The 72,089-nt window shown below is 43.3% G+C and overlaps 2 pseudogenes; one reads left to right on the top strand and one right to left on the bottom strand.

Moving 5' to 3' along the window:
• Window positions 1-26,895: 26,895 nt before the first annotated feature.
• Window positions 26,896-27,013, top strand: LOC124803621 (annotated as a pseudogene).
• Window positions 27,014-34,597: 7,584 nt separating this feature from the next.
• Window positions 34,598-34,715, bottom strand: LOC124803928 (annotated as a pseudogene).
• Between the last annotated feature and the right edge of the window lie 37,374 nt (window positions 34,716-72,089).

The following is a 72,089-nucleotide window of genomic DNA, read 5'->3' as shown; positions in this document are numbered from 1 at the left end:
AGGAATGTGTGTTTTATCAGTGATAATTAAACGTCGGCTTGGCAATATTTAACCGTTTTCTGCTAATAGAGACAGTCTTGTGTTCCATAGCTAACGCCGGGAAAGAATTCAGTAAATATTTTAAAAAAGAAACCCACTGCATTTAGAAAATGTGTGCCAAGGCCGAATTATGTAAAGGATTTAATTCTCAACTAAATATTCTCAATCAGTTAATATGAGTTCACGTAATTTTAAATGTACTTAGTTCCGTGTAAATGAATTTTTTATTACCACACGTAAATGAGAGGTTCTACAACAAAGTTCGTTCGTACGTACAGAAAGAAAGAAAGGCAAATTAACTAAAAGCAAAAAATTTAAAAAAAGGTAACTGATTATTTACTTTTATTATTTAATGAAATTCCATTTAAATTGGCAAATTTCATTAAATTTGCGCCCAACGTGGGGCTCGAATATGCAGTGGCCACAAAATACCCATGAGATAACTAGGGAATTATTGTAGTCGAACTTTGTTGGAGACCAACCAATAATTTTTTTCATGTATTGTATGTATTGCCTAACCAATATTGTGTGGTAATACCTGTATATGATTTTTTGCATGAGAACACTATATACCCAGAGGCAAGCTGAAGAAGAGAGCTCATTATATCAAAAATTAATTACCTACCACAATACCAGGGGGCAGCTGCACCCAAGATAGATCACCAAAAGGTAAAGCTACAGTGTAGTTGTCCTGTGGGTAGTAAAGTAGCCTCAGTGCAGTGTTCTCGGATCATTAGTGGTGTGCTTGTTGTTAGTGCTTTGTTTTAAAATAACAGGACATTTAGGTAGTTAGTCATTGTAGTGTATAGTAAGTGTGTATTAGTTAATGTCCATTTCTTGTGTGATTATGTCAGTGAAACCTGAGTGTTAGGATATTTAGTTCAGATTTTGTTTCTTTTGTTGACTATGGTTAGATTGCGTAGTCAGAAAGATATCAACATGGATAATGAACAACAGTTAGCAAGTAGTGATACCGAGTTAGAAAGTGGGGCACAAAGTAATGTTAGTAGCGTAATTCAGGAAGTACCATGTGAGAATCTGGGGGCAGAAGGGCAAGAAATGTTGCCACTGCCAGCCAGTGATTCAGTTGATAGTAGAAATACTGTGCCACCCACAAGCACTAGACACGGACCAGAGAGTGGTGAGGTGTCAGAAGTGCAATCATTAAGAGTTATGTTCGAGCGCATGCTCAATTTCCAAGCTGAATTTGTACGTAAACAAGCAGAACGCGATAAAGAACGTGATGCTAAACAAGCAGAACGCGATAGAGAACTTGATGCTAAACAAGCAGAGCGTGATCAACGCTTGAATGAGAGAGACTTGCAGTTAATGCAATCTTTGGAAACTATGCAAAGTGAGATTGTTAGTTTGAGACAAAACTACGAAACCATACCCAAAGCGGTGCAGGAACTGAGCGACAGAGTAGATAATATCCAGGTGGTTAACGCCAGTATCGTGGGTGAAATTAGTGTACTTGCTAACAGGATGGAACAATTAGAAATTGACACAAGTCAAGTAATTGAGCACAAAATGTCCGAACAAGTGCACAAAATTGAAAACGAATTTATAAAAAAAAATAGATGAGAAGGTGCACGCCGCTATTGAAGCCAAAGACGTAGGCTCCAATGCGGAAGTGCAGGACCTAAAAAAGGCGGTACACACTGACATTCCGCTGTGTCAGCGGAATGTCAACCGTCGTCTAGCAGAGCTGGAAACCAGCTTGCTGCACGGCGACGCACAGGCGTGTGTCACGCCAGTCAGGTACAACAATGATAGGCATATAAATACAGCAGTAAAAAATTGCAACCAATGTTAGCGAAACAAATAAATGTCACTCCAAAATAGTGATTGAAGAAAGCCTGATTAGAAACCGACAGTTTCAGATCTTTACAACGGAGAAGAAATCTGTTCACCCTGTAGTATAAATCAAGGGATTTAGAAACATTTTGCCTAGCGTTTGGAGTCATACACAGAAAATACAGTTCGTTATGTCTTACATACAAGGAGATACTGCATTATGGGCAACCGAAGCAGCTGACAGTTGCGACACATATGAGCAATTTGAAAAGGCATTCTTGGCCAAATATTGGTCAACATGTATTCAGGAGAGATTACGGAAAGAGGTATATAATCCAGAGCCGTATTCTCCACGATTAGGCAATTTGCGAAAATATTTTGAGAAATATATTAATAAGACCCGTTACTGGGACGAGCAGATTTCATCCCGGGATTTGATCAGACTTTTGAAATCACACTTGCCGATACACGTAAAGGAAAAACTTATACACGTACCGGAGAACGACATAGAACATTTCTTGTCTGTTCTGGACTCAATTGACCTGATTCAGGAGGATGTTAAGGCAGCCTCTGAACAGGCTAGAAGTAACGGAAACGGTTACAGAAATGGTCGAAATAACACGCCTCCACCAAATAATGGAAACGGCGGAGGTAACAATAGGAGACAAGATTATGTACAAAACGGGAATAGAGGTAGAGACCGGAACGGCAATAGTCCGCCGGTGAATAATGACCGGAAAAGGAGGTCTGATGACCGATATGAAACAGGCCCACCAAGCAATAGTAGATGGAAAAATGCCAGGGGGCCGTGGAACAGTAATACCTATAACGATGCAAACCGAACTTGGCCACAGAACCAGAGGCCCAGTCCGGACCGGCAAAACAGTGAAAGATATGACAATAACCGACCGCCACCACAAAATGCGCCAATTGCGCAACCGTGGCGGCCGACGCAACACAACTTACACATAGTGGAGGTCAGTGACACAGAGCAGCCACACCCATCCACCAGCAATAATCCAACAAACTAGATTCAGCCGAGATACGCTCTCCATCGTCGGCTGAGGTTGGGAGTGAGAGCAGCCCGACACAGAACAAAACATCGGGAATCTGTATCCTTAGGTATAATGACGGGGTACAATTGGGACATGAATTAATAACTGAACCATCCACGTGCATAAAGGAGCACAAAGACAAAGTACAAGCGATAATAGAGATCAAAATTAACAATATTGATGTGCAAGCAATCGTAGATACAGGTGCTACTGTCAGTGTCATGAGTATGGACTTATTCAGAGTACTGGGGAAAGAAAAGCGTATGCTGACTTTTCCTGTGAACAATTGTAAAGCCTCTGGAGCCATCAGTGCACAGCGACAAATAATTAAACTCCAAGTGCGGGTAGAGATGTATATAGGGGGAGAAGCCATAGCGTGCTCATTCCTGGTAGTAAAGGGTTTAAAGGTAGCCTGCATTTTCGGGGTAGATTTTTTGAGAGAAAGGGACGCAATAATCGACCTTTCTCGGGGAAAATTAAGTTTGATGAACGCGGGTAGGAGGATGGAACTGTCCATGCTCAGATCTGAAGAGGTACCTGTGCCTAATTGTAATGCTATTAACATAAAATGTAGGAATCAGTGGATACTACATTTAGACAATCATTGTTTAGGACAAAATCTCTATTATGCAGACGTACAAAGTGATCAATTAAAAGCAAATGTGGACGCACTTGTGAACAAAGTATCACAGTCCGAAAATTTGAATTCAATGCAACAGCAGGATTTGGTACAGTTATTATCTAATTATGCAGATGTATTTTCAGAACGACCAGGAATTGTTAAGGGATATCAGTACAATATCGAGGTGAAGCCTCACAAAACCTACTGTCGAGCCTCATACTCCATTCCTTAGTCCAAGAAGGAAATAGTAGCTGTCTCTTAGGAGATCCCCATTCAGGGAGAGTACGGGGACTGTATCCGCGTAAGGATGTGAAAATATTCCTACAGTAAATGACTAATAGTCCTATGTGTTATGTGTAAAAAAGGTACACCATTATTTTGAAAAGGAATGAACATTAATGATATGTGATCTGTAGAGATAATGTACTAGTGTAGAAGTATTTAGTTATAAGAATATGATTGATTTTCTGTTTTATTTATGAATATTTGTGTTATGTCTTCTTTTAATTAGTGTTAGTTTAAACATGCTCTAAATGTCTGCACAGATAACCTGATTAGTGCAATTATTTATAGTGTTAAATTGTGACAGAGATCAGTCAGGAGGAACATTTTAGTAGTGATTAGTTTCTGTACTGCATAATATTCTATATGTGTGTCAAACTTGAAATATTTCTTGGTACAATCTTTTCTATTATATATGTATGTATGTGTAGCTGTCAGATTGACAGATTCGAACCCAGAATAATATCAATAATATGAGACCCTGAGAACTTTATTCTCAAACCAGTGTTATCAAAGAGAATAATGCACCCAGTAGTGACCCGAGGGTACCATGGGACGCAAACTTATTGCAAATTTAAGTAACGCAAAGTTACGCACAAAGAAGCTTCAATTGAAGCATGTGCAGATTCAATCAGTAAAAAAGAGCTAGCCTGATACAGTCCAACTCAATTTTAGCCTACAGAGACTACACTGTAGTTACGTAGGACCTTGCAAGTAAAGTGAGACATAATTTAAAAGTAGTTATTGAACAATATGCCTAAATCCGGCTGGAATGCACAAATAAAATCTACTCGAACATAAATATAGATGATTTTTGGGCAAACTAAAACGAAATTTTAATATTTGTTACCATGTACGCAAATATCACACACCTTGGTAAAGAGCGAACAAAGAAGTTACGAATATGCTGTTACAAAAATCGCACAACGGACATTGTAAATAAAAAAAAAAACTTAAACAAAAGTGCGGTATTGTGTGGCAGAGACAGACAGTGACTGTTAAACCTGCAGCAATACGTCACGAAGTTGTTTTGAACAAACAATAAGAAACTGTATCATCGCCGTGTGTGCAAGTGAACAAGGAACTAGCACGACACGAACAGTGAGCCGATAACGGACGGTGGACCAAGTTAGTGTCAAACTATAACTCTTTGTGTGTCAAGGGACGCTAGGAAAGCGCATTGACTACAGAGATACATTTTGTCCTAAGGTGAAAACTTGCGTGTGACTAATGACAAGCCATGACATGGTGAAAAAATATTGTGTGCCCATAAAACGGTTACTATGACAACGAAACATTGTGCAAACCAGACTAGTGAAGGCTTACTGAATAATAACTGCCAATAACTGTGTGCGTTTTTTTTCCCACAGCAGGAAAAATGCCCATAAGGATAGTACACTGTTTGTGAACTTGTTGCATGTTTGCTGGAGCACTACAAGAAGATGTCACACGGGCGAGCTGATATACAATGCGCATCCGGCTACTTCAGCCATGCAGCGGCCGCAGCGGCCCGTAGCAGACCAGACAGCCACACGCCTCTCCGCGCCGTAGCTGTCAACACCGGGGGCGGTGACCTACACGGAGCCAACGCGCCGCGCCGAGCGCCGCTCAACAATCACTCCGCACCGCTCACCAACCACAGCATTATTGACATATTCCAAAATATTTACACAAACTGCATAACATGTCAATGACTCCATTTTTGATAAACATTGAACATTTATTATGTATATCCGTAAACTGATAAGAGAAAATGAACACTAACAAGTGTAGGAGATGGATTTGTAACACGTAGGTAGTGGGAACATTATAAAAAGTGACGTTGTGCTAAGTGATTTCAAAAAACTAAGTGACCTTGCACTACATCGCAAAAATTGATAATAACGAGTTGTTAATCACACACAAAAACTTTCGTTGAACTGTATGTGACTGTGATATTATGTAACCATTGATGACAAACTGCTATATCAATTCAAAAGAATGACTGTTAAAGAGACAAGATTAATCATGAACCAACTGGGATGGCTGGGCTCCGGCACAGTTTTTCCCAGGTTTCCTGTCTGCCTTCGCCCAAATGGGGGAGCCATGAACATATATAACCCTGGGACTAATTAAAAGAGCCATTCCATAAAAAAATACAGAATTGTAAAGAACGTTACTGGCACCATTGTGTCAAAATATAGAAACTCTTTGCCAAATGCTGCCAGGGGGCAATGTAACGTTCCCTGGCAAACTCACACTATTAATAAACTAAAATTTATTTGTACCATATACGCCGCTATAACGCAATTTGTAAATACTGTAATTATTTAACAAAAAATATTATTGAATTTTGTGTAAAGGACATTCATTATTATTGTAATATTTTCTGTAGTAATATTCTTTCTGTATTTAGGATGGTAATATTTCTATATTCATAAGATAATTGCGAAATGTGTCAATATCTGCGATAACAAAAATGTAAAATTCAGCCACAGACGAAAATAATGTTATATGATTACAAAGAGATGTTAATAGTCAGCAGTAGTATAAAAGCACCACGTACTGAGTATTCTTTGGTCGTCTCCCTGTAGAGCTGAAAGCGAGAGCAAGCTGCGACGAAGCATTTTATGAATGGGTAGACGTCTTTTGTCTGTAGCTAGATTTAGCCGCCATTAGAGGAGAAATTACAAACTAATGTGAGTTGAATATTTGTTGTGGTTTAAATATATTATAATTTATCAAAAGTGTGTATTATTAATGTAAATTAGCTTGCCCATGTCATCTATATTATTTCTTTAAAGAATTTTCAGCATTTTTAGCGGTGTTGCTGGGCTGTGCCGCGACCGAACGATTTGCAGCGGCGGCACATTTAAAAAATTGTTCCGCTAAGAAAAATTAACCAAACCCGTAAATCGGGAACAGATAAAAATTAGCAGTGAATTAAGAAAATGTTCTTCTTTTACAGCGATCCTGAGACTTACGGATTTTAAATTAGTTCACATTTGTGCATTCATATGCGGATAGTTAATGTTGAAATTTAACAATTTTGGTTCTTTCAAATAACTTAAATGTATAGGAATGTGTGTTTTATCAGTGATAATTGAACGTCGGCTTGGCAATATTTAACCGTTTTCTGCTAATAGAGACAGTCTTGTGTTCCATAGCTAACGCCGGGAAAGAATTCAGTAAATATTTTAAAAAAGAAACCCACTGCATTTAGAAAATGTGTGCCAAGGCCAAATTATGTAAAGGATTTAATTCTCAACTAAATATTCTTAATCAGTTAATATGAGTTCACGTAATTTTAAATGTACTTAGTTCCGTTAAATGAATTTTTTATTACCACACGTAAATGAGAGGTTCTACAACAAAGTTCGTTCGTACGTACAGAAAGAAAGAAAGGCAAATTAACTAAAAGCAAAAAATTTAAAAAAGATAACTGATTATTTACTTTTATTATTTAATGAAATTCCATTTAAATTGGCAAATTTCATTAAACGAGAATGATTTCGAGGTTCGAAGCCACGGGTTGTTTAGACGATAGACCCCGTAGTGGTCGACCGAGCACAAGGCGTAATGCTGCTGAGACAGTTCAGGAAGAAATGGAGACTGTAGCGGGTTCGTCTATGCACCGGGAAGTCAGCGCTCGTGCAGTCGCACGTCGCACCGGCATTCCATACACTGGTTGGCACTGAGGCGTACCCTCCGATGCTATCCGTACAAAATCCATCGGCATCTCTTGCGCGCGTCGTTTGGTGATGATCGTGTGCTCAACCGTCTCTCTCGTCATGCTTGGAGTCCTAGGTCCCCAGACCTCAGTCCGTGCGATTATTCGCTTCAGGGTTACCTGAAGTCGCAAGTGTATCGTGATCGACCGACATCTCTAGGGATGCTGAAAGACAACATCTGACGCCAATGCCTCACCATAACTCTGGACATGCTTTACAGTGCTGTTCAAAACATTATTCCTCGACTACAGCTATTGTTGAGGAATGATGGTGGACATATTGAGCATTTCCTGTAAATAACATCATCTTTGCTTTGCTTTGTCTTACTTTGTTATGCTAATTATTGCTATTCTGCTCAGATGAAGAGCCATCTGTCGGACATTTTTTGAACTTTTGTATTTTTTTGGTTCTAATAAAGCCCCATGTCATTCCAAGCATGTGTGTCAATTTGTACCTCTCTATTTACATAATCCGTGATTTATTCAGTTTTCCAATTTATACTGACTTTTTGATCACCCAATATTAACTCCTGTCGCAACCGTCCTCGATGTCTTCTTGCCCATCCTTCCCTCAGTCAGAGTAGTGATATGGGATGAATGGCGATGTACATGGCTACTTAAAGGATGTTTCACTTTTTCTAAATCAGGATTATAAGGGTTGTAGAGGGGACTTAGTAGATAAAGTTTTTTTAAGGAACCTACGTCCGGAAATGTACCATTTGCATGAAAAATAAGTTTGAAGATCGGTTCACGTTCATATCTCCCGCTTGACGATTTCCTCGCTGCGGAAACAATGAGATGGAACTTGTGTGTCCTACAAGAGCTTCTCGTTCGTTTCACAAGGCGTACCTGCGACGCATGCTGTCATACAGACCCTGATATTTGGCGAATAATTTCGGCTGCCGCCAGTACTCGTCGAGAAAATCTTCTTCCGACTGTACGGAAGTCTCATACTGAAGTATCATCCAAAAGACGCTTCTCAGGTACATACATGAAAAACTCGACAGGAGCTAAAACTGACGGCCCTGATGGCCAAGGTCTTCGTCCATCTCGACCAAACCACCGCTCACCCTCTGTTTGGTTGACATGTCTCGGACGCCATGTGCAAAATTTACGGGTGCGCCATCATGCTGGAATCACATTTTCTGACGAAACGATAGTGGATTGTCTTGGAATAACTACGAGGATCATTCAGTAAGTAATGCCCCACATTTTTTTTTTGAAAAAAAAAGCTGTTAATATACATACACAAACGTCCTCATTGATAATTCACATTTGATGTTTGTTCTGTGCGCCGGTGAAGTTTCGAACCGTTCTGGCAGATGGCAGAGCCCCAGTACAGCGTCAAAATGGCATCTACATACGACTCACGTTACAAGCAGCGTTCTGTTATTCAATTCTTGTACGCAGAAAAAGAAACCATGGTGAACATCCATAAACGTTGGTGTGCAATGTACGGCGATGCTGCAGTTGATAGGGGTACAGTTCGGCGATGGGTAAAGAAAGTTACAGCCTCAGGAAATTAAGAAACAGAGCTCCATGATCAGTCACGCTCGGGACGTCCTGTCACAGCCACGGCTCCCGACCTGCTGAATCGCACGGATGCCGTTATTCGTGCCGACCGGCGCATCACAACTCGACGATTTGCTCTACAGTTGTCGGTCAGCATTGGGAGTGCGTCTGCAATGATCCAGACTTTCCGATATTCAAAGAGGTGTTCACGATGGTTTCCACGGGATTCAAAGAAAGGGTATTTCATTTGAATTGTTGGAACACACACTGAATAGGGGAACACACTTCGAAGATGACGTGGGTGTCAGCCAAGCAGTGAAAACATGGCTACGCCTACAGGACAAGAGCTTTCACCAGTAGAGAATACATGCTCTTCCACAACTTTCACGTATGGCCATAGAATGTGATGGCAACTATGTAGAAAAATAGGACATCGACAAGACATGTTTATATTTATTGTCACCAAATTCTGACTCTTAACAATAAATATGTTCTGAGAAAAAAAAAATGTGGGGCATTACTTATTGAACGACCATCGTACATCAGTATCGCTTGCTCTCTTCGCAGTTTTCGTGCCCCCTTGTCAAGTGGGAAATTTGAAAGTGATCTGACTTTCAAAGTTATTTTACACCCAAACACTATAGTTCCGAATATGGATTCCTTGTCAAAACTTTATCTATGAAGTACCCTACACAAATCCCAGTAGCCTACAATAGGAACTGTGAAACACCTAGTATGTTGTTCCTCCTAGCAGTGACTTTTGAGTAGACTCTCTGCCTCTCCTGCAGTTCTCAGCACTTCTTCTTGTGATACTGAATCAGTCCATTTTATCTTCAACCCTCTGCTCCTATACTACATCTCGATAGCTGGCAGTCGTTTATTTTTCACCTTCCTCAACGTCCAAGTTTTTATCCCCCTACAAACATAAAGTCCACATTCAACTCTTTAGGAACAGTTTCCTGGCACCCGATCAGACATTGTTTGAGATCAATATTGCTCTTTTGTGGATAAGTGCTTCTTTTGTCTGGACTATGCTAGCTTTAGTATCTGTTGCACTTCTATCACCGGCTGTGATACAGCTTCTAAGGTGCCTGGTTGTAGTCACTTGTGCCAGCTTTCCGCTTGCAAAATACTCAACAGCGGTCTGTTTTACATCTGTTCTCCACTTCATGATTTTTGTTTTGTTTCTGTTGATTTTTATCTTTCACACGTCTATGAACATTTGGTGCTGCAGAGATGGTACTGCTTACTTCTTAATTTTTTTATATTCGGTTAGTTTTCATCCATCACACATTGTAAGTAATGCTCCAAGTTCATTCAGTTCTTCACTTTCGCTGTCATTGGCACCACAGTAGAAAATCCAGTTCCGCACACTTTACTTGGCTGACGCGAAATCTGACATAAAAAGTAGTTCAACGCATGTAGCAGCAACCGTCTCATAGAGATATTAACTATGGCTAAAAAATGTTAATTTTAATTTGATTGAACGTTAATGGCAGAACATTCGTCTTTCGCCATTTCAAAAACTGGAGTGTTCAAAAACATTTTCGATTTTGTAACGCTTATTTCCGTGTTTACCTTTTTGGGACTATTGGCATGAGATCTCAGGGTCGGAAACCGCTGCTCATGTGTCGTTTTTAGCTTTTCCTTCATTGCTGACGTTGCAGCATGTTAAATGAAATGTTTAAGTCACTTTTTTTCAACCTCTACCATACTACCAATGGGTAAGTCGTGTATGAATTTATTTAATGCGAGTTTTATACTAAGAACTTCGCGCTTCCCAGACCCAAACAGCCGAATGGTAACATACAAAAACTTATAACTCTTTTTCTTGGAAGACATTGTCGAACGAAGCACTGGATAGAAAATCGGCAAGAGAATAGAATCAGATAGTGGAATCATGGGATGCAATGAAGCCTCATTTTTTCTCAGAAAATGTCCACACTGTCGAAATGTTGCGAAAAGTGTCATGCTATGGAACCCGAGACCGTGATTCATCTATACGCATATCGCTAGCAATGTTCAGGAGAACAAAATATAGCGACATCTGTGAGTGTCTGTTAGGCTTTATATCGTATTGACTAATGGAGAAACTGATTCACAAAGAAGTTTTGTGTATATAATTTATAAATACACTCTAAGACAGAATAAACAACGTACCACGAAGGAATTATCAGAATGGGAGGAAATCGGTAGAAGTGACGCAAATATACAGGTAAACATGACGCCCAGCTTAACCCACAGGAAAGGACAGGTAGCTTAAATTGTGGACAGTGGCCAAAATAAGGGGCTGTCAGTTACACTCGAACATCCAACTTTATTATTTGATCAAATATTACAAGAGCCAAAAAAAAATTTTTTTCAACGCACAGCTTTAATCTTTGGGACTTAATTAGCGGCTGAACGCAACTTTAATTTAAAAATCTTAAAACAGTTCTTTAGTTAGGCTGGAGGCCCAAAGAATCAGACACTTAAAGAGCAAACAAGTTAAATTCAAATCAGCTGAAGGCCTAACACTTAAAACTCCATAACACTAATTTTTTAAAATACCAAAGGCCTTACGTGAAACAGTTCTTTAATTTAGGCTGAAGGTCTTAAGAGCAAAGCAACTCAAACTCAAAATCGGCTGAAGGCCCAACACTTAAAATTCAATCACATTAAAACCTTTAAAATGCCAAAGGTCTTAAATTAGGCTGAAGGCCTAAAGAATCTTACGCCTTAACGGCAAAAGAACCTTAATTTTTAAAAAATCGGCTAGAAGCCATACAAGTACAAACAACAAAAACAAAAAATAAAGGGCAGTACACCCAAGGGCGCTCAGATGTTCGAGGGTCGGCCTGGAATTCAAACACTAACGCTCGCTTAGGTGAGACGGGCAGTCATGCCAATGTTTCACTATTCAACGACAGCCCAAACGACCGACAGTCAAAATGGTTCAAATGGCTCTGAGCACTATGGGACTTAACATCTGATGTCATCAGTCCCCTAGAGCTTAGAACTACTTAATCATAACTAATATTAGGACATCACACACATCCATGCCAGAGGCAGGATTCGAACCTGCGACCGTAGCTGTGGCGCGGTTCCAGACTGAAGCGCCTCGAACCGCTCGGCTACAACGGCCGACCACCGACAGTCAACGGACCCACCGACAGGATAACTTCTACCTCACCCGACCAGGGCACAACGGCGAGTTCAACGGAACAACGTAGAAGATATTGGCGCCCACAACCAATCATACATGGAGCTGTCAAACAACACACCGTGCTGGACAGCAACAACACGATGAGGAAACTACACTGCCTGAATTCACATCAACTGCCAGGATTGGTAACTGGAAGGTTAACGGCCACAAGGCATAAGATTCCGCCGGTGCACTTCAATTCAAATAACCAAATACAGTGAAACTCCGCTTGAGGGTGGCTACAATTTTCCAACTTGAAAACCACGGTGTTGCTCGAGGGTATATCCCAACAGCCGACAACGAACTACAAACGACACAATGTGAACAGTCTTGGCTTCCTGATAGATTAAATCAAAACTCAACTTCCGTGTCCAGGGTCGGTGAGCCACGGACCTCGTATCAATGGGAACAGCACCACAGACTCCGACATGCATAGAGACCGCCAGCGGCCCCAGCCAAACTGCGTCCCGCGGAGAATTCCTCGCTGCTCCACGCCAACCGACCGACTGGTCGCACACCGCCCAGCCGGAAGCTATAAGCGCCAGGTCAAAGACAGTCCAAGGTGTGAATATTGATACACACCGCTGCTGCCACGGGCGGAGGGAGAGGATAACAGCATAATCGCGATAACTGCGGGAGACTAAACACAGAATAGCAAACAAGGATTAATCCAGCGCAGAGCATGAGCCAGCCACGGCTCAAAACAGATTATTTATTCAAGAGAAAGAAATTTACAAATTGACCAAGTCAGTAACGCGCTGATCCACCTCTGGCCCTTTAGAAAGCAGTTATTCGTGATGGAATAGATTGAAAGAGTTGTTGGATGACCTGCTGAAGGGTATTGTGCCGAATTCTATCCAATCGTAAAAATCCCTTTATAGTTGGAGGGTCCCACACATAATGCTCCAAAAGTCCTCAATTCGGGAAAGATTCCGAGGCCTTGCTGTCCAAGGTAGGGTTTGGTAATCACGAAAACAAGCAGTAGAAAATATCGCCATGTGCAGGCGAACACTAGCTTAGTGAAATATAAGCCCAGGATGGTTTGCTATGAAGAGCAACAAAACAGGATGTAGAATATTATCGACGTGCCGCTGTGCTGTAGGTGTACCGCAGATGGCAAACAAGAGAGGTCTTGTTATGTTATGTTATGTTAACCGGGGACCTAGAAACGACGGAGAGGCTCCGTCTCCACCACAGCCACAGTAGTCCGCAACCCCACGACGACTACCGCAGTCCACTTCACCCCTCTGCCATCGCACACCGAACCCACGGTTATTGTGCGGTTCGGCCCCCGATGGACCCCCCCAGGGAACGTCTCACATCAGATGAGTGTAATCCCTATGTTTGCATGGTAGAGTAATGGTGGTGTACGCGTACGTGGAGAACTTGTTTGCGCAGCAATCGCCGACATAGTGTAGCTGAGGCGGAACAAGGGGAACCAGCCCGCATTCGCCGAGGCAGATGGAAAACCGCCTAAAAACCATCCACAGACTGGAAAGCTCACCGGACCTCGACACAAATCCGCCGGGCGGATTCGTGCCGGGGACCAGTCGCTCCTTCCCGCACGGAAAGCCGTGCGTTAGACCGCATGGCCAACCGGGCAGGCAAGAGATGTAATGCTATGAAATGAGGAGTCAGGTTGGTATCCCACCGCTGTCTGGAGCGTCTCCAGATTCTTCTTCACTGATCATCAGGGCTCAGTTCAAAGCGGGATTCATCACTGAAAACAGTTCTAGTGCAGTCAGCAGGATTCCGAGATGAATGAATTTATGTCCTGAGTAGTGAACCAAATCGGGTCGGTGGGTGAAGCCAAAATCGTATGCCAGAAGCAACAACAACGAAAAGCAGAACCAAACTAAAGCAGTAAATAATATGCTCGGTGAAAGGGTGATTCACTGGCACAATATGAAGAGACCTCTGCAGTGAGTCATGCCAGAGACACACCGGTGTTTCTTTGGCTCAATAACGCCTCTGCCTTGATGACTGAGTCGTCATGAACACCACAATACAGCTTCCGATTGGTCCTTCCCACGAGGAATTTAAAATCGCATCGTTTCTGCCGTAACACAATTGCAGCATTAACATACTAGTATTAGCATACTATTTATTTAGTTTCCTATCACAGATGCATTCATATTCCTTAACGGTGGCTAGTTTCGAACTATTACCTCCATTTTCGAACGATTTTCTGCGTTTGCATAGCAAAATAATGCCAGAGTAATAACAGTTCTGTGCCGTTCTTACAGTATATATTCGATCTGTCTTACTCTGGCAAAGAGGAATTATTTTACAATGACATGATAAAACGCATGCAACGGTTCGAAAATGAACGGGCCCATTAGAAATTAGTCACAATTAAGGAATATGTACGCAACTGTTACAGAAAACTGAATGAATAACAAAATACAGTTGATGATCCTTTATGCCAGTGCAACGTAAAGATTGCAGAAATATTAGTTTCTTTGAAGGAAATTTCGAGAATTTCTCTTTGTAACAGTTGCTGGTTGGACAACCGACTTTTTCTGGGGTTTTTCCGCCAAGGTCACCTGTCACTATTTCCCCCCCCCCCCCCCCCCCCCGCCTCTCGCTCTCCCCCTTACCCCCTTACCACATTAAGTTCACCAGGGAATTCCCATTTGCCTGGAAACAAACTTAGTATTCTATGTGAATGCATGGCGTCTGTTTATTTGGACATGTCCGAAAGAACAGACACTATGCAGAAGCTGCAGCTGTGATACATATTATGGAAATATTATGAAAAGAGAATGGGCTCCTGATATCAGCTGCATCAGAACATTGCGCGACATCAGCAGTGACAAGTGAAAATGAATGTCAGACCGGCATTCGAACACTGGATCTCCTACGTATTTTTTTCGTTTGTTTATATTTTATTTTTTTTCGCTACCTTTTTTTCCTGGACAGAGATCGAACCCGGGATCTCCTGCTTACTTTTTTTTTAATGACAAAGCAAAAATCTCCGGTGCTGTAAAATAAGTGACGGTGTTCTAAAATAAGTGACGATCTTCTTCATAAAATAAAAATAATATTTCTTGGAAACTTAAAAAAGGAAACTTTTTCAACACCAGTTTTTTTCTGATCATGTATCATACCAATTTATTTTTATTTTTATTTTTTGTTTATGTTTTATATGCTTTTGAAATCACATAAGACGCCCTCCAGGCGAAAAATATTGATGTGTAATTACGATCAGTAACAAACACAACACAAAGGGAACTAAAGAAATTAAAGAAAACACCGTCCTGGGAGAACAAACAAAATGGCATCCGCGTCACTCCTACTTGTGGGTAGACGCACTCTGAATCCCAAGGCAGTCAGGCATGTTCCAGGCACGTCTCCACGAAGAATATTGCATTTTTCCTGTACACTGAACCGAGTTCTGGTATTATACAATCACACTGAAATCACCTCATACCTAGGACACCCCAGCTGCAGGGGGAATCGAAGAAGGCTCTGCCCAAAAAGTAGGCATAGTACTGACGGTATCGCGGATGGTGCACGAGAAAAGTAAAGCGATCTTGCAGAAACGTCCAAAAATCAAGAACACTTTTATAACGTTCATGGAACAAGTAACAGATCGAGATGCCTTTTATGCAGATCACAGCGTTGGTCTTCGTACGCGGGAAATATGTCTCACCTGGGAACAGAAGTGATTTCGGCATGGGGAGCCGTACGTAGAAGACAGGCAAGGATCTTCTGAATCAGCTGCCACACCTCTCCAGAAGATCCACACATCAGTCGATGTTCGTCCGTATCAAGCGTGTGAGAAATGGGACACAGCGGTGAATCTGTTATTTTTATTGCATGTAGAAGAAGTTCCGTTAACGACCAGATACCAGGTCGCACGAGGGTTCATGTCGAGGAGGACGTGGTGCACAGAACGCCAAACCACGGGCCATGCGATCGCAGAATGTCGGCTTTCCACAACATTCCAAGTATGATTTCTCATCATTAGGCGGTAAACATCACAACCCGTAACGTTCTTGGTACTAGGTAAGTCAACATGGACATAACTGTATTCGATGAAAAAGGTCCTGACATGACAGAGAAAGGAAGAAATTTGGGCTACTGCAACGAGGGCCACTCGAGAGGGAAGGGCCAGTAAGTTAATCAGTCCTCCAGATAATCCGTTTCGGCTGCGGGTCCACGATTTAACCATCGTACTTAGATAAGGGGCAGCTGCTCTCGCTTGGACGTTGACAAGGCCGGACTTTGAAGATAAGACCGACGCTTACAAAGTAGCCGAACGCGTCTGTGTGCCATTGCCTTTGGCATCGGTAAAATCTGTGCTAAATGGGGTAGTACCGAGACTAAATGAGTTTTAACAAAATCCACCCGTTGTAACACGTCCAATACCCTAAGAAGGTTGCCACAATTGTTCGTGCGGATAGCTTGAAGCAGGCTTTTACAGTTAAATGAGATCGTGCGCTATATATCACGCGTGAAGGTGATCCCCAAACACTTGAGCTTGTCCACTGATAGCACTCAAGCCACACTCTCTGCTGGAAGACCTCTAGAGTGAGAGCTAGATTTCGTCAGGTTCACACAGCTGCCCGCAGAAGTCCGGTACAGGTTGATCCATGCCAGTGCCTCTTGCACTTCATCCTCCGATAGAACCAAGAAAACCACGTCATCTGCATAGGCGCGGCAGATGAAAGTATGCCCCCTCATTGTTATCTCTGTCAGCCGGCTCCTCAAACCGTGTAACAGTGGCTCAAGGACGGTGGCGAATAGGAGCATCGACAGCGGACATCCTTGACGGACCGGCCGGATGACATTAAGAGGGCCCGCCGCACGGCCATTGACCAGCACTCGCGACGTGACACCTCGGAGGAGCCGCAAGACGATGTGTATAAACCTGTGGGGGAAGGCCATCCGTCGGAGTACTTTTTATAGAAAGTCATGACTCACTCTATCAAAGCCGTGGTCGAAGTCCACTGTCACTAAGGCGCCTCGACTTCGACAGGTCGTGGCCAGGGCTATGACGTCACGGTAATCGCTGAGTGCCGTCTGAATGTTACTGTCACCATCAAAGCACGTTTGGTACAGAGAAATGACTTGAGGGATGACGCTCCGAAGGCGAGCGGCAAGAATCCGGATAAAAATCTTGAAGTCACAATTTAACATAGTCAACGGCCGATAATGTCCAACTCCGCGACCTCCCGATGGCTTGGTGACCTGGATAAGCAAGCCTTCTACGAATTCGGGTCGCAGCGGAAGGTCAGGGATCATCAGTTCTTCATACATCACAGTCCAGCGTGAGCTCATGATGTGAAATGTACGGTAAGACTCGAGCGGAAACTCGTCGGGTAGGTGGCCAAGCGGTTCTAGGCGCTTCAGTCCGGAACCGCGCGACTGCTACGGTCGCAGGTTCAAATCCTGCCTCGGACGTGGATGTGTGTGAGGTCCTTAGGTTAGTTAGGTTTAAGTTGTTCTAGAGGATTGATGACCTCAAATGTAAAGTCCCATAGTGCTCAGAGTCATTTGAACCAAACTTTTCGGGACCTGGAGCTTTGTTCGCCGCACCCTTACAAAGAGCATCAGCGGCGCAATCAGCCGTAATTGTCGCTGTGAGAATCTCCGCAGCAGCCCCGTCAAGGTTACCTGTCAAGGAACGGAGGACATCAGTCGTTACCGCCAAGTTCTGGTCCTCTGCTGCGTAGAACTGTTTGTAGTGATCCACAAAGGCGTTTACTAAGTCATTCTGGGACATTAATCGACGACCATTTGGCATGTCGAGGGCGTTGACCAGCTTTCTCCGACACCGCTGCTTCTCTCGGATAATATGATGCAAGGACGGGGGTTCTCCTAGCACACAATCATGACATCTTGCACTTACTATTGTGCCTTCAAGGCAAGGATATTATCATCGCCTTAGTCCTTTGAATTTCAACCTGTTGTCGAACGGAGGGGGCATGGTTCGATAGTTCCCGGAGAATTGTGAAATAGTATTCCACGGTATGTCGTTGCCACAGCATTTTGTCGCGACCGTAATTCATCATCGAACGACGTAAAGCAGATTTGGTGCAGTCGAGCCTCCACCTGAGTGTTGAAGGATACGCTGGAAGGCGTCTCACACAGTTCTTCCACGTCGTCTTTGCGACCTGCCTTCATTCCGGATCCTTGAGATGGGCGACATTCAGCTTCCGCAGGCCTCGACCGCGCCATACCTTCTGCCTCTAGAGCGAAACAGTGCAAATGTAGGCGATATGGTCGGAGAAGGCGGTAGGCCATAACTCAGCGTCAAGCGTGGCAGTTAACGATTCCTTGGGAAACGTAGACACGGTCAAGACGACTTTCTGAATGGCTGGTGACGTACGTATATCCAGGTCGATCACTATGCACGTGGTCCCAAGTATCGATGAGGTTCAGTTCATGCACGAGCAGCTTGAGTTCCTGTCACGTGGTGAAATGAGGATGTTGGTCCTTCTTGGATAACACACAACTGAAGTCACCGCCAAGAATACGAGGGGTGTTTTTCAAGTAAGTACCGTTTTGAAATTAAAAAAAGACGTGCTAAGATATCTCAATAATTTTATTTTTACATGAAAGCCTGTACCTTAATCTACTTTTCTACATAATTTTTGTCAATATTGAGGCACTTGTCATAACGTTGTACCAGTTTTTGAATACCCTCCTCATAGAAATCTGCCGCCTGACTTGTTAACCACTGCATCACCACTGTTTTCACTTCGTCATCGTCTTGAAGACGCTGACCGCCAAGGTGTTTCTTCAAGTGCAGGAACAGATGGTAGTCACTGGGCGCAAGATCGGGGCTGTACGGAGGATGATTTCGAGTTTCCCATCGAAAAGATGCGATGAGATCTTTGGTCTGATTCGCCATATGAGAACGGACATTGTCCTGCAGCTAAACGATGCCCTTGCTCAACTTCCATGGACTGTTGCTTTGATTCTGGTGTGACGTAGGCCGCCCATGTTTCATCGCTCGTAACAATTTGGCTTAAGAAATCATCACCGTCGTTGTGGTACCGCTCAAGGAAAGTCAATGCAGTGTCTAAACGTTTGGTTTTGTGCACATCCGTCAACATTTTCAGTACCCAACGTGCGCACAATTTTCGGTAATTCAAGTGCTCAGTCAAAAAAATGGTTCAAATGGCTCTGAGCACTATGGGACTCAACTGCTGAGGTCATTAGTCCCCTAGAACTTAGAACTAGTTAAACCTAACTAACCTAAGGACATCACAAACATCCATGCCCGAGGCAGGATTCGAACCTGCGACCGTAACGGTCTCGCGGTTCCAGACTGCAGCGCCTTTAACCGCACGGCCACTTCGGCCGGCAAGTGCTCAGTCACAATGCCATACAAAACACTACGAGAAACATTAGGAAAGTCATCCCGCAAGGAGGAAATCGTAAAGCGTCTACTTGCTCTCACCTTATTGTCCACTTTCTGCACCAAACTTTCATTAGCAACCGAAGGACGCCCACACCGTTGTTCATCATGTTCATTTGTGCGGCCATCTTTAAATGCTCTCACCCACTTTCTTACCATTCCATCACTCAGAATGTTTTCCCCGTAAACTGCACAGATCTCACGATGAATATCGATCGCCTTTAGGCCTTTAGCACTAAGAAATCTTATAACAGCCCGTACTTCTCAGTCGGCGGGACTCACCATTATCGGAGGCATCTTAAACACTCAGTACACAACGTAAACAAGGAAGAATGAGACTGTAGTGGTGTCAGTGCGTAGATTAAGGTACAGGCTTTCATTTAAAAATAAAATTATTGAGAAATCTTAGCACGTCTCTTTTTTATTTCAAAACGGTACTTACTTAAAAAGAACACGCCTCGTAATATGGTCGTAGCGGCCTACAAACAAAGGAGCGACCTGTTCTGAATAGAACTGCGACCGTTCCCTTCTCTTGGCAGTGCCCGAGCGAGCGTAAACATTGATGATTCGGACACCGCGGAAAGTCACAGCAAGACCCCTAGCCGACAGTCGGTAAATCAGGTCGTCTACCTCAATGCCTTCCTTTAAAAGAATAGCAGTCCCACTGCCACCGTCAGCACACGGCGTGAGGTAGGAAACATAGCCATATATATTAGGAAACGTCGCTAGGCGAAGTTCCTGCAGAAGGGCAACATCAAGGTCGGACACCCTCAACATTTCACGGAGCAGAGGTAGTTTGACAGGGGTGCAAATGGTGTTGACACTGATGGAGCCAATCCTGTAAGGTTCTCGCGGAATTGGGACTACTGGGACGCTCATGTAGGCACACAGAGCAGCAGCGAATAGGAACGTTGTCCCAGCAGGCTGCACATCCCCATCCAGGAACCCTTCCGATTAGCAGCCGTGGGTTGGAGCAGTAGCATTCGCTGCTGTCACAACGGCAGGTGTCTACATCGTCAGACCACGCAAAGGTGCGTGGATGGTGTGCGTCCAGCGGAGTACCTTTGGAGTCCGAAGGCGGTGTCACGTCGGCGGCGGAAGAATGGTGCTGGCTCAGCTGCTGTTCAACGTCCATAGTTACAGCTCCTGGTGCATGCGAAATGGTTGTACCTCCGATGGGGGCAGTTTGGTGCTTCCACCACGGAATCGTCCATCGGGGAAACTTCTTGCAGGTGTCAACAGGGCGATCCGCCGTTTCCGGCGTCTCTTTGGCGACCTTTGCTTGGGCACGTGATCTTCAGCGTCCGAAGACGCCTAGGGATCCGTATGGTCAGGCACAAAAGCATCGGTAGGCACAACTATGGAGTCAATGGCCATCCCCTGCACTAGAGATTGCTCACCACTGCACAGGACGGGAGGAGGAGGCAAGGGCGTCGGTCCGTCCCAACAGCCTGAAGCATTACCGGAGACGACGATGCGTTAGTAGTGGGAGCCACTGGTGATCGCGGTCGGGGCTCGTTATGGAGAACTTCGACAAACGTCAGCGGTAGCGTCGTCGGAGCGGTCGTGGCCTTCAGGTCCCCAGGCAGTAACTGTGTAATTCTGCGTTGCAGACATCTGGAACGGAGGTGTCCTTCTTTGTCGTATCCCGAGCATGTCTTCGGCTGGCCACCATAAATTATAATTGCACGGCAGCCACTAGTATATAAGTAGGACGGCACATGTTTGGTTACCTCTATGCGGATCTTTCGTTCTCCATTGAGAACCGGATATGTAGTGAACTGAACCCACTTTCCAGCTGTATGACTAATCACCTTCCCATATTGGCGGAATGCCGATACCACTACTTCTGAAGGCACCTCAAAAGGGAGTTAAATACACGGACCATTCGCAGTCCAAGTCACGCATGTTACAAAGTTACGTCACCGATGTGTCCATCAGAGTGACAGAACTTAAGACCACTTCGAGTTGCACTTAAAATTTTGTCACATATGTCTTCGTTAACCGATTTCACGTATACCACATTGCTCGCTATAGACAGTTGGATGCCAACGAGATCATTGCAATCAATCTTGACTTCATCTCTGATAAACTGTTCGATTTCAAGTGCTTTTGGTTGGGTATATTCAGGTGAAAAGCTGATCTTTAGCGTCGATTTTCTGTGGGCATAATCCATTCTCTTTCCAAGGAATTATGGGGGGCCAAGATGGCAGAGTCATGTAAACAACTCCGCGAGCGAGCTGCGTGGCGAGGACGTAAACAAGACGTCCGTGCCTCTCGCGTGCCGAAAGGTGACTGCCAGACGACGACCCGGAAATAAAAGCGGTCGCTCCAGAGATAGTACGACAGTGCACTTATCGATAAGCGCTGCTGCTGCCACTCTCGGGCAAGCAAACCAGCAGTAAATCGAATTAAAAGAAAAATGAGGCGCCAGAACCACAAAAACAAGATGACGTGACCGTGAGCCGCGCACAGCTCACCGATACAAAGGTCCATTCTCTTTCCTTTCTTCGCCCTCGTCTGGCAGTTAACATAAGCTTAGAGCTCTCTCAAAGAGAAAAGTTGAAAAAACCCAAATGCTACTTTGGTTCATAGTCGGGACGAGGAAACGTTCCATTACAAATGCCGACGGAAAATATTGGTAATACGGCAGTAAAGAAGTGATGTCGCATGGGACTGTTGGCTATGTGATACTAAGGGACACATTAGTAATATAAACACGTATGATTCTTAGCTACACATATATTAGAACCTTTTATTTTCGAACAGCGAATATTGATTCTAAACGGCAGCTGTGTAGTGTAGGTGAATGCAACTATGTTGCTAGATTCCCATTAGTTTACGTAATAATGGTGTTACTTACAAATTACATAAAAGTTGCCATTGTTAATACTACAAGTACTCTCGCCATTATTACTACATCTCCCTACGTTCACCTCCATCTTTATTATTGTTGCTATTGTTATGACTGATAATCATAAGAAAACTTACCAATCTAAAAAGATCAGTAGTCCACTTAAAAACAGTTTGTGCGTCTTAGATTTTTCAAAGTCAGTGGTATTCCAGTCACAAGCGCACACTGTCCGCTTTGTGGCCTCTACAGAGGACGATGTGATAGTCTGCCTCTGACGTAGATTTCTTTGTGGACGGCAGTCTTTGCCTGGGCATCCGTGTCTCCCTGCCCTCTCGGATTCCTTGGGCGTGGAGGCTTGTACTACAACTGCTCTGCAGTTCCTGTAGTACCAGAGGCAGCAGACACATTCACATGATGTGCTTCCAAGCTTATTTCTACCCACCTCAGCAGTGCAGTCTAGGATCTGCCAGGCTAACTAGTACAGAACCTTCTTACTTTCTGGTATTCAGTGTTGATTCAGTTATCATTAACCATTACTAGTCCGCAGGAGGGGGCCAGACAGTGTGTCCTGGCGTGCCTTCTTTTTCCCTAGTCACATTCTTTTGTTTCTGTTCTTCGTATTAGGTGAAAGTACGTAGCCTATGGTCAGTGATTCGTTCGAAGGTGGGTCAGTCATCTTTGGGGGTTAGGTATCACAAAACAAGCCTTCGCTGACCGCTATGCAGTCGACCAGTGGGCTGTTCAATAAAGCTGCACATCTTCGCTCCATGTAAGAATAAAACGTAGTAGTTTGCACGGAAGCATAAAAGCGCCTCTTCTACTTATCCATTTCAATCAACTAACCTATAGTTATCCGTTTTCATACACTTATTTCCGTAAGTATTGTTTCATTTGTTTAACTACGTAACAGTTGAGCAAATGGCAAAACAAGTAGTTTCTATCAAAAACAATTTGTGTTTATGATCCAGAAACCAAGCCACAATCGAACTAGTCGAGAACCGTTTCGTCATCAACACTGAAGAAAACAAAAAAAAAGCACTCCGTCTTCAGGCCACGAAGGGCCTAGCGGGACCATCCGACCGCCGTGTCATCCTCAGTGGAGGATGCGGATAGGAGAGGCGTGGGGTCAGCACACCGCTCTCCCGGTCGTTATGATGGTATTCTTGACCGAAGCCGCTACTGTTCGGTCGAGTAGCTCCTCAGTTGGCATCACGAGGCTGAGTGCACCCCGAAAAATGGCAACAGCGCGTGGCGGCCTGGATGGTCACCCATCCAAGTGCCGACCACGCCCGACAGCGCTTAACTTCGGTGATGTCACGGGAACCCGTGTATCCACTGCGGCAAGGCCGTGAAGAAAACAAAACAGATTCAAAATAACGTGAGAGAAATAATGATTTGTTGCCTCGACGTTAGGAAAATAGTCCACCACGAATATGTCCCTGTGTATCTCGCATTAAAAATATTATGCCCCGTAGTGTAGAAAGAAATAGAAACAATTTGCAATGTGGTGATCATCCATCGCGATAACGCCCCCAGTCAAACAGAGTTGAGGGTCGGGCAGTATTTGACAAAAAACAAACGACAATAATTTCACACGCACCCTACACACTGAATGTGCCTACATTGTGATATTCCCTAGAATTAATACGCTGAAATGCTTGTTATTTTCTCTCTTTCCCCTTCCAGAACAAATTATGGTAATGAGGTAATTTCCGCTTTCAAGATTTGAACCTGGAAGCTACTTATCGACAGCAACAGTGCTGGAATGCACTGGAGAACCCGGTTGCAGACGTTAATTACGAGGTAGAGATTTGCCAATACTGTTGTTATTCTTTGAATCGCTTTAGGCATTCTATCGTTGCGTTCATTCTTTCCCGAACGTTGCATCGTAATGTGGTAAGGTTTGCTACCAGCACTACACAGATTATCTTAGACCTTTAGAATAAATTTTATATGGATTGTGGTGGATTCTAATCTCAGTGATTTGATATTAGGAGTCAATGGTCGGAAATAAGTGTACTTTTTTTAACTACATAGACAACCTGTATATTATACCAGCAACTTAATCACACAGCAGTAGTTGAAAGTGACGACTGCCAGCTTCATAGCTTCCACTGACAGAGCTGAACTATGAGTTCAATATCATTTGGTACCAAGGCATGTACTCCGTCTATAAAGTAGGCGTGTAACTATTGTGCCTCTAGTATTCTCCACACTGTGTTATTGTAAATGTGCATCTTATTGATGAATCTGACCAAACTCTGCCGAACACCGTCTCCTCAACTTACACCTTGCAAAAATTGCCTATCAAGAGCTTTATACCGGCATCTGTGGCGTGAACTTCAAATTTCAAAACAAAATATCTGAGGTAGCTCTAAAAAACATAGAATTCCATAAGTCATCACAGCAATTTTAAACGCTTGATACTCAACCTTCGGCTGCAGTCATGAACTGTAACCAGTGGCAATATCGGCTGCAAACTAATTACGAACGATTTTGTGCTGTTTCTGAAGATGACGCCACCGACGTCGATGTGGTAATTTCTTATTTCTAATTAAATGTAAGTAGCATAGGAACAGTATGTAATGCAAAGAAATGACAACATTTTGCAAGGAAAGTGCAATCTCGGGCTGTTGGTTGAACGACAGACAAGGCCGGCCTGGCGCCTGCCGCGGAGAGGTCACACAGCAGGCACATCCCAGCAATGACACGGTGTTTTCTTTCTTCGAAAGAGCCGTTGCAGAAGGGGCGTCAACCCCCCCCCCCCCCCAAATCTGTGTGACGAGGCTCATCACATTTTTAAGAAACGGAGGAACTGTGACAAGCCACTATGGCGTGAAACAGCTATCCTGATCTACAAATTATTTGCATAACGAGTAATCTGAAGTAACAAGAAATTTCAAAAATAAAAGGAGTGTTATTAAAAGGAAACGCGTATTTTATGAATGTTACACAATAAATCAGTATTTGCAGCACGGAGAAGTAGCTTGACTTTCGGTGGAGAAGCTGGTGATTGCCGATTGCTCAGTTCAAAGTCGTGCAATTAAGTTGCAAAACCCCAAGTGTGTGTATGTGAATTTAATCATCAATCAGGCACACTCCAGACTCAGTGGTGAATTTTATGTGTGCAACAGATCTACTAAAGCTAAAATTTATTTAGGCCCAGGCAGTGAAAAGGAATGTGGGAAGCTGACGCAATCTTTATCACTGAAAAGTCTGAATCTGATAATAAACACTAGATTTAAGTGCTCTCTGTGGTTCATTACAAATGACATTTGGAAAACTGGAGCATCAAAATTATTATGCGCATATTAATGTTAGCGTGATCTACTTTCCGATGAGAATTGCAAATATGTAACTGTGAATTGACAAAGCTACTCAGTGATATGGAGACGCTTAATAGTCTCTTATCAGGCTGAGTGAAATGTATTTTAACCTGACTGTAAGACGATCACAGTGACTGTTTGTCTGCAACAAGAACATCAGAATCCCATAGATCTGAGGATGAACTGATGAGTATGAGTCAGCCAATTTGAACTACCAACTCTGGCATGTCTTAGTATGCCAGATCTGTAAACGACACTTACCACAATCTTCAACCTAATACGTGCAGATTGCAGACGCTGCACTTGTCTGCTAAGGAGAGCAGCACTATGATCGTTCAGTGGAGGACTCGAACACTGGACCCAAGACGATTCTGCCAGTTGAGAGCACACCCGGCAGGGCACAAATCCGTTCACCTCTAAGCTCCACGACTTTTACAATCCGACTTTCACTCACTGTCCGCCACGACTAATATTTTCAGGTCTCCAAAAACCAGCTTGATCCTTTCTTCCCATGAACAAAATGTGTCCACCAATCCTCCCACAAGCTACTACAGCACATCAAAAAAAGATGAAACCTCAATAAGGCAGTTGTATGAATTTTCTCCCCTGTTCTCTAAAAAACTTGTATTAATTGTTACATCCTCCTGATGCCACTTCTATCACACCAATCAGCGCTCATTCAGCCATCAGCTAGCGTCGCATTATAGGTCCTGTGAAATGTTAAGAAAACTGTCCACGAGGCTAGCTGCCAACTTTGCTGCAACTTCTTTCTGAACCTTAAGTAGGTGAGAGCTGTTTTGTCAAATTGTTAGGGAAGTCATGAGATGTTTATCTGCTCAAATATTTCTTTTCGCATGCTTGTAGCACCTACCATCCACTGGCTTCTGTCCTCTGGAACGAAAGCCCTCTGGAGACCATGCTATAAACTACTCAATAACTACTCCGTCTGCTTTCATCGTCGACACATTGAGGCAGCTGTACCTGGTTCTCGCCTCATCATAGTTTTGCGAAAGCTGGTGGGTTCATGTCTCCCTGTGACTCGTTCCGCTGGGTCTCACAGCAAGTCGCCTGTCACAGCACATCTCACTTCCACAGCTCACTCATAGAGCAAACTGAAATACCTGGTACCATGTTACATTATAAGGCAACGGCCTTGCCGCAGTGGATGCACCGGTTCCCGTCAGATCACCGAAGTTAAGCGCTATCGGGCGTGGCCAGCACTTGGATGGGTGAACATCCGGGCTGCCGTGCGCTGTTGCCATTTTTCGGGGTGAACTTAGCCTCGTGATGCCAATTGAGGGGCTACTCGACTGAATAGTAGCAGCTCCTGTCAAAGAAAACCATCTTAACACCGGGAGAGCGGTGTGCTGACCACACGTCCCCCCCCCCTAACCGCATCCTCAGCTGAGGATGACACGGCGGTCGGATGGTCCGGATGGGCAACTTGTGCCCTTAAGATGGGGTGCGAAGTGCATGTTAGATTATAGGAGGTTCAAACAAGGAAATCAAATCAGCCCATACAATTACTCTGATCTCATGACTCCAGTTAAACTAAATCAACTCGCCTCCAATTGCATTATTAAAGGTGTAAAAATGCAGAGCGACGAGCCTTTCAGGCTATGATGCTGATGCGAGCCCACTAAAGCTGCTGGGTAGGACACAGCTCCTGCCTGCCCTAGGAACACCCAGGTTCAGTTCGAGGAAATTTTTCCATGTAAGCGACTTATCATTTGGTGCCTTCCCCCTCCATCACTTTTCCTTACCTGATATAGTTTCACCTGTGTTTCCATTACTAATTGTGTTATGCACTTGAGCACCCCTCTCATTATGGGGCACCAAGCGGCCAGTACTAATTGCAATACATCCTGTTTAGGATGGCACCCTCTCAGCTTGGTGCCCCTGAGAGGTGGCACACCACTCTCTCACTTTAGCAACATTGTCAGTTGGATTAAGATTCATATTTTAGGTCGTGATCTTGGTGTTCCCCAATGCTACATTTGCTATGTGTGGTTTATGACATTTCTAACATGGGGAAATTGTGGGCAGAATGGTACCATAACTGCATGTGTAACCTGTAGAGAACTTGTACCTGAGGGACTGTAATGGAGGCGATAGATAACAGGGAGAGAGATGAATTGACGGCGATAAATGCTAAGTTATTCTGGGAAGCAGCGCTCAGTGGATCATAGATGAAGAGGGACTTTTGACTGAAGCGTTCTCCTCCTTCTGCATAGAGCAGACAGAAGGGCACTGGTTCACAAAACATTTTACCTCATGGCAGAAAGTGGTTGGAGGAAATCACTTAAGAGAGATTGCTGTAAACTGAACTTTTGTGCACATGTTTGGAAGATCATAAATCTATGTGCAGTCTCACGTTAGAAGCTGGGACGATACGGACAGAGCAGCTGGTGTACGTGTTCATTGGACGCAAGACTGTAAACTCCCTGATGCCCGGAAGTCGCAAGGTTCTTTTAGTGAGTGGCAAGAAACGTATATCTTACAGGCATAACGATCTGCGAGGATTAACAGCCTTCTTTCAGAAATTGGAAATGGTCGGTTCGGAAACATTAGATATTTCCACAAATGAGGGACTGTGGTCCTTTCTAGGTAGATGTTTTTTGCCAAAACATGATGAGAATGATGTCTTCTTGGTCAAACATCTTCTTTTCTCAGACAAGAGAGATCTTGAGTTGATGACTGGCTCCTCTCAGGATATGCAAAGTGGAGGATTTCTACCCCAGCGTGCGAACACCAGTGCAGTGTCTGGATTGGCTGCCAGGCCAACAGGACAGTCAAGAGGGGAGATTCAATGAGTAGAGCATAGTTCGGTGGTTTGTGCAACGTGGGGGCAGTTTCGTTTTTGCTAATTAGGTTCCTGCACCGAGGCTTGGTGGAAACTGGTTGTGATTCTTTGTCGTCTTCATATTCAGGTCCTTCCCTCGCGGAGACTCATTGGCTGTATCTTGTGGTGGACTAAGGTTCAAAAAATGGTTCAAACGGCTCTGAGCACTATGGCACTTAACGAGTGAGGTCATCAGTCCCCTAGAACTTAGAACTACTTAAACCTAACTAACCTAAGGACATCACACACATCCATGTCCGAGGCAGGATTCGAACCTGCGACCGTAGAAGCCTCGCAATTCCGGACTGCAGCGCCTAGAACCGCACGGCCACCGCGGCCGGCTTTTCAGGTGAACTACAGTTTGTGGTATACTTAGTCGTATCATCACAGAGGCATAATTTACAATATTCTTATCACTATATACTAAAAAAGAAAACAATGTAATTCTACACTATATTAGATATGTTTTTGAGCCACTCTATGGCTGAGTCACTATTTATGTCCATGCGTTCACCACCATAGCCATACACTTTGCACACGAGTAGATGGTCCATTGTCTGTATTTCACCGCACTGACACACAGCGCTGTCTGCCAGGCCCCACTTGTTCATCAGGTGTTTACATCTCCCAACACTCGTTCTGACCCGGTTTAGAGCTGTCCACACTCTTCTTGGTATGGTGAAGCCATCAATCTTCTTGTTCGGATCGTGTACTAAGTTTTTGTTCTTAAATTCACTTGCCGACCATACTTCGTTCCAGGCCGTTCTCGGCTCAAAGGCTTGTAGTTCTTCACCGATTTTCCAAAAAGGTGATCTGGATTTAAGCCTGTTTGTCGGTGTCAGGTCTTGGTGGATAGGGAGGTCCGGGTTGTCTATAATTTTCCTGTAGGTTTTTAGGGCTAGCTGTGATCGCCTGATTTCTGGAGGCTCTATGTTCGCTAGTACAGGAAGCCAAACACAGGGCGTGGCCCTGAGTGTTCCCGAGATTATTCGCATTATCTCCCTCAGCTGGACATCCACTTTAGATACGTGTGCACTTCTCCTCCAGACTGGTGAACAGTATTCAGCTACACTGTAGACAAGGGCTAGTGCTGAAGTTCTCAAAGTGCTCGCTCCACATCTCCATGTTGTTCCAGCCAGTTTCGAAAGGATAGCACTGCGGGATTTTAGTTTTTGCTTTGTGTCTTCGAGGTGTGAGCTGTACGTTAGGGTCCGGTCTAGTTTCACTCCCAAATATTTAGGCTTATCCTCATGTCTTATGCTTTGGCCATTCGAAGAGATCTGTAATTTTCTGTGTGTCTCTCTGTTGTTGAGGTGCATTATGGTGTTGGTTGTTTTGTTGGGGTTGGGAAGTAGGTGCCACTTGGAGTAGTAGGTGTTCAGGACTTCAAGGTCTGCATCCAGTATTTCGTCGAGATCGTTGTAGTTTTTACTCTGATATGCGATGGCCAGGTCATCTGCATATGCAAATTTGCGTGATTTAGTTTCTGGCAAGTCAGCTATATATAGATTGAAGAGAGCGGGTGCTAGTGCCGAACCCTGTAGCAGACCATTATTCAGAACCATGCTCTTACTGTTCGTACCATGGAGTGAGACCTTGATTTTCCTGTTCGTTAGTATGTTCTTGAGTAGTTTGTAAGTCTGCTTGCAATTTATGATTCTAGTTAGCTTAAGCAGTAACCCTTCAATCCATACTGTGTCGTAAGCTGATGTGAGGTCTATGAGGACCAGGCCAGTTTTCATCTCGTTCTGGAAGCCTTTCTCAGTATAGGTTGTGAGGGACAGCACTTGATCGCAGCAGTTTCTATCTGCTCGGAAACCCGCTTGGTATGTTGGGAGGTTGGCTTCGATGTATGGAGTTAATCTAGTCAGCAATATTCTCTCGAATAATTTATAGGAGGTACATAGCAGGGATATTGGTCTGTAATTCCTAGGATTATCTCCAGTCTTTCCGGGTTTCAGCACTGCGATGACTTTTGCTTCTTTCCATTCCTTAGGCACAACCCCCGTGCTTACGCATTCCGTACAAAGTTTGGCCAGCCACCTTCTTCCTAAAGTTCCCAATTCCTTTAAGAATTCTGGTAGGATGTAGTCAGGTCCGGCTGCTTTTCCTGTCTTCATTAGCTTCAAGGCCTGGGATATCTCTTCTGTCTCCACTTCTTTTACAATGCCCATGTTGGTTGGGTTATTAAGCAATAAACTGCTTAGCTCTTGGAAAATTTCTCTCTTTTCGGCTGTTTTAGCTGGATTTTGGAGGTCTGTTTCAGGACAGCTGCAATCTCAGATGCGCTGGTTCCAAGAGTCGGCCTGTTAGGCGCTGTGGGACCGCCTAATTTCCTCAGCAGGCCCCAGCTCTTCCTGCTGGAGTGGGTAAAATCTAGATTTTCCATCGCCTCCTTCCACCTACTCCTACGTTCCCCATTCATGGCGTTGATCAGTTGGTCTGCAGTCTCCTCGTCCCCAGTCTTCTCATATTCCTCCAGTAGTGTTTCACACTCTTTCGTCCAGCAGGGGGTGTATTCCTTTCTCGATCCTCGTGGAATTGCATTTAGGGCCGCTTTTTGTACTAAGTTTACGAATCTTTTGTAGTTCTCAGGTTTTGGTAGTATCCGATTTATCATTTTCTCAACATAGGATCGATATTTATTCCAGTCAGCTTTCCTCAGGTTCCACCGGGGGATTGGGGGGCTTTTTATGATTGGGATTGATAGTCCGATCTCCACTATTACTGGATTGTGCTGGCTCCGGGGGAACGCCTCGAGGACCCTTCTTATGGCTCGCACGGGTATACCTGTTGCTCCACGTGTGACGAAGGTCAGGTGAGGTGTTGACGTTGTGCCCCACGCCTTTGATTTGAAGGTCGCTGTGTCCTTGGGGTCGAAAAGGAGGTGTAGGTCCCGGTTGTCTGCCCAGTCACTTAGTCCAGTCCCTTCAGCTGTGGATCTCGGGTATCCCCACCTGGTGTGCTGAGAGTTAAAATCGCCAGCGTTAACTGCTGGGTGGTTAGCCTCGGGTAGGATACCTGTGGGCCATTTCTGTGACGGAGGTTTGTAGACACAGTGTCATCTCTCCCAGTTTTATGCCTATCGTATGCTCTGCTGGTATCACTTTGGTGTCCAAATTCCTTAGGAGTTCGTTCTTCACTAGGGTGGCTATGCCATGTTTGTTGTGTCCAGTGTAGCTCACAGCTGTAAATCCTGGTATTCTGAGTCGATTGATGGTTTCATCTGTGAGGTGGGTCTCTTGTAGGAGTACGACACTTACTCGTTCTCTCGTTAAGATCTTTTCGAGAATTTCTCCCCTGGTCCTCGTGTAGCCTTCTATGTTGAACTGGCATACGTTCAGCTTCTTCATGCTAAGACTCTGCTCTATTTGCCTCTGTGTGGGCCGAGAGGCGTTGTCGCGTCCGGCCGCCGTGGATGTGTAGACTTCTCACCGCTGTGCCATGTTACAGCGTTGCCTGGGGTACACCATCTAGGAGGTTGTCTGCACTTCGTACCCCTTAGTCGTAGCTGATTCCATTTCGATAGTGTTTGGCTCCACAGTGGATTCATGTAAACAAAGTCAGATTGCAATGTAAAAGGGATTAATTCAGGGAAGAATTTGTATAGCTTCGACCTCAATATATGCTTTGCCAATCAAACACCATTTCTTTTCTGATTTGTGTTTGACATTTTTGTGTAAGATTTGTCAGCTAGTTGTAGTTACAAAAGGTTTAATGAAACATGTAATTATTTTGTAAACTTAAATACGCCACTCTTCTCGTCCACACTCCCTCGCTATTAACTGTTTTTATTTTACTGTGGTGGTACGTGGGCACACTAACAATCTTACGAAATTAGTTAATTTGATCATTAATTTAAGGGCGGCCGATGTGGCCGAGCGGTTCTAGGCGCTTCAGTCCGGAATAGTACTGCTTCTACGGTCGCAGGTTCTAATCCTGCCTTGGGCATGGATGTGTGTGCTGTCCTTAGGTTAGTTAGGTTTAACTAGTTCTAAGTCTAGGGGACTGATGACCTCATATGTTAAGTCCCATAATGCTTAGAGCCATTTGAACCATTTATTAATTTATGTTCTGAAAGTGCCCACGGGCAAAGGCAACGAAAGTGGCATGAATGAATTCACTAATTCATACATAAAAATTAAGGGTGTAGCTCACGATTTGAAGGTTACTGAGAAGATAATACTTTCCTTTATGTAAAATTAATAAAATTTACCATCACTCAGACATATATTTATGATTAAAGCAAGCGACGGCTTGCAGCTGGGATCCCTTGGCCAGAATTTCGATTCAATCTATTCAAGGCACTTTTGTGAGTTAGTTAGTTAGTGGGTAATGTTGCGGAACAGGCACTTTTTTTTTAAGTGAGATTATGATGCACTCAAAACATTTACACTCGGATTTGGTATTATGCCTTGTATCTCAGCAGTTTTAAGTATTCTGTATTTACGTTATTTCAGTGCATGTATTGTTTATGTATTGATTTTTTTTTCTTTTTTTTTTCTCTTTGTGTCTTGTCAGTGACTTCTGCATCACTTCTTTTCTGATGCTGCGTCGTTACTAACAGCGATGTGCAAACTTTTGTGAAATAAATTTGATTATGGGTTTGTGTACGGCATTTTAGAGTAGGCTTTGTTTCGTGGGATTAGGCATAAATGTATACGGTGTTTAAAAGATCAGAATAGAGTTGTGGAGGGTGATGCATTAGAGTAGGACGCCCGCGGAAGTAGCAGTCGATTTGAATGCTTACGAGAGACAAAGCAAGTGTGTGTAGTGAGACAGGCTGTGCACTAATGTCGTCCCAAATGGAACACGAATCAGCCATTGATGCAGAACGGCGGAAGAAGTTCATTTAAATCAGTCTGAAAACAAGACGCAAATGTCAAATGCAGAGTAGTCCGATGACGAGGGTTCAGTTCACTGAGGAAATGAAGGATGCCGAGATGGCAGGTCACGTAGGCTCTGTAAATACGGAAAGAGGTAGAGTCAGGGAAAGTAACAGTCCGATTTCGCGTCATAGAGCATTTGAATTGTGTCCGTCTAGTCCTGGCTACTTTAGTGTAAATGCGAAATTAGAATCCATCATTCGGTTTATACAAGAGACAGAAGAGAGACGGCAGGAAAGGGAATAAAAGAAGGATGAAGACCAAATGCAGGAGGTACTCATTAATAAAATTAGGGAAATTGCGAAGCGGCAGGACAAGGAGGGAAAGAGACAGGACTAAGTCAAGAAAGAAATTAAGGAAATTCAAAGGAGGGCTGATAAATGTGTCGAAAACGCATATCAGATCAGGAATGAAGTTATGAGTGTGAAGGCAAAGCTTGAAGACATAAAGAAAACACCGGACGAGACGCGAGACGTAGCGGTAGCATCCAAAAGTGAGGCTAGGACAACCAGGTTAGTGGCACGAGATGCACGAAAAAAATTCCCAAATTGAGCGAGATCTGACAGTGTTGGGAAAGGTCGAAGTGAGCGCAACCAAGAAGGCTATTTCTGCTCTTAAAAAACAGGAAGAGAGAGTACAGAGAGTAGTTGAGTTGACACAGGAAGAAACGTTGGACATCAAAGACGAGCAAACACCTCTCACTGCCCAGCAGAATAAGCTAGTGGATGAGATGGGACAAATGTGCGAACGCGTCTCTCGTGTAGATTCAGCCAGAAGCAACAGCAAAACATTGCTACATGACTCTGATTAACGAGAAAACAACAGCGTACAGGGATCGGTCATCCATGGAATCTCTGGGATACATGTACCAGAATTTCGAGAAAGTCCAAACACAAAAACCAAACCAAACTCCTCCCGAATAGGCCATGAAGGCCCAAAGCTACTGACCGGCCGCCGTGTCATCCTCAGCCCACAGGCGTCACTGGATGCGGGTAGGGTGGGACATATGGTCAGCACACCGCTCTCCCGGCCGTATGTCAGTTTCCGAGACCGGAGCCGCTACTTCTCAGTCAAGTAGCTCCTCAGTTTGCCTCAGAAGGGCTGAGTGCACCCCGCTTGCCAACAGCGCTCGGCAGACCGGATGGACACCCATCCAAGTGCTAGCCCAGCTCGACAGCGCTTAACTTCGGTGATCTGACGGGAACTGGTGTTACCACTGCGGCAAGGCCGTTGACAGAGAAAGTCCAGAGGTGCGAAATTACGAATATTTTTAATTAAAACATTTTCTCTCAATTCAAAATTTTTATATTTACAATGAGAACCACAGTTCATCACACCCCCAGCCATGGATTGCTCAGCATGATAGGGTACTACCCGACTCATGGCCACTAGTATACCAACTAGAATTTGTCTGTGGATGCCTGGAAGGTTCAGTAACAGAGCACATGCTTAGTGTTGCAGCAAACTGCCACAGTTACGGCGAATACAGCGAGGCTTTCCTAAATACCTACTGGTCGAAGGACACCCAAGAAAGGATTAAACAGGAGATAATGTTAAGAAAGGATTAGGAAACATCGGGGTGGCGCAATTTATCGAGACTCTCGTCAACAAGAATCGTTGTCTGGCCCAACCATATAGTGATAAGGGGACAATGCGACACTGGGATATGAAACTGTCATTTAAGTACCAGGAACTGCTCTCTGGCATATGTAACGACACAACAGAGTCATTCATGAGCGCTCTGCGAGAGTCAGGCTTTGTCAAGGAAGCCCAAACGCGAGGGACCGGAACTCGTAAGGTGCTTTGGTGGAATTAATGACGGGGAGGATAGAAATAGGAACAGGACAACAGAAAACCAATATCAAGGCGAAGGACTTAATAATGAACCCCAGTGGAATGTAGCCGGTCTGGAACTCAGGGCAAACGAGGAATAATGGAGGGATTGGCAGGCGAAGTCCACAACATGATCACCAGAATGACGTAATGGAAATCAGACCACCTAACCCCTCAAACAGAAACCGCAGCAGAAGTCTGCGCAGGAATTGGCATTCGGCCGTTGCGGCCTCGTTGTATCATTAAGTTAGTATTAAGAATGATTTGTTTCAATTCATTTATGTAATCACTTGGTATATTGTTCTTTATTTGTTTGCACTTACACTTTTTGGATGATTTATTATTATAATTAGAGAATGAGATCTTCTCCTCTGACATCTGATCCATGAGTTGGAGTTGGCGTTAGTAGTTTTTTGTCCACCATTTCTACTTTCATAATTTACCGCAAATTCGGGCCGCAGTGGTATACTCTAATGTTTCACAGAGAGGAACTAAATTTCGTGGATAGAAACGTGCCGAGTTCTCGACGGAAACTTATTGGTTTTATGATAAAACTGGTTGGTTTAACACTTGAGCATTTATCACGCAACAGCAAAGGTATGTGTAGGAACAATGTGACAATTACATTTATGGTTCAGCCACAATTCTTCTTGGAACGTGGTAATGGTTCGGTTTGTGCAGCTAATACCGAGCGCATTGCATGTGGGGTCTCTTCCACCATTATGGGCGAGGTGGTGGATCTTGGAGTAATCTGGATCATGCCACCAATATCGATAGTGGTTTCTTGCGAATTGTACTCCAGAGACGTGCTGACGTTCAAGCACGGTTTTTTCTCGCTGTGGTTGAATTATATTTTTCGCCAGTGGAGCGATGTGTTATCGTTGGTGGTTTTCGAGTGCGATTACACGTATGGATAAACTCCTATGTTGCGATATTTTTCGCTGGTAGTATTTCCTCGTCTGTGGTTGTCGCTTATGGATTATCGCCAGTAGTGCAATGATATTTGCCTGGTGATATTTCGATTTTGCAAACCATGTGGCGGTTTGTGCCATTTGGGCCTTCATCTGGCCGTGGATGCGCCATGAGACTGGTTGAATACAGCCGAGGCTGTGTAAAAATGCCACTTAACTGGAGTAGCATACATTTTAGATAACCTGTAGATATTTATTTCCCTTTTTTATTATTTCCAAGAATGTTTTATAGTGTTGTGTACATAGTTCCGCGTAGTCAGCGCGTACACAACTTTCCCACTAGAGCGCGCCCCACTAAGCACAACAGCGCAGGCGCAGCGCTCGTCCGTCTCAGGACTACGAGATGGCGCTGCCATAGAGACGGACCAAATTCTGCTTCCGCCGATCCCCGTATTAATATGTAACGCAGCCATTGAGATTGCTGCTAACGTAGAACCTTTTCTCCTCACGGATCACACTCGCGCAGTGACACATGAACGCGCGAGGTATTATAACGAGTGTACAGACCACTGATTAGTCAATCTGCATTTGTCTGCAACAGTCTGTACGAGTTCTACATTTGGCTGTACCAGTCTATAGTCAAGTTTCAGTCTGCACCCAATAAGATTGCCATATTCCTGTACATAGCCATGAAGATAAATGTGTAGACACTTTTGTCAAGTATCAGAGATATATGGGAGAATAAGATTAACATACCAGTACCAAAGGAACTTCAGATTGTCAATTGTAAATAGCATCCAGAACCAAGTTACGTAATTTTTATGCTTGTTATTATTTTAATAAATGTGTGTGAAAATTAATCAAGTTCTGTTTAAAGTTAGTAACCGTCAATCTGCTACTCTAAGCGTGCAAGTGCCGTTTCTATCGTCTGACTAACGGCAGAAGGTAAACACGCCACGATAAGACCACGAGACATATTGCTGACACTCGCCTACTTCGTTAGAGCGGCAAGTCAAATAATCTGATGGTGTGTGTACTGAAGGTCTTACAGTATGCACACCACATATAGGTACGTGGCAATAAATTTATTTAAATTAAATGCCGAGGAATGTTTATCATGCCTGATGGTGCGAAAGTGTTATCGTAACTTGTGAGTAAGTTCTGCTAGTTTACATCACACTAATGTGAAAAACTTAAAACAAAAGCTACTTAGCATGATGAGTCACTGCAAAATAAAACGGTTCATTGAAACTTGGACCGTATACAGAAGGAATAGTATAGCACGAAAGGTAACAGAAAGAACTGTCCCGTGAGATGAACAAACATGACGCTCTTGTTTCAAAGGCAATAATTATATTGAAGTCACCACAGTTTGTGATGGAGCACTGGACATTACGAAAAGTGGGACATGGTTCTTAGTAGGGGGAGAGATCGCCACGCATATTAACGCATGCTCTGAAACCTGCTCCCATGTTGACCACGAGGGTGGCAAGCAGGTCTTGTTGTAGGACGTTCCATTCCTCCAACAACGCAGTGACAAATGCTATACGGTCATTGGTGCTTATGGATGTGGTGACATCCATCTCCCCAATGTATCTCAAGCATGGTCAGTGGGATTTAAGAGAAGGGAACGGGCAGGACAGTTCACTTGCCGAATATCCTCTAGTTCCAAGAGCTCCTTCATCTGCGTTGTTCAATGCAGCTGCTCACTCTTATGCAGAAATACACTCCTGGAAATGGAAAAAAGAACACATTGACACCGGTGTGTCAGACCCACCATACTTGCTCCGGACACTGCGAGAGGGCTGTACAAGCAATGATCACACGCACCGCACAGCGGACACACGAGGAACCGCGGTGTTGGCCGTCGAATGGCGCTAGCTGCGCAGCATTTGTGCACCCCCGCCGTCAGTGTCAGCCAGTTTGCCGTGGCATACGGAGCTCCATCGCAGTCTTTAACACTGGTAGCATGCCGCGACAGCGTGGACGTGAACCGTATGTGCAGTTGACGGACTTTGAGCGAGGGCGTATAGTGGGCATGCGGGAGGCCGGGTGGACGTACCGCCGAATTGCTCAACACGTGGGGCGTGAGGTCTCCACAGTACATCGATGTTGTCGCCAGTGGTCGGCGGAAGGTGCACGTGCCCGTCGACCTGGGACCGGACCGCAGCGACGCACGGATGCACGCCAAGACCGTAGGATCCTACGCAGTGCCGTAGGGGACCGCACCGCCACTTCCCAGCAAATTAGGGACACTGTTGCTCCTGGGGTATCGGCGAGGACCATTCGCAACCGTCTCCATGAAGCTGGGCTACGGTCCCGCACACCGTTAGGCCGTCTTCCGCTCACGCCCCAACATCGTGCAGCCCGCCTCCAGTGGTGTCGCGACAGGCGTGAATGGAGGGACGAATGGAGACGTGTCGTCTTCAGTGATGAGAGTCGCTTCTGCCTTGGTGCCAATGATGGTCGTATGCGTGTTTGGCGCCGTGCAGGTGAGCACCACAATCAGGACTGCATATGACCGAGGCACACAGGGCCAACACCCGGCATCGTGGTGTGGGGAGCGATCTCCTACACTGGCCGTACACCACTGGTGATCGTCGAGGGGACACTGAATAGTGCACGGTACATCCAAACCGTCATCGAACCCATCGTTCTACCATTCCTAGACCGGCAAGGGAACTTGCTGTTCCAACAGGACAATGCACGTCCGCATGTATCCCGTGCCACCCAACGTGCTCTAGAAGGTGTAAGTCAACTACCCTGGCCAGCAAGATCTCCGGATCTGTCCCCCATTGAGCATGTTTGGGACTGGATGAAGCGTCGTCTCACGCGGTCTGCACGTCCAGCACGAACGCTGGTCCAACTGAGGCGCCAGGTGGAAATGGCATGGCAAGCCGTTCCACAGGACTACATCCAGCATCTCTACGATCGTCTCCATGGGAGAATAGCAGCCTGCATTGCTGCGAAAGGTGGATATACACTGTACTAGTGCCGACATTGTGCATGCTCTGTTGCCTGTGTCTATGTGCCTGTGGTTCTGTCAGTGTGATCATGTGATGTATCTGACCCCAGGAATGTGTCAATAAAGTTTCCCCTTCCTGGGACAATGAATTCACGGTGTTCTTATTTCAATTTCCAGGAGTGTATAAAATCTCTGTTGAATGCATCCCTGAACAGACACACATAGGGAAGGAGTACAGTGTCACAGTAATGTTAAGCGTTGAGTTTGCCGTATTAAAAGATCTGGAGGTCAGTACGTCCATGCAATATTATGCCTCGCCTCCAAACACTGGGCGCATTACGTGTTCCCACCTCTCGCCAAATGAGGCTCTGTCCAGCATTGGTTCTGTGCTATACTGTATCAGTTCTTTCGCTGTATGGTCCAAGTTTCAACGAGATATTTTGCTTAGCATGACACATCAGGCGAAAGTTATTTTCATCCTTAAGTTTTGCACACCGGGGTATATGATTAGGAAAATTGATTCACTGCCTCATGTAGGCTTGAATAGCAGCAGAACTTTCTTTCTCAGGTATTAAAGCCAAGTTTTGTGCCTGTTATAGAATATTTAATTTATTTTAGCCGTATTCCAGAGTTACCAGTTGATCTGCAACAGGGCCTTTGTTAAATTGTAATGTAACATTCTGTGGGACTCTGTGGAAATGAAACAGAGGAGCTAAGTCAAACTTCACGTGACCCCATAATATGCAGAATACTTATTGCTCACTCAGGAGCTCTAGCCGATTGAAATATTCATTTCCAGCCATTGGTCTCTTTAACGTTTCTACCGTCTGAATAATTTTGACTCATTGGGACCTCACGTATCGTGTTACGTATAGTGAACTACGAACGAGTGTGACGGAGTAGTGCAGCACAGTGTGCAACGGTTTTTCGCGTTCTCGTCAATACGGTAGCAGAACGTTTAAGTTCTACCACTGTAAAGACGGAAGATCCGCGATTCGGAATGTCAGAATTGTGTAGTAAGTAGCGGCAGGAACATCACCACAAAATCACGCAGCACTAACACTCCAAACCATCGACTCTCGGTGAGAGATTTTAACCGTGGTCAACCTAATGGTAAAGTATCGAACTATTTTTCTCCGAATCATACAGTTTGTGAGAAAAGCAGTGAGAATAATTACTTTTGGAAACCTTTCATCAGACAAAGCCTGTTATAACAATAAACCGTTTCGCTTAATAAAACGGCCGCCAGCCCAAATCGAGCACAGTGTCTACACAAAAAGATGAAGTCAATTTTCGACACTGAATAAATAACTACGTTCACTTACTACGTAATTTAAACACAACCACTTAATTTCCATTTACTACGGTCACTTGGCAGTAAGTACCATTAATTCCACTTTCGGTTACTTGTGGAATTTATCACTTTACTTCAGTAATTATTTAAAGAAGGCAAACATATGTTTCAACAAGGATACAAAAAAATATTAAACTTATAGCTATCATTCATATGACCAAAACTATTTTTTAACACGACTAAATTTCATTTCTTTAGGACTGTTATTTGTTAATGTTTTACTAACACCAATATCTGTCTGGCTTTCTTTGACATGGAGAAGCAACACGAACCATTACTGTTAAGATCGTTGCAGCTAAACAATTATGTTACTTTACTTTCAGAAATGCTATTGAAAACTTATCCTCGTCGTCACGCAAAGCGGTGGCCCTTGAACTGATACGTGCAAACTTTAGTATTTAATAATGATTTTCAGAATTTACTACCAAAACAGTACTATTGCCAGTAATTTACTATTATTCAAGTTTCAATAAGCATCAGGATACTCAGAATAAAGTCGTTTAGGTAAGGACCCTACTGAGGTAAATGAAATAGAAAAATTACGGTTAAACACAAAGGTACATTTAACACTTATATTCCACCGATTGAAGATGGATGGTTCATACTGTGATACAATTCTAAATAAAGCACTTTGCCTGTTACTGATGTCGAAGGTGGCGTGAGGCGGTGCTGCGTAGTAACATTGCGCAGGTACGGCTCTTGATGTACATAGCTCTGTCTTCCTCTTGGTGGCGACGATAAAATTGCAAATTTCTGAGCTATTAATTTATTGCCGTACAGCGCCAATCATGTAGAACACGTCCGAGGCCAAAACCCAGTCTTGCAGGTAAATTCGGGGCCTCTACTACTTGACCAACATAATGCGTGTCCACCACTTGCAGGGCAGCTACCGACTGTGTGAGCCACTTGCGCGCCAATTCTCACTCGCGCGCCCCTACCACCTTTTCCATTCCACCACAGAACGGAGTTCCGTTCTACCTATGATCCCTACACCTTTTCAATTTACACTTCTGCCTACAAAAACCCTAAGTATGAACCATCTACAATTGCATGACAGCATATACATACAAAATTGACATAATTAATTACAGTTGTACTTGAAATATTACATAATTATTTACAAAATATGTTTTAATACATTTATTCCACCTACGTCAAAGAGGTTATTTTAATCAGCAAACTACAGTTAACAAAAGCCTACTCTCGTTATACAGGGTCTTACAAAAAGGTACGGCCAAACTCTCAGGAAACATTCCTCACACACAAAGAAAGAAAATATGTTATGTGGATATGTGCCGGAAACGCTTACTTTCCGTGTTAGAGCTCATTTTATTACTTCTCTTCAAGTCACATTAATCATGGAATGGAAACACACAGCAACAGAACGTACCAGCGTGACTTCAAACACTTTGTTACAGGAAATGTTCAAAATGTCCTCCGTTTGCGAGGATACATGCATCCACCCTCCGTCGCATGGAATCCCTGATGCGCTGATGCAGCCCTGGAGAATGGCGTATTGTATCACAGCAGTCCACAATACGAGCACGAATAGTCTCTACATTTGGTACCGGAGTTGCGTAGACAAGAGCTTTCAAATGCCCCCATAAATGAAAGTCAAGAGGGTTTGAGGTCAGGAGAGCGCGGAGGCCATGGAATTGGTCCGCCTCTACCAATCGATCTGTCACCGAATCTGTTGTTGAGAAGCGTACGAACACTTCGACTGAAATGTGCAGGAGCTCCATCGTGCATGAACCACATGTTGTGTCGTACTTGTAAAGGCACATGTTCTAGCAGCACAGGTAGAGTATCCCGAATGAAATCATGATAACGTGCTTCACTGAGTGTAGGTGGAAGAACATGGAGCCCAATCAAGACATCACCAACAATGCCTGCCCAAACGTTCACAGAAATCTGTGTTGATGACGTGATTGCACAATTGCGTGCGGATTCTCGTCAGCCCACACATGTTGATTGTGAAAATTTACAATTTGATCACGTTGGAATTAAGCCTCATCCGTAAAGAGAACATTTGTACTGAAATGAGGATTGACACACTGTTGGATGAACCATTCGCAGAAGTGTACACGTGGAGGCCAATCAGCTACTGATACTGCCTGCACACGCTGTACATGGTACGGAAACAACTGGTTCTCCCGTAGCACTCTCCATACAGTGACGTGGTCAACGTTATCTCGTACAGCAGCAACCGACATTAGGGTTATCGTCATCTGCATGAAGAATTGCCTCGTCAATTGCAGGTGTCCTCGTCGTTCTAGGTCTACCCCAGTCGCGAGTCATAGGCTGGAATGTTCCGTGCTCCCTAAGAAGCCGATCAATTGCTTCGAACGTCTTCCTATCGGGACCCCTTCGTTCTGGAAATCTGTCTCGATACAAACGTATCGCGCCACGGCTATTGCCCCGTGCTAATCCATACATCAAATGGGCATCTGCCAACTCCGCATTTGTAAACATTGCACTGACTGCAAAACCACGTTCGTGATGAACACTAACCTGTTGATGCTACGTACTAATGTGCTTGATGCTAGCACTGTAGAGCAATGAGTCGCATGTCAATACAAGCAACCGAAGTCAACATTACCTTCCTTCAATTGGGCCAACTGGCGGTGAATCGAGGAAGTACAGTACATACTGACGAAACTAAAATGAGCTCTAACATGGAAATTAAGCGTTTCCGGACACATGTCCACATAACATTTTTTCTTTATTTGTGTGTGAGGAATGTTTCCTGAAAGTTTGGCCGTACCTTTTTGTAACACCCTGTAGTATTTGCTTACTTTTTCAAAATTATTACGGAGCAAAAAATTTTAAACTATACAGATTAATGGCAGTATTATATTTACAACAGCATTACAAGTGGTTAGCATACTGGACACGCATTCCGGACTTGGACGTTTCAGACACTAGTCTCGCCATCAGACTTGACTTTTCCACGGTTTCTCAGGGTTTAAAGCAAATTCCGTAGCGGTTCTTTCGCGAAGAGCACGTCCGGATCCTCTAGTAATATTCCCCCAATTCCGCCCCTCACCTCACGGTCGATGGGAAGTTAAGTATAATCTTCCTTCTTTCGGTCACGAACGCAAGCCTTTGTGAGGCATGTACAACTGGGTACAGTACGTAACGTTACGGGATGCTCGGTTTTGGGCCCTGCGTGAAAGCCGCGGCTTGGCAGCTAGTGGAGTGGTGTGGCCGGCGGCCGCTGGGGGCGCGCGGTGCCCGCTGTGGAGCAGAGCGGAGCGTACCGCGGCCTGCGGACAATTAGTCGGCGTTATTAGGGGCAGGTGATGGCGGGCCAAAGCCCCGGCGATGCCGTTTTCAGAGGATCCGCCGCATCGGACGCGTTACGGCAGCTGCCAATAACGCCGGCGGCCTTAATTGAGGTATTTCTGCTAAATGTCGGGGCTTAGCGCGCGCGTTTGACGGCCCGCTGCTGCCGCCATCAGCGGCCGGCCGACACTTTAACGCCGCGCCGGAATTATTGAAATATTTCCCACAGTGATGCGTCTGCTATTGAAACGCGAGTCCGCGCAAAAAGACGCACCAAATTGTTTGCGTGTGGCGCTCTCTCTCTCTCTCTCTCTCTCTCTCTCTCTCTGTAGGCCGGCCCGCTGGACACGGCCGACGCGGCAGGTGTTACTCGGCGAGAGCCCAAATATTGACGAGACCAATCGTTCGGCTCGCAGCAGGGAGGGAGGAGGGCGCAGCGGTGGTGGTGCGGTGGGTGTGGGTGGCAGGAGGGGGGTGGGGGGGGAGCGCATTTTGTGGCCGAAATGCGGCGGCAGCAGCGAAAAGCTTCGTAAAACACCGGCTCATTGACGGCCTGTCGTGACACGGCGGTGCGGAAGGAGACCTTTGGTGGCATCATGCGCGGTTTGCCGCGTTTTTGACACCCGGACACTTTTCAGGAGCCCTTTCCGATATGTCCAGCTTTTACGTCGCGATAGTGAAATCCAAGTATTATTGGCCGATCATGCCTGTTGCCTTATGACATGTTCACCAATTTGTATACATGTAAACATGTATACTCAAACTTGCTGGCAGATTAAAACTGTGTGCCGGACCGAGACTCGAACTCGGGACCTTTGCCTTTCGCGGGCAATTGCTCTATCAACTGAGCTACCCAAGCACGACTCACGCCCCGTCCTCACAGCTTTAATTCTGCCAGTACCTCGTCTCCTACCTTCCAAACTTCACAGAAGCTCTCCTGCGAACCTGAAATCTATTACCATGAAATAATACTTGTTATCGACAGAGCATTACATTTTTCTGCTTCTCCAGGCGAACTTCATGCCGAAATAGTCCACGGGTGTACTCCTGGATGTCAGTGCCAAATGGGCACAATATTTCGGCAAGCGATCACGTTGCCGTCATCAGCGGACCTAATGACGGCAACGTGTTCGTTTGCTGAAATATTGTGTCCGTTGAACTGTGACATCTGGCAATTCACCCGTGGACTTTTTCGACAACAGAGGATTACTTGATTCCATATTCCTAGATTTCCTGAAAGCTTTTGAGATTGAAACTTCCCGTCAGATTATAACTGTGTGTCAGCTCAGGACGTCCACCTAGGACGTTTGCTTCTCTCGGACAAGTGCTCTACTGTCTGAGTTATCCAAGCACAACTCACGACCCACCCTCACAGCTTTATATCTGCCATTATATGACATCCGTCTTCTCAGGCGTCTTCTGATTAAACTGCGGCTCCGTAATATATGATCTCAGCCATGCAGCTGGATTCATCTGCCGAGACCTAAGTTGCCCCCGCCATTCCCCAAGGAAGCATGAAGGGCACTTCACTGTTCTCGATTTGCAAAAAATGTTCAAATGTGTGTGAAATCTTATGGTACTTAACTGCTAAGGTCATCAGTCCCTAAGCTTACACACTACTTAACCTAAATTATCCTAAGGACAAACACACACAACCATGCCCGAGGGAGGACTCGAACCTCCGCCGGGACCCGCCGCACAGTCCACGACTGCAGCGCCTTAAACCGCTCGCTCGATTTGCAGGGTGTAACGATTCGATACCTATACACTTCGAAGAAACATGAAACGTGTCTTGAGTAACAAATGAAGGCAGGAATCGATGCCTGGAAACGGCATCCAAACAGCCACCTCTTCGCTTCCAACCATACCTCAGACATGACCGATGAGCAAGATGCGAAGGGAACATTCAGGTGAACTTCGTCATCTGTATATCTCTTTTCATGATCCGCTTACCCATTTCAGCACGGCTGAACGGATGATCTGACTCTCTCTCTCTCTCTCTCTCTCTCTCTCTCTCTCTCTCTCTCTCTCTCTCTGAGTTACATCATGCATTGTCTATATTGACTTCAGTCGCACTGATATCTTTGAAGTAACCGGAAACTATGTCGTGACAGGTTAACCTTTAGGCCGATTTTCTCGCAACTAACGTTCCAGTCTGCTTCCTGGATTGGGCTACATCTGACGGCGAGCGAGTAATTGTGGTCTCCTGAGTTGTCAAGTATTCTACAATGCAGTACTGCAGGTCGAGCTATTGCCTATATCTGATTCTTCACCTTTCTTTCAAGTTCAAACACTTGCTCAGTCGGGTATTTAACTTGAGAAAATTCTTAACAGTTTCTCCTTCTGCGAGTTTTAATGACCGTTGACACAACTCAGCGTTATACTAGGTGCCCTCGAGGATAGATTGTGGTGGAGATCATTTGCCATTGGGGCTTTCTCTTGATCAAAACGCGTGTGATTCGGAGATTATATTTATCGAGTGAATCGTGATCTTTGCGTATATGGAACGTGAGACAACAACGGTCATCGAATAACTTGATCACTGTGTGTGACAGAGTCAGTCTATTTTTCTTACGACACCTGGATCTATAGCCCTCCCTTTTTTTTCTTTATTTGGGACCTGTAGGATGTATAATGTCACAGTAGGACATTATGCAGAGAACTGGAGAACGGTTTACTGCTTGGTATATTCTTTTGGTATATAGGCTTATTACGGTTATATATCCTTCACCAGTGCATGACCCGACGCTGTAGATCGACACATGCCAACTTTGAGTAAATCATTATTGCTGTATTTGGTTGGTAGTTGTAATATCATTTTCGGCAACGTTTTAAAGCTGTTCGACGATTTCCTGTTGCACGTTTATTATAATAAGTTTTTTAGTGTCTGGCAGTTGTATAAATTTGAGGTTGACACCTAGTTGTTTATATAGTGTGGCTTTGGTAAATGTGGAGTAACTGCGGGAAAAGACAGCTGACAGAATAAGGAACCAATAAAGTCCTGAGGACGTACGACCCGAAACACGTTCCCAGAAAGGTACACCCAGTTCACGGAAGAGACAAAAGATATTTGTCAGTGACCCCGCTGTCAGCACTAGGCAGGGTGCCTGTCAGATGGTTTAACCAGAGGACTGCGTGGAGCATTTTCCATAACGGTTTCCGCTATCCATACCACCTACAACTCGTGCAGGCCATATTATTTGCGGAATTCTCTCAGCAACCGTGAGATTGGGATTTCTGTCATCCATACTATTCACAGATAACGTAGCTTTAGGAGGGACGGTATCGTCATCCTTCACAACACCCACCTGTGGGCTATACACACTGAAGGGTCACGGAAACTGGTACACCTGCCTAACATCGTGTAGGGCCCCCCGAGCACGCAGAAGTGCCGCAACACGACTTGGCATGGACTCGATTAATATGTGAATTAGTCCTGGAGGCAACTGACGTCATGACTCCTGCAGGGCTGTCCATAAATCCGTAAGAGTACGAGGGGGTGGAGATCTCTTCTGAATAGCACGTTGCAAGGCGTACCAGATATGCTCAATAATGTTCATGTCCGGGGCGTTTGGTGGCCAGTGGAAGCATTTAAACTCAGAAGAGTGTTCCTGGAACAACTCTATAGCAATTCTGGACGTGTGGGACGTCGCATTATCCTGCTGCTATTGCCCAAGACCGTCGGAATGCACAATGGACACGAATGGACGCAAGTGATCAGACAGGATGCTTACGTACTTATCACCTGTCAGCGTCGTATCTAGACGTATCAGGGGTCTCATATCACTCCAACTGCACACGCCACACATCATTAAACAGCCTCAAGCAGCTTGAAGAGTCCCCTGATGGCATGCAGGTTCCTTGGATTCATGAGGTTGTCTCCATACTCGTACACGTCCATCCGCTCCGTACTATTTGAAACGAGACTCGTCCGACCAGGCAACATGTTTCCAGTCATCAACAGTCCATTGTTGGTGTTGATGGGCGCAGGCGACGCGTAAAGCTTTATTACCTGCAGTCATCAAGTGTACAACACCGGGCATTCAGGTCCGAAAGCCCGTATCGATGACGTGTCGTTTATTGGTTAGCAGGCTGACACTTGTTGATGGCCTAGCATTGAAATTTGCAGCACTTTGCGGAAAGGTACCACTTCTGTCACGTTGGAAGATTCTCTTCAGTAGCCGTTGGTCCCGTTCTTGCAGGATCTTTTTCCGGCTGCAGCGATGTCGGAGATTTTATGTTTCAGCGGTTTCCTGATATTCACAGTACATTTGTGAAACGTTCGTACAGGAAAATCCTCACTCCATCGATACCTCGGAGATGCTGTGCCCCATGGCTCGTCCGCCGAGTATAACACCACTTTCAGACTCACTTACATCTAGATAACCTACCATTGTAGCAGCAGTAAGTGATGTAACAACTGCGCCAGACACTTGTTGTCTCATATAGGCGTTGCCGACCGCACTTCCATATTTTGTCTGTTAAGATATCTCTGTATTTGAATACTCATGCCTGTACCAATTTCTTTGGTCCTCCAATGTAGAATCTACATTATAATATAAAATTCTTGAGGCTAAGAAGGTTGTGTCGACGAATCACCGTAGTTTCAGAAATCATCGATCGAGCGAAACTCAGATTTCCCTTTCCTCACGTGATATATTGAGAACTATGGATGAAGGGGACACCCAGGTTCCATATCTCTAGATTTCCGGAAAGCATTTGACACAGTGATCCACTGCAGGCTGTTAACGAATGTACGGCCATACGGAATAAGTTCACGGATACGTGAGTGGCTCAAAGACATTCTGAATAATAGAACACAGTATGTTCTCCTCGACAGCAAGCGTATCGTCAGGAGTGTTTCAGGGAAGTGTGATAGCACAGCTGTTGTTCTCTATAAACATCAATGATTTGGCGGACAGGATGGGTAGCAATCTGCGATTGTTTGCTGATTATGCCGTGGTGTTCGGTAAGGTGTCGAAGTTGAGTGACTGTAGGAAGATACAAGATCAAATGGTTCAAATGGCTCTGAGCACCATGGGACTTAACATCTGACGTCATCAGTCCCCTAGAAGTTAGAACTACTTAAACCTAACTAACCTAAGGACATCACAAACTTCCATGCCCGAGGCAGGATTCGAACCTGCGACCGAAGCGGTCACGTGGTTCCAGACTGAAGCGCCTAGAACCGCACAGCCACATCGGACGGCCCAGTGTTTGGTATCCGTAACAGATCGGATTGAAGGAAGACATGGAAGCATTACAGAGGAGGACTGCTAGATTTGTTACCGGTAGGTTCGAATAACACGTAAGTGTTACGGACATTGTAATATTAGTAATTTTCGCCTCACAAACATTAATATACTCTCAATAGTAAACGCCTGATGGCCTAAAGTTATCGAACAATTGTAAAGTAAAAGAAATGAACCATCGCATAGCAGCGACAGAATCTATCATTCTTTATCTTTGCCGTTCTTGCGCGGTGCCAGTAAATCTCTATGTACATGTATCGATTAATGGTATAAAAAAGAATTCTGTTGTTTTCAAGACAAATGAGGCTTTTGGCGCCTCACCTTTTACTGTTTGTATTCCATGAGAGGCGGACGCGGACGTGCTGCGTTCCGCAACTGTATTTTATATGTTATGTGAAAATATTGAGTGAATATGCTAATTGTTATTTTTTCCAATCAGAAAACATGTAGTTTCTTGTAACTGATATCAAACAGACAGCGTCAGGAGGACATTTTGACTGTTATGTATAAAGTATTTAACCACAATGGTCATCTATTGTAATTTAATATGAAAAGGTACGTAGCATTAAAAAAAACGTGTGTGAAAGATAAGTGTGCTTATTTTCGTAAATTAATCTTGATGATTCCATCTCCTTATTTAACTGAATGATAATTATTGTTTGTGTTACTTCATCATCAGAAATTACGATCACGCTGATGGGCCGAACGCAGCATGAGGCAGAAGGAACATTATCGTTTTCCTATTATTTCTGAACCAATTTTTTTTAATTGTGTAGTGTTGCATTTCTTTTAAAGTCTATAAATCTTCTGGTCCCTTAGTGTTGTTCCGGGTATGACTGTATAGCGACTATAAAAATGCACAGAAATGATAATGTTTCTTCCGAGCGATCTCAAATATATATATATCAATATGCTGCTCTTATTCAGGTATTTAATGGTCAACGTATGTTATTATAATAGCGTAATAAATCCCTGATTCTGTTGCGAAGTGGCCCACCACAAATATTTACTTCTTCGACATCTAAAAAAAAAAGTAACAATTCTTTTTATTTTCGTCCCCCAAGAGCAACGCTACACTTGCCGCCCGAACAGGGACTTGATCAAAAATCATTTCATGTATGTGTTTAAAAATTTTTCAGTGCTTGTTCTAGTAATTGTTTCATTTTTTCGTGTGGATGCAATTCAACCGAGAAAGAGAAGTGGAAAAACCTTTTAATTAATTCAGAAGAACGATTGATGAAATTACCAAAAAACGCGAGTATTCATTCGTATCACCATCAAGACAGCCATAGTAAGTCAAATTTTTATACGCAGTAGCCAAGCTTTCGTAGTGACGTTGCATCTTTGGAGTTGACCAGAACGTAAACCTGTCTTTCCTTGCCTTGAAACAGCATTATTTCAATTTGTCCATAGTCCATTCTTATGTAGTTAAATTCAGTGAAAGTGTACCATTGTTGTCAGTGCATAAAAAAATTATGATATGGCGGATAACTACGCTCAAAACTGGTAAAACGTGTGAAATTTCATTCGTTTGTAATTATTAGGAACCATATTGTCTTCTTTGCGTACATGAACGTCAGTTGTTACCCAAAGTTAAAATTTCATCTTAGGTCCCAGTAAGCCATAGCACTACGTCACAGACAAACGACTAACGGCAGTGACAAACAATATCTGTAGCATTTTGACGCTTGACAAATAATTCATGAACATGGCTGACGGTAAACAGCGGACACATACAAAACCCTACGACAGCGGTGATGCGAATGGACCTCACTATCCATTACGATCACGCGCGATAGGTACACGAGCGGAGGCAGAAGCAGCCTCGACCGAAGTTTTAGAAGCCTGTCCTAGTGTGCAAACTATTCCCGCTTTTGAAAAAAATGACTTGGCCGCAATGATCGAAGCAATAATGGAACGCAAGTTCGAAAGTCAAAGACAGAGAGAAGCGCCAAGACAAGGACGTGAAAAGCAGGAAAAATTAGATGAAAAGGCCCGCGAAGAAAAAGAGAAGGCCGAAAGACGGCATAATAAAAAATCAGGTCCTTACAAATCTGTGCAACTCAGTAAAAGCGGACATAAATTCAGTAAAAACAGAAATAAATTCAGTAAAAACAGAAATAAATGCGGTAAAAACAGACATAAATTCAGTAAAAACAGACATAAATTCGGTAAAAACAGATCTGCAAACGGAGATAAATGACCTAAATACACGGTTAAATTCGGTAAAGGCCGAACTAAAGGCAGACATAACAGCTGATTTAAATACCCTGTTGGGTAATGTCCAAAGTCAAATCAGCAGTCAGATCACGACCATGAGGCTAGAAATTGACACACAAGTAGAGTCAAAAATAGAGGATATTTCAAAACGGTTAGATAAAAAAATCGAAGCAGCCAAAGGAGAAATAAATTCAAAAGTGATGGAATATCAAAAACAAGCTGCGACCTTAAAAGAAGATTATACTGCAATCTCTGATGAGGTCAAATGAGTTAAAACCGCAGTAGACACGATCGAGAATGTTGTTGATGATCTTTCCAAACAGATTGAGACTCTTAATGTAGAGGATCAAATAAAGAATACTGTTACGGCACATGCTGAAGCATTGTCCGACCACTACCAAGAGTGGATTAAAAACCAAAACGGATTCATAGAAAACAAGGTCAAGAACGAACTCAGGGAAACGGTCAAAAACGTGACCTTTGAAATATTGGCAGCCCCTGGAAAAACAGGAGACACGGTGATGTCAGAATTAGGCCAGATAAGACGAACGTTAGCTCAAGATTTACCTGAATGGCGTCAACAGATAGTTGATGAAGTTCGTACACTAAAATGTCAAGTTGAAAATTCCCCACCTCCCGTGTCAGGAGACTGGAATAATTCACCACGAAGTAATGAACAACAGCAGGTACATTACCGTTCACCATTTGATAACGCTCAAACTCATAGTTCTATAGAAGCACAATTTAACCAGAGTACCAGCCCACCCACTTTTGTCAGTTTGATGCAGGAGGAAAGCGTGATCAAACATCGTGTTTTTCCGACCTTTCACCCACAGAAAAGAGAAATTCATCCTATAGTGTTCCTCCGAAATTTTTCAGGAATTTTCCCGAATAGCTGGAGTGACCGCCAGCGAATTCAATTCGTTAGTGGATTTATCGTAGGCGATGCTGCCTTATGGGGAACCGAAATGGTCGACTCTTGTAAAAGTTACAAAGAGTTTGAACAGATGTTTTTAGCTAAATTCTGGAGTTCTGGTGTGCAGCAGCGCCTGAGAAAAGAGGTTTACAACGCCGAAGTGTTTAACAGTAAGCGCGGTAGTTTGAGAAGATATTTTGAAAAGTATTTAGCGAAAATCAAGTTCTGGAATTCGCCGATCACCGCCAAAGACGTTATTATGATTCTAAAAACTAAGCTACCGATTGCGATCAGAGAAAAGTTAGTAAACGAGTCTGAGGACGATACGGACACTTTCCTATCTGTGTTAGACTCGTTAGATCTGATTTACGAGGACGCTAGAGTTGATGTTGGCAACGCCCACTTCAGTGCAGGCGGCCAGCACAATACAGAATACGCAGGCAACAATGGTGGCCGAGCGAAAGCGCGTCACAGCGACAGCCAGTACCAACCCCACAACGGTTTCAAAAATAAACACACTACGTGCTCCAACAGCAAATACAAAAATAAGTACAATAACGGCCAGAGATACAATCCAATATATAATTCGTCACCACATCAGTACGAAAATGCACATTATAACACACAGCCCCAGCAATATTGAAACACGCAACCGATCAACGGTAATTATCAAAACGATCAGTCTTACGATTCAAATCGTCAGTGGAAAAGAAATAAATGGCATAATCAAGGTGGAGACCAATGCATACCTTTCAGTAACGGTTACAATCAACACAAGCCACAGCAAAATACCTTTCAGCCGCAAAATATACACTTCACGCAACATGCGAATGGACCTTCGGGAAGTCTGAAGCCTAAACGCCCGCATAATACGCAAATCTATTATGCGCAAGCGAATACGCCGGGACAACAAGATCCATTTCCAACCGAGTTCGTACCACAAAACCAACACCAGTTCCAGACGGAAGAAACATTAAGAAATATAAATCAGCAGGAAAGTAAGCGTCGAGCGGAAAATTAAAAGCAGCACCTTTGAGCCTCCTAGAGGATGCTGCAGGTTTTAATGGGGGCACCCTGTCCCTTAGTCCACACGAAATTAAAGCAATTAGGTATGACAAAGAGACAAACTTACGGGATGATCTAGTAGCAGACATTGAGACGAAAGACAATGATGACGTATGGGACGAACAAGTTCAAGCTTCCATAAGAGTATCAATTGCCAACATACCAGTAACATCCATTGTAGATACAGGAGCTAATATAAATGTCTTATCTTTATTTAAGTAAATATCCTCTGTATGCAAAGTTTTATCGCTTCCAAATCAAGGTTGCACCGTATCGGGAGCAATTGGCCCACTAACACAACGTGTAAATCTTCAGACTCAGCTTCAAATCCAGATAGAGTCTATTTCAGTAACGTGCATTTTTCTTATTGTTAAAAACCTATGAGTGCCATGTATCCTGAGTATGGAATTCTTGAGGCAGACGAAAGCTAAAATTGACATCGAGTGTGGAATCTGTACTCTAGTAGCGAGCCAGCAACAAGTAACTGTAAATTTGTTAAGAAGTAAGGTGAAGACAAACTTTGGGGTGCTTCAAATAGCAGTACGACCATGGACTAAAAGACAACAGTACAGTCAGACAGAAGACATGACAGATCTTGAAAGTGTTAATGACGATAAGTATAAAGACCTAATTCCCGGACAGAATGAATTATACGGTAAAGCTAGTGAGTCCATTGAATTATCCAAACAACAGAAGAATGAGCTTTACAATTTGTTAACAGATTACGTTCAAGTATTTTCTAAGAAACCTGGACTAATAAAAGGCTTTGAATATGGAATGGATGTCCTGCCCCATTCAACCTACTGTAGAACAAGCTATTCCATTCCATATGCGAGACGCGAAGCTGTCAAGTGCGAGATCAGGAAAATGTTACGCTGGAATGTGATAGAAGTATCTCATTCACCTTATTCGAGTCCTTTATTGTCTGTACTAAAATCAGATGGTAGCGTAAGGCTAGTCTTAGATGCAAGATTATCTCATATCATTGACAACGTATGCTAACCTCCGAAAAAAGGCATTTGATAAGAAGGTAAACAGAGTTATAGATTCCAAAAAAGGAGAAAAGGTATTAGTCAGGACTCACTTTAAACCATCCCTGTTGTTAAAGAAGAATCGTAAGTGGCAACACAATTATGAAGGTCCCTTTGTGATAATGAGGAAACCACACATTGGTAGCTATTTGTTATCTAACCCTGCCACGAATAAAATCAAAGGATTGTTCCACCATCATGATTTAAGAAAATTTTATAACGCCAGGAACTAAGTTAATTTAAGCTATAAGAAAATTCTAAGGTATTGGAAATCAGGATTAACCAATGAGTAACAAGAACGGAACTGAACTGACTACGGACGTTAACCGGTGCTAAAAGGAAACCTTATGTATTAAAACAACGCGTCTGGAAAATAAAATACAGAATAAGTTGTAGACAAGTATTTACATGAATAATCTTTATGTAAACAGGAGGACATGTCCTAGAGGCGATTTTCAATTTTAGTTATAAGTTAGTATGTAAGAAAAATGATGTACTCGAGAGGTATTAATTAGCCCCGAGGTACTAAAATGAGGAAAGAGGAAGGAGCGAATAATGCACTTCTCTCACTAAATAGTAATTTGAGAATGAGCAGGAAGGAGCGAATAATGCACTTCTCTCACTAAATAGTAATATGAAAATGATGATTATATGTGCTTAGTATTAGTAAGTGAAATTTAATCGAGGACAAATTAATGACCTGTTTTAAAAGGGAATACTTAAACGTCCAGACATAAGAGGAAAGTTGTGTGAAAAGATTCGATTCCATGAGGTTATTCCCTGTTTTCAAATGTGGCGTAAATAAGGCACCACCTGTTAGCGCAGAACAGTCGGTAGATTTAACTTGTAAGTTCCAGCACAGTGCTGTGTCAGCGATGAAATAACATCTCTTTGAAGTAAACGGATATCTAGGATTAAGCATGAACAGATGGATAACGCTGTGCAATTGTTCTAAAAAGGCCTGACGTTAACCTTAAGTAAAAGCGTGATGGAACAAAAAGGAAGTTTATTATATAACGCAAAGTAAGATGAGTCCAGACTATAAACAAGCTGAGTAAAAGAACATATGAGTAACATGGTTTATTATGGCAACTTCACGGTACTATTGAGCATTAGCAATACTGCAAATTCACAAGCTAGCAGCAAATAGAATAAGGATCTCGCCCAAGCTTCACAGGTCGCGACAGCAGCAAACAACAACATTCTAGTGAGAGGTTTATATATACAAATGATAATTAATACCCAAATGCGTAATGCATAAACTCGACTTAGTCTAAGAAATGAGCAAAGAGTAGTAAGCAAGTTGCAGCAAGATACATATTAGATATACATGCTTGAAGTGATAGATTTTATTTTAAGTGCGCACTGCAATATTTATTGTTTTCTCTGTGATTATGTGATTATTGAATCCCTTTCCTAAGTGCAAATCCTTTAAGATCCTTGATCCTATCCACTCCTCAGGATCAACTTGTAAACATGCACGTGTGCTTGGGAAGTGAGGTACTACATATAAAAATGAGTAGGTTCGCGACGCGCATATTGCTTTTGTAATGCGCAATGTAAATTAAATTTTCGACCTGGTTCAGGAGTAATTTAAATTCTGTCGACGATCCGCGAGTAGGCCCGCTTTTCCCACCTTTTCTTTTTCGACTGTTTGTATTTCTACACGAAATTCAGAGGCGGAATTGCTATTTTCAGATCTGTCCTCGAACTTTCTTTAAAGACAAGCACATACGAGAAAAACTTTTGACATAAATGAAGCTCCCCTCACAAGTCACTAAATAAGACGAGCACTAAAAAAAATTATTGGGCCTACAAAATGAATAAGCAAGCGTGATAAAGATTACTATGAATGAAATTAATTTGTAAAGGAGATTGGAATGGATTTGGTCAAAGAAAAAGGACTTATAATAGCCTACCTGTGACCGTAGGCATAAATAAAAAAAAAGACTAATTAAGAAACAATTGTTTTGATTCAAAGAGGTCAATTAGATTATCTATCGATTTAAACGAACTCTTATAAATATTAGTATGTAAATCAACTTGTAAACACCGTGTGATGTTATGAAGCGAGAATTTCTTTTAATACACCGTTCACGCAGACGCTCACCACAGTGCAAGTGAAGTTTTAAAGTTCGACGATTTTCAGTGGCAGTATTCTACTGCACCATATGTGTGAAAAATTCGTTGATGTGTGCAGTGTGTAATAATCAGTGTCATTCCACACATGCAGTTGCAGCGGTAGCTACCACTTCCCTGTGAATCCGTAACTCGATAGTGGACAGGAAGTGATGGGAGGCAGTTTCGGTGGCAGAAACTCCCTCCAGCAATCTAAAAAGCACAAAGCCACGATCCGCCGAACAAAAGCGACGCACGGCACCTCAAGCGCGAAATCAACGCTCTGCAAGAAAGCTCCGGTCACGTGTGCGCGCACAGACTGAATTTCAAGATTGCTCGCAACAGTGGAGGCGGACAGCCACCACGTGACGAAATAATGTAAACGTTCAACCGCCAACACAGTTGCTGTGCGGTACATTCTGTAGCAAAAACATTCACACCCAGTACTGAAAACATTTTGTATGTATCATAAACCTTCCGAGAGACTCTAAGATAGAGAAGTTATCGTAATTGTTATAATGACTGATTGTACACAGAGACAAGTCACAAGGTCACCTCTGAACACTTTTGAAATGTAAACTTTAATGAGAGGTCACGATATGAATGAAAATAAGCGCACGAAAATACGTCAAAGGATCCGATCCTTCCTATATCCCATCCCACATGTATATAAAATTAGTTTTGTAAGCTATTCTAATATAAGATATTTTATCTGTTTCATATGTGAAATAATTCGGAGAGCCACACTCGAGCCCTGAAAGTGAAAGATATGGACTTCCTTGTCGAAGCCATCACCAGTGCCCGCTCTACAATCCAAGTCTATCACAAATAGTGTATGTGCGACGAAAATAAATGTATAATTAAGTGCGACAACGGACAACGCAATCAATCGACAAGACGATGACAATATAATGAATACTGTCAAAACAGAAAGTTGTGTACCAGTTGTGATAGTCAAATTACTTTTGCAACGATGAAATATGAAGTGTGACTCTATTTCCTTATAAATTTTGTAAATATATGTACTTATAGCCTTAATTTTAAGAATCATCAAAAAAGACTGAATCCATGCAAACACTAACACAAAAACAGAACAAATTCACAATGATCCACCGTCAGTAATTACAAATTGAAATGTTAATTCTTTTATTATGGAATGAATATGAAATGAAACTTTTAATAACCTGTATGTTACAGCCGAAAATTACAAATATTCCAATGGGCATAAGGATGAAAGTAATACCTTCGGTATTCCTTCCCTCCTCATGGGAGGCAGTGTATTATTAGTAATTTTCGCCTCACAGACATTAATATACGCTCAATAGTAAACGCCTGATGGCCTAAAGTTATCGAACAATTGTAAAGTAAAAGAAATGAACCATCGCATAGCAGCGACAGAATCTATCATTCTTTATCTTTGCCGTTCTTGCGCCGTGCCAGTAAATCTCTATGTACATGTATCGATTAATGGTATAAAAAAGAATTCTGTTGTTTTCAAGACAAATGAGGCTTTTGGCGCCTCACCTTTTGTATTCCATGAGAGGCGGACGCGGACGTGCTGCGTTCCGCAACTGTATTTTATATTTTATGTGAAAATATTGAGTGAATATGCTAATTTTTATTTTTTCCAATCAGAAAACATGTAGTTTCTTGTAACTGATATCAAACAGACAGCGTCAGGAGGACATTTTGACTGTTATGTATAAAGTATTTAACCACAATGGTCATCTATTGTAATTTAATATGAAAAGGTACGTAGCATTAAAAAAAACGTGTGTGAAAGATAAGTGTGCTTATTTTCGTAAATTAATCTTGATGATTCCATCTCCTTATTTAACTGAATGATAATTATTGTTTGTGTTACTTCATCATCAGAAATTACGATCACGCTGATGGGCCGAACGCAGCATGAGGCAGAAGGAACATTATCGTTTTCCTATTTCTTTTAAAGTCTATAAATCTTCTGGTCCCTTAGTGTTGTTCCGGGTATGACTGTATCGCGACTATAAAAATGCACAGAAATGATAATGTTTCTTCCGAGCGATCTCACATATATATATCAATATGCTGCTCTTATTCAGGTATTTAATGGTCAACGTATGTTATTATAATAGCGTAATAAATCCCTGATTCTGTTGCGAAGTGGCCCACCAAAAATATTTACTTTTTCGACATTTAAAAAAAAAGTAACAATTCTTTTTATTTTTGTCCCCCAAGAGTTCGGGAACTCAAATGGGAATCGCTGGAGAAAGGGGCGACGTTCTTTCCGAGAAACACTACTGAGGAAATTTAGAGTTCCGGCATTTGAAGCTGACTGCCAAACGATTCTACTGTCGACAACATACATCGCGCGTAAGGTTGTAAGTAGGCTGTTTAGGTTTTTATGTTGGTAACGCCACGTAGCGCTCTGTATGAAAGTCACTGACTGTGTCGTGTGCAGTCTGTGGACGGTTGGGCTCACTGTTGGAATATTCGCTTGTGTAGTGTTGGGCAGTTGGATGTGAACAGCGCGTAGCGTTGTGCAGTTGGAGGTGAGCCGCCAGCTGTGGTGGATGTGGAGAGAGAAATGCCAGAGTTTTAAGAACGGACGATCTGGACGTGTTATAACACTACCGCCTGCTACTGTCATACTGTAACCTCAAAGCTGGAGTCAGTTCTTATAGTGAAATTACGTTTATTAAAGCAATTACAGTATAAAGAAGCAGAGCAGTGTTACCCTCTGAAAGGAATTTTTTGTGTTGAGCGTGATGTACCTAACGGAGGTTGCTTATCGGAAGTGAAGGTCAGAATTACGTAAATACTTAAACAGTAATAAACAATATTTAACCTAACCACAGCGTCCAAATGATAATAAAACGGTCGCCAGCCTAATCAGGCATAAGAATGAGTAACATTCTTGTTGGAGAACTGAAAATAAGTAACTTCAATGGGCGAACACAGCCTATACTTTGTCACACGAGAGTGCAGTGAACTTTGGCATCTGCATATGGTCACGTTAAAAAATGGTAACAATTATAGAAGAACAAAGCTATTTGCGTAATTACAACAGGTTATGGCACACACTACTGCCTTCAGGGCTCAGTCAAAGTGAATGGCTTCCATAATATTACTATTAATATTTACTATAAAATTATGAATTGGACATAGGTTCAATATTACTTATTCAAGCATTCTCCTATCTGACATGCAATATGGATATGGTTCACAGCAAAATTGATTATTATGCATAGATTAAGTCTCTCACTACTAAACACCTTTCTACTTAGAATGAAAACTAAATGGAGTTCGCTAACAAATTACTTCTCACTGTCTTTTGAATAAAGAAATTACTGTTTTCATAGATAGTGGTCTTTCTATTAATCGTTATCCAGCATGAGTACAATAGACAAACTGTGGATCCTGTTACACTATTAACATGCACTTTTAATACACAAGAGGAACCTAATATTGTACAGAATTTGACTTGAATAGCAAGCGTAATTAAAACTTTCTATAATTAAATAACTTTGTGCATTTGAACTACTTTCAATGGATGGGGGCCCTTAATCTTGGCCGGCCGAAGTGGCCGTGCGGTTAAAGGCGCTGCAGTCTGGAACCGCAAGACCGCTACGGTCGCAGGTTCGAATCCTGCCTCGGGCATGGATGTTTGTGATGTCCTTAGGTTAGTTAGGTTTAACTAGTTCTAAGTTCTAGGGGACTAATGACCTCAGCAGTTGAGTCCCATAGTGCTCAGAGCCATTTGAACCATTTTGAACCTTAATCTTGACCACTGTAGCAGAGCAAACTAAACACACTTTCAATACTCTAAAGAAAGACGCGCTTAACAAACATGAACATGTAACTTTCAACAGTGATAGTTCTCAACTTTTACTGCAGTAGAACTCAACCTGATACTGTTATAAGACAACAGCTCACCTTTGGGTGATTTTCAACAGACTGCACTGTGATCATTTAATTTGCAAAACTCTATAAGCCACAATTTTGAGAACATTCACTTTAGAAGTTGGCAACAAAATATTAATAAGCAGTTTTAATAGAAAAATTATTTTCAGCAAGCATCATTTTCTATATTAGTCAGTTCTGCTACATTAACTTTAACTTAGTTTCTTCTTACAATCATCAAGTGGCATTAATTAGTTCTTTCAGTAAGGACACTCGGTAATCACTTGAGCATGGGAAGGATCCTAAGTGGAAATGTGACAGAGTATAAATCAAGGTAAGTTTTCATAATTACTCTTTTGGTTATCGTATTATTGAAAACAAGTAAATCATCCACATGAGCTGATCCTTCACTGTACACTTCTACTGTTCCTTGGTTCCTTTTCAGTGATTGCGCAATGTGGTGGCGAGTACATCTTGGCAGGGGGATTTACAGTTGGTAATGATAAAAGCTCTGTCATTTCTTGGTGGCGATGATAGATACCAATTCCAGAATAATTCCAGCTGTTTAGCCATCCACCCGAGGCATCGAAAAAGGTCAGGAAAAAGCCTCTCTCGGCACCAGCACAATACACAACTTTTACATGAGCAGTTGACAGTTTGACAGCACGTCCCCGACTGTGTCTTGGTTCCACCTTCATATCCATGCGCACCACATTTTGCGCACGCTACACAGTTCCGTTCTCGAGAGGAACCACACCACCTTTTACATACAAAATAACTTAGAACCCTAAGTGAAGGTCAGCAGTTTACATAACAGCAACCAAACATATTAAATAAAACAGAACATTTGCATATACTGACATTCCTACAAAAAATTATTCGCACCGAAATTACAATTATGTACAGTAAGTTTTGTTCCCTCCAAATGAGACAAAGAATTTAAATGCTAGATACACTACATCGCATAGTATCTTATCGAGACATCAAGTTTTTACAAAGAAAGAAGTATACAATTCTGTGCTATCGATTCAAACCAACGACATTTACAGAAATTCAACGATGGAATGTTGGACAAAACAGAAAGCAAAATGAATCAACAAAAGGTATGTGGTGTCTAAGCTATGGTGTTACAGTGTGTCCGCCAGAAAAAGGAAATTTGTGAAGATGGATATATATATATATATATATATATATATATATATGATGACTTTTGAACATTATTAAGCTGGCAGTATTGGAGTTCGCTGTATTGCAGTAGTTCGAGTAACGAAGATTTTTGTGAGGTAAGTGGGCCGGCCACAGTGGCCGAGCGGTTCTAGGCGCTTCAGTCAGGAACCGCGTGACTGCTACGGTCGCAGGTTCGAATCGTGCCTCAGGCATGGACGTGTGTGATGTCTTTGGGTTAGTTAGGTTGGTTGGTTGGTTGGTTTGGGGAAGGAGACCAGACAGCGTGGTCATCGGTCTCATCGGATTAGGGAAGGATTGGGAAGGAAGTCGGCCGTGCCCTTTCAGAGGAACCATCCCGGCATTTGCCTGGAGTGATTTAGGGAAATCACGGAAAACCTAAATCAGGATGGCCGGACGCGGGATTGAACCGTCGTCCTCCCGAATGCGAGTCCAGTGTCTAACCACTGCGCCACCCCGCTCGGTGTTAGTTAGGTTTAAGTAGTTCTAAGTACTAGGGGACTGATGACCTGAGATGTTAAATCCCATAGTGCTCAGAGCCATTTGAACTAATTTTTTTTTCTTTTTTTTTTGTGAGGTAAGTGATTCATGAAAGGTATAGGTTATTGTTAGTCAGGACCATTCTTATGTAGGGATTATTGAAATTCAGATTGCGTTGAGCTAAAAATATTGTGTGTCAGTTTAGTGATGATCAGAGTAAGTAAAGAGAGAAATGTCTGAGTACGTTCAGTTTTGCTCAGCTGTTTGAAAATGAAATAACGTAAGAGGTTTTCCAGCACTGTCATTCTTAATTTTTCTAAGGGGACGTTTCAAGGTGCACGAAAGCAAGATACGAGAAATTAGGGCTCATGCAGAGGCATACAGACATTCGTTTTCCCCTCGCTATGCCGGCCGGGGTGGCCTAGCGGTTCTAGGCACTACAGTCTGGAACCGTGCGACCACTACGGTCGCAGGTTCGAATCCTGCCTCGGGCATGGATGTGTGTGTTGTCCTTAGGTTTATTACGTTTAAATAGTTCTATGTTCTAGGGGACTGATGACCTTAGAAGTTAAGTCCCATAGTGCTCAGAGCCGTTTGAACCATTTGAACCCCTCGCTATATTTGCGAGTGGAACAGGAGGGGAAATGACAAGTAGAGGTTCAGGGTACCCTCCGCCATGCACCACCGTATGGTGGCTTGCGGAGTGTCTATGCAGATGTAGAAAAGTTACTGAAGCAGTAAAAAAAAAAAAATTTCATAAACAATAAGTGTTGTTACTGATGATTGAACGAATGCGGCGAAACATGCTGGGGCCTTACAAAGAATTGGACTAACTTATTCTGTGAGTATTTTGGCTACGACTCTGTTGCCATTGTGCAAGAGGGCTGGGACAGCGATTCGCGGTGCTGGGAGAGTTTAAAAGTCGCGGTCAAGCAAACGCGGCGCAGTCCATTGCGGCTGTGGGTGACGACGGCTAATTACTCCCCGCGGTCAGCGCGGGTCCGGCAGGACGGGGTCTGGGGGGCACAATGCGCGCAGAGCACAAAGCTCAAGGGCCGGCGGGCCATTCAGAAGGAGCCAGCGGCCGGAAAAACAGCGCAGAGCGCAGCGTGGCCGCGCCGGGCTAGGCCAGGCGAGGTGAGGCGGCGCCGGCGTGGTGCTGCCACCGCGACGCCCCCGGCGCTGTTGCCTTGTTTGTCCTGACAATAACAATAACGCGGGGGCGGCGTCCATGTTGCCGTTATTATGCGCGGATTATGGATTATTGCGGCCGATTGTGTGATTGGAAATAGCGCCCGATGTAACATTGTGCGGCCGGCCCGCCGTGGCATTGTGGCCGGTCGTCCCGAAACAATAGCCGGGGTTGCGCTGCCGAGGGGGCAATCATTAATAAACACGCCGGCGAGCCGCGGCCGCCGACGCTGACGCAGACGTCGACGCCGCACTCGCCGCGCCGCTCAGCCCCGCGCCGTGCGCTGGCCGCTGACGACAGTTTGGCTCTGCGGCTCGGCTTTCCTACTCCGTACGCCGCTCTGTTTGTTCCTGTTGACAGAATGTACGCTAGCAATAACTAATCCCAGAAATAACATCCTCACTGAAAGTGAAGATTCGCTACACTCGACATAGTGGCCGCGAGAGAACAGAAACTATACGGATATTGAGAACTATTTTATGCATCGGTTGTTTTTAAGTCCCATTTGCACACTATTTTTACAGTACGACTAGTTTCGATCTCCCTGGACCATCTTCAGATTTGTGTAGTTGCGCCAGCAACACGTCGTGTCTGAACGAAAACCACACATGTGTGGTTCTGATACAGTCATGACGGGTTGCTGACGCACATACACAGATCTGAAGATGGTCCACGGAGATCCAAACTAGTCGTACTGTAAAAACAGTATGCAACTGGGACTGCGAAATATACGATGTACGCCGGCCGGAGTGGCCGAGCGGTTATAGGCGCTACAGTCTGGAACCGCATGATCGCTACGGTCGCAGGTTCGAATCCTGCCTCGGGCATGGATGTGTGTGATGTCGTTAGGTTAGTTAGGTTTAAGTAGTTCTAAGTCTAGGGGACTGATGACCTCAGAAGTTAAGTCCCATACTGCTCAGGGTCAAAAAAATGGTTCAAATGGCTCTGAGCACTATGGGACTTAACTGCTGTGATTATCAGTCCCCTAGAACTTAGAACTACTTAAACCTAACTAACCTAAGGACATCACACACATCCATGCCCGAGGCAGGATTCGAACCTGCGACCGTAGCAGTCGCACGGTTCCGGACTGCGCGCCTAGAACCGCGGGACCACCGCGGCCGGCTCAGGGTCATTTGAACCATTTTTTTAATACGATGTACAGCAATTGTGTTGGATGAAGATTCCATTGCAAGGGCGCTCATGCCCACTAAGGGTGGAGGGAGCGCCGAATCGAGAGCTTGCCGACATGGTATTTACGTACGGAAGGGCGAACGGCAATGGCCATTGGGCAGCAATTTTGTATCAGGGGACCTATCCCCGCCGACAACAACCACAGCATTCAATGTTCGCAACAGCGTGTCGCCGTTTGTCTGAGACAGTGTCGTTTCAGGTAGCCGGAAATAATGACAGACGTACCCGACGTGTTCGGACAGCAGACTTGGAAGGAAATGTGATTAACACTGTCGAAGGCGACCGCCGTGATAATACCAGGCAACTGGCCCGCCAGTACAGAGTAAGGCAGACGACCGTGTGAAACATTTTCCATGACAATTGTTACTACCCTTATCACTTACAGCGTGAGTACGCGACAGACTTTCCGGATCGGGAGCGGTTTTGCCACTGGTTTCTTCAACAGGCAACCACAGTTTCGGGAGCCGGCCGAAGTGGCCGAGCGGTTCTGGGCGCTACAGTTTGGAACCGCGCGACGGCTACGGTCGCAGGTTCGCATGGATGTGTGTGATGTACTTAGGTTAGTTAGGTTTAAGTAGTTCTAAGTTCTAGGGGACTGATGACCTCAGAAGTTAAGTCCCATAGTGCTACATCTACATCTACATTTATACTCCGCAAGCCACCCAACGGTGTGTTGCGGAGGGCACTTTACGTGCCACTGTCATTACCTCCCTTTCCGGTTCCAGTCACTTACGGTTCGCGGGAATAATGACTGCCGGAAAGCCTTCGTGCGCGCTCGAATATCTCTAATTTTACATTCGTGATCTCCTCGAGGGGTATAAGTAGAGGGAAGCAATATATTCGATACCTCATCTAGAGCCATTTGAACCACGGTTTCGCCGGCCGAAGTGGCCGTGCGGTTAAAGGCGCTGCAGTCTGGAACCGCAAGACCGCTGCGGTCGCAGGTTCGACTCCTGCCTCGGGCATGGATGTTTGTGATGTCCTTAGGTTAGTTAGGTTTAACTAGTTCTAAGTTCTAGGGGACTAATGACCTCAGCAGTTGAGTCCCATAGTGCTCAGAGCCATTTGAACCATTTTTGAACCACGGTTTCGGCATTTATGTCATCCATCCTCTTCACAGATGAGGCTACCTTTAAGCGGTGTGGTATCTTCAACTTTCTGTGGGATAGTATGCAGAACCCCCATGGTATGTTGACAGCAAATCATTAGCATCAGTGCAGCCAGTATGTGTGGGCTGGAATAACTGGCGACCGTATTTTGGGACCAGTCTTCCTCGCACCTCGTCTAACGGGCCGAAACTATAGGCGCTTTTAGCGGGTGACTTTGCCTCCCCTGCTGGAAGAAGTGCCATTGATGATTCGAAGGGTAATGTAGCTGCTACATGATGGTTCTCCAGCCCTCTTCGCCGTTAATGTCCGGACGCATCTCAGTCGTTTCTTCCCTGGTCGATGCATCGAACGAGGGCATCCAGTTCCACGGCCTGCCCGTTCACTGGATCTCAACCCCTGCGATTTCTGGTTATTGGGCCATCTCAAAAGTATCGTGTATACAGAGCCCATTCCAGATGTGGAGACACTTGAGCAGTGTATTCATGCTGCCTTTGACACTGTTCGGATGCAGCCTGGACTATGTGAACGTGTGAGACAGAACATGCTACGGCGCATACAAGCATGCGTTGAGGCACATGAAAACCGTTTTCAACGTGTACTGTAGCTATGGCTGCATGGTACAGCGCGTATTAGACCACAGTCCCTGTAACAATGTATGACTGAATAAATGGTCTCTCGCATGGAAACCGTGCATTTCCGAACAAAAAGTTCATTAGAACTCTTTTATTCCATATTCTCTCATCGATCAATCCCCAGAGTTTGAACACAGTGGAAAAAATCACCCTGTATAAGGCAGAACTCGAAGTAACTTTCCCTTCTACTCCAGACTATACCTCATTGCAACCACTTTTTCTTTTCTTAAATTGAGGTTATAAAACATAATAATTTCATTATTAAATACGTAGTAAGGACGTTGAAATATAACTATAAAAAATACGAGCTGTGGACTTTGGTATCGGCAGCGTCTCGCATCATCATGAAGTTGGTTCAAATGGTTCAAATGGCTCTGAGCACTATGGGACTAACATCTTAGGTCATAAGTCCCCTAGAACTTAGAACTACTTAAACCTAACTAACCTAAGGACAGCACACACACCCATGCCCGAGGCAGGATTCGAACCTGCGACCGCAGCAGTCCCGCGGTTCCGGACTGCAGCGCCAGAACCGCACGGCCACCGCGGCCGGCATCATGAAGTTGTTTTCCTTACTTTCGGTGATGAAACTTTGTTTTATATTAGATATGCATTACTGTAGTACTTTCAGAAACAATGCTTCTCATTTGTTTTAGAGCTTTTATAGGAAACATTCTGATGCTGCCTATGGCCAAAACGCGTTAACGTGCACAAGCTAAAAAAAAAAAAAAAATAGCTTTCGTGGCGGACTATAATATTGACTAGCGACAATAATCGGATATTCGTACATCGACATCTACTTAATTGTTCTGCAACTGACATTTAAGTCCCTGGCAGAGGTTTCATCGAACCATTTTCACTCTATTTCTCTACCATTCCACTCTCGCAAAGCGCGCGGGAAAAACGAACACTTATAACTCTCGGTGCGGGCCCTGATTTCTGTTATTTTATAACAATGATCATTTCTGCCTATGTAGGTGGTTCTAAACAAAATATTTTCACTTGCGGAGAAGAAATGTGGTGGTTGAAATTTCCTCAAAAGATTTCGCTCCAGAGAACAACACCCTTGTTTTAATGACTGCCTCCCCAAATCGCGTATCATATCCGTGACGTTCTCTACCTTATTTTGCGATACCACAAAACGAGCTTCCTTTCGTTGAACTTTGGATACCCTGTGTCAGCCGTGTGTGGTAACAGTCCCATACTGCACATCAGTAATCCAGCGGACGACGGACAAATGTAGTGTAGGCAGTCTCCTCAGCAGACCCGTTGCATCTTCAATAAAACGCAGACTCTGGTTTGCCTTCCCCTCAAAATTCTGTGTAATCGTTCCAATTTGACTTGTTCGTAATTTTTTTCCTTGTTCAATTATTTTATGTCATTCATAGAATACCTGAGCGCGCATCACAGATGCCTGAAGCCGCCATTACATCCGAAGGTTACTCCCATAGGTCTCCCACGGGGTATATGGGAACAGATGTGATGTGGGACAATGGTTTACGCTTTAAGGATGTTTCTCACAATGTTTTCAGTACTTTGCAAAGTCAGCATTTCTGAACGGTTTTCACTGATGTTTCCTCACACCACGGCACCTCCTTTGCCTTCATTCATACCGGAAAATTCATTTGATATCAACGATTTCAGATCACTGGTATTTATCGTTATGGGACGAAGTGCCATGGTCCGCCTCAATATTCTCCCTCCTCATCCTGTCCCCCTTCCCTAGCGCTTTGCTTCGAATGAATCTTCCACACTGCAGCGTAGTGTGCGCTGTTTTGAAACTCTCCGAGAGATTGAAACAATGTTTCGTACCGACACTCGATTCCGAAATTTATCTTTCCGCATGCAATGCTCTTAACAACTAGCTATCCGGGCACGACTCACAAACCACATTCAGAGCTTCAATTCTCTCAGTCTCTGACTCTGCGAGACTAACAGAAACGTTCCCATAGAACTTGCTCCCGTGGAATAGCCCTGTGAAATAGCGGTTGGTAAGACTACTGTTCGCGAAACGCAATGGTTATGAGTTCAAGTCGGGGACGAACATACAATTTTAGAGTGTCATAACATTTCAAAACAGCACAAATTCCTCTGAAGAATAAAAACAATCACTTGCTGTGGCTAGGCCATTTCTCCAATACACGCTTTCTCCTGGAAATGCTAGTTCAGTAACATATGCAGGAGAGTATCAGAAGTGGACGAAGCCAAGGATTTGTGCTACCTTGGAATCAGTATAATAAATGACAGATGAAACAAAGAGGACATTACGTAAGTAGACTGTTTATGTTTTTATGTTGGTGACGTCACGTAGCGCTCTGTGTGAAAATCACTGACTGTGCAGTCTGTGGCTGAATTGCACTGTTGGAATTTTCGCTATTGTAGTGTTGGGCAGTTGGATGTGAACAACGCTTAGCGTTGCGCAGTTGGAGGTGAACCGCCAGCAGTGGTGGATGTGGGGAGAGAGATGGCAGAATTTTGAGAGCGGACGATCTGGACGTGTGTCCGTCTGAAAAAGGAAATTTGTAAGACTGGATGTCATGAACTGATATATGACTTTTGAACACTATTAAGGTAAATACATTGTTTGTTCTCCATCAAAATATTTCATTTGCTAACTATGCCTATCAGTATTTAGCGCCTTCAGTAGTTAGAATCTTTTATTTAGCTGGCAGTATTGGTGCTTGCAGTATTGCAGTAGTTCGAGTAAGCAAGATTTTTGTGAGGTAAGTGATTCATGAAAGGTATAGGTTATTGTTAGTCAGTGCCATTCTTCTGTAGGGATTATTGAAAGTCAGATTGCGTTGCGCTAAAAATATTGTGGGTCAGTTTAGTGTTGATCAGAATAAATAAAGAGAGAAATGTCTGAGTACGTTCAGTTTTGCTCAGCTGTTTGAAAATCAAATAACGTAGAGGGGTTTGCAGGCGCAGTCATTCATGAATTTTTCTCAGGGGATGTTACAATAAAATGGAGGTTTAAAAAGGTTAGGACAGTAGGGAGGGCATTCCTGTCCGAAAGAAGCCCTGTAGTATTAAACATCACTCTTCATCGGAGGAAAAAGTTTTTGAGAAAGTACGTTTGTGGAATGGAAAACACTGACAAGAAGAAGGGACAGGGCAACAGGAGTTGTGTTAAGGCATCAGGAAGTAATTTCCGTGGTACTGGAAGGAGCTGTAGAGGGTAGAAACAGTAGAGGAAAACAGAATGGGAACACATCTAGCAAATAATTAAGGATGTAGGTTGCAAGAACTACTCGGAGATGAAGATGTTGGTACAAAAGATGAATTCTTGGATGTCCACATTAAACCAGTCACAAGACCTATGACTATATTTCCGTTCCCCCTTTATCCACCCACTCACAGCCATTTCACCCAAAAAAAAAAACTTCTTCTAAGTTTGGTAAATAGCAGTGAGATACGGGCATAAGTGAATCTGTGAGTATGGAATGTGAGCAATTCCTTGGGCCATTTTAACTATCTGAGTCGCTGAGAACATTTCCAGGTCAAAGATTTCAGGTCAAAATCCACATGCGGCGCACAGTTTTAATCCATCATTAAGTTTCAATAGAGAGCCTCCCATTCTATGGGATCAGTGTGGATTCAATGTTATAAAACCCTGCTCACTGATTCTATTTACCACTGCATCGTCATTCAAGAGAAATCAGATTTTCACAATGCGTCTATTTAAGAATTCCTACAATTTATTTATTTACTTATTACAGTAACATGTTTTACAAAGGAAATTTCTGTAGGACAGTCTGCACTCCAGATCCTACTGAATATCATGTCATTCTAACTTCATAACAAAATTTTCAATAAAACTTGACTTCTTGTGTGTTACTTGCTAACTATGCATGGCTGCTATCCAGAACTCTTATCTTCTGATTTTCAGCAGGCAGCCCTCTCAAGTCTAGAGAGTTCCAACCTATCTTCAATATGAAGTCTAGGTGACACTGAAGTTAATATAACTTACAAAAATATTATAAAATCAAATTATTAAGTAAATAAAAGAAAACGAAAAGAACTGCTGCTTAACCACAGCCATGCATCTAACAAAATAAAAATAAGGTCTTTTCCAGTTATTCCTTTTATTCATTTATTTATTTCCATAATTGTATTTGTAATATACGCTGCAGATTGTGTTCATCTCTGGCACTCAAAAAGTGGCATCCAGGAGACAGATCATTACATACAGATAGGGTTTGTGGATGGTTTTGATCTTCTCTTTCATGATGTTCAACAGTTCATACTCCAGGACATGTTCCATGACCAGATCAGCAGAAATCACTCGGGATGGCTGGTAATGCCGCTCAGTGATATTCCATGAGAGGCCTTCGTTGCAGCCACTCAGAAATTCTTATGTTATTGTCGATATTCTGTTCTTACATCATTTCCATAACTGTTTTATCTTTCCATGTTCTTGTTTGTGTTGCTGTGAGCAGCTCCTGTGAGGCACCTCCTTGATTTCTGTTGTGGCTGCTGTACCTATAGAATTAAGTGGGTATGTTGAGTGCATTCAGGAGCTCTTTGGTGATCCAACTTTTTGAGAGTGGAGGAAAGACCATTTTAGCTACAATATACATTTTACTTACTTTATTTGTTTATTTATTTCATTTTTTTTTATTTTTTAATAATTCCAGTAGGAGAGTATTGTAAGCTAAAACTTTTAATAGAATTCATATTAAATATTCTAGGTCACAAAGTACATTATTGTTATTCTTCATTGTTCAAATTTCATTGTATCTCATTTAAACCTGTCCACCTTCAAAAAATTGAAAATCCTGATTAGTTATTAATTTTGAACATCTGTCTGGTAAAAGAATCTTGAACTCCATGTTAAGCTCCATACAAATTTTCAACTATATCTAGTATTAAAATAGTCACATCCAGTAATGTTATGCAGAACATTTGCCTCTAGATCAATAATAATTTTAAAGAAATTTGGGTTGTTAGCATTGTTCAGTTCCTTGAGTAGAGGCTCCATTTAAATAGAGAAAATTTTTATTGAGATTAAAAAAATAAATGTTGCAAATGGACAACCATGGTAGCAAAAACAATATTATTCAAGCTATTGCGTTGTTTGAGTTACACATATTTTTTAGAAAGAAGAAAATTATTTAAATGAAAAAGAGAAAATATTTGGTACTATAAATTGATTAAAAAGGAATTATACTCTAAAGCTTTGCTGAAACAAATAGAAATAGAAAAAATTATTATTCTCATAAAGAATGGAGAAAGCACATAAATGAATCAATAAAAAATGTAAGAAAACGAAATATGAATATTTATTAAAAATTATAACTTCATTCAAAAAGATTAGATAACGAAGAAAATGAGCATTAGTTATATTTAATAAAACATGATCTATTGAAAAATATTTTTCTGGTTACTTACTTTCTGATTCTGATTTTGATATTTTTCGTGATTCTCAAAATCACCAATTAAAGGAGAAAACTAAAGGAGAAATCAAATTAGAAAACAGAGAATACAATAAAAACAGTTATTGCATTTATATAGTTGTTTTAAAGATATTACCTATCCATATTTTATTTTTACATTAGAAGTTACAGAAAACTTCCTTTAATTTTAAAAGCAATATGACACCATATCATAATTTTCTAGAAGTACTCTTTCATCGTTCTAAAATGAGAATTCTATCTTAATTGTTGATTAAATCTCTCGTTATCTGGTTGTAGTCTAATTGTATTTTTCTTTCACTTCATTCTTAATCAAACTTATTATTGTTATTAATAGATACACCATTCGACTTTTGAATATTCTTCGAGTTTAAAGTGAATCGCTTTATCTTCATCATAGTCTTTTTATCATTTTCTCTCAAAATAGTAACGTGTAGGTCAGTCAGTGCCAAATTTTTAATCCGATTGTTTCCTAACTCATCAGTCGATTTACCCAGCTTACAATCCATTTCCACAGTATTTTTAACATCATCAATACTTACTATACCATCTCTATCAAGAAATATAAATG

This window comes from Schistocerca piceifrons, chromosome 6 (genome assembly GCF_021461385.2).
Source record: "Schistocerca piceifrons isolate TAMUIC-IGC-003096 chromosome 6, iqSchPice1.1, whole genome shotgun sequence".
In the NCBI taxonomy this organism is placed as follows: Eukaryota; Metazoa; Arthropoda; class Insecta; order Orthoptera; family Acrididae; genus Schistocerca; species Schistocerca piceifrons.
This window is presented reverse-complemented; position numbering and strand designations above follow the sequence as displayed.